At 47.1% G+C, this 72089-nt stretch overlaps 1 protein-coding gene across 1 annotated transcript; it reads right to left on the reverse strand.

Moving 5' to 3' along the window:
• Positions 1–17837: 17837 nt before the first annotated feature.
• LOC147697832 (uncharacterized) lies at positions 17838–40386 on the reverse strand. Its single transcript, XM_086936142.1, has 5 exons — positions 40200–40386; positions 31081–31160; positions 29566–29834; positions 26387–27855; positions 17838–17929 (listed from the first exon to the last, which is right to left on the reverse strand). Exons 1-5 carry the CDS (start codon positions 40384–40386, stop codon positions 17838–17840), a joined length of 2097 nt encoding a protein of 698 aa, XP_086792268.1.
• Positions 40387–72089: the final 31703 nt, after the last annotated feature.

The raw sequence follows: 72089 nt of genomic DNA on the forward strand, positions 1-72089 counted from the left end.
CGGGTGCCACACCTCGTGAAAGGAGGCTGTCGAGCCCATGAGTGTAGCTTGCATAAGCTCCCTGCCGATAAAGTACCATAACTTATGCAACCACCCCGTATGGGAGGGCCGAGTCTTGGAGCCCCAGAGAGATAAGATATGATGAACAGCTGTGCCTAGGGCTATCCCCATTTGTTTCCCCCGTACAGACTTCAGTGGAAAGGTGAGTGCGAAAGGTTATCCAAGAAGGGTGTAAGCAGGGAAGCGAGGAATCTCTGTCTCAAAGGAGGCGTCTCCATCTGTGAGAACTTCTTCCCAGAACCCCTGCACCTCCCTATACTCCCAAAGTAGGTGAGTCAAGGTACCTATTTCCCCACATCCCCTCCAACACTCAGAACTACAGTCCGGATTGATTTGATGTAGGCGAGCTGGTGTCAGATGCCAGTAAGTGGCTACCTTTACCGCCGCTTCCCTACTCGCCCACATTCGGTGCCGTGTGATGAGCCCTGTAGTAGATCTGGTGCCATTCCTTTAGCGAAAGGCTACGGCCTAGTTCTGCTTCCCAGCGGCGCTAACCCGCCGACTTCTGCTACAACGCCGGGGGGAGCAGCATAGGGTACAGTTCAGAGATAATTTTACGACAGGAGTCATTTCTCGAAGGTCCTAAGTTTACGTCTAACCCAGGGGGGCACATCGGGATGGAGCAGCCAATGGCGGAGCTGAAAATATTGAAATCGTTTGGGGTCTTTAATTTCATACCAATCAGGCAGATCCAAATAGGAAATAAAGCCCTGAAGATCAAATAGATGACCTGCCGATCTGCAGGGCGATACACACCACTGAGGGAAAGCTCGTGCATCAGCGCCAGGAGGAAAGTCGGGGTTGTCAAAAAGAGGAGTAAGAGGCGAGGGGACGGACGTGAGGTTTCTTTGCAAGGCGACCGAGTCCCACACCTTCAGCGCTGATCGGGTAATCGGAGATTTCTGCATATACGAGGGACGGTCGGTTGGTTTCAGGAAAGGAACCTTCCACAGGGGTAGGCGGGCCATAGCCCTATCCTGAAAGAGCCACAGTTTTTTGGATTCTGGTCTGCTCCATTCTACTAGGTAGCGGAGCTGGGCAGCTTTGTACTATGTCAAAAGATGAGGGATCCCGAGGTCACCCTCATCAGGGGGACGATAGGTCAATTCACGGCGAAGCCTCGGTCTTTCCTGCCCCATATAAAATGCTGGGTCTCAGACTGTAGCACCCGGATGTATCATAGAGGAAGTGTGGCTGGTATTGTTTGAAAAACATACAGTATCTTAGGCAAGATGGACATTTTTACCGCAGCCACCCTACCCTACAGCGACAGAGGGTACGTTCTCCAGCTCTGCAGAGCGGCGGTCACCTGAAGTGTAAGCTTAGTGTAGTTGCTGTTGAGCATGGAGCTAGTAGATGGGGTTAATGTGATCCCCAGGTAGGGGATTTCTCCCTGGATCCTCAATCCCGCATCTCCTGGAAAGCCTCCGGCGGGGCACCCTCATGGATCCCCAGGGGTAGGAGCATAGATTTCCCCATTTGACCTTAAGCCCCGATACCCTGCCAAATTCTTCAAGCTCTCCCAGAAAAGCAGGGACAGACCGCCTGGAAGAGGTGAGCGTCACCAAGATGTCATCAGCGTATAAGCTGACTTTGTGCTGTTCCCAGGTGCCAGATATTTAAGGGTGGTCTCTGAAGCACTGCGCTAGGGGTTCGACATACAACGCAAAGAGCAGGGGGAAAGGTGCCCCGCCGAATCTTGAAAGGTTTGGAGCACAACCTATTAACCCGGATTGTTGCCCTGGGTCTGTCGTAACAACTTGCCAAAACACCGGCCGGTTTGCAGCGAGCTTTAAACATCGTTGATCTCTTCTGTGGGGAACATGGCCTGGAAGTTAACGTGGGCAAGACTAAGCTGATGGCCTTCTCACCAAAACGTAGACCCCGGCCTAAAATACTTCTGAACAATTGTGAGCTAGAGGTTGTTACCGTATTTACCTACCTTGGGGTGCAGATAGCAAACAATCTAAAATGGTCCCAACACATAGAAAAGGCGGTCCTGAGGCATCAACAGATTTCGGGGGCACTTCGGGTGGAACACAAAAAGTCAAAATCAAAGCCTATAAAACCAGTCCTGGCAGTATATGATGCCAAGGCTATTGGGTCTGCCCTATACGGGGCTGAGCTGTGGGGCTTCGATAGGCTTCTCCCCTTGCAAATATCGGAGAATAGGTTCCTTAGGGGAATCACGGGTCTCCCCCAGAGTACACCACTAATCCCACTTGGTCTTGATTTAGGGAGAAGATCAGTTAGCGACCGAGCACGATTGCGCCCGATTCTCTATTGGAGACGCCTCTGGACTACCCCAGAGATACGGCACTATGCAGAGGGGTTCCTTGCCATAATGAAAGCTGACACCTTTCATAAAATAGTATGGTTAAAAAATCTTAGGACTGCTCTAGGTGACCTCGGCCTCTCCAATCTATGGGATAATCCATCTGGGGAACCCTTTCCAAGTACAAACATAATTAAAAGTTTATATTGGGATTGGATAGATGGCAGACTCTGGAGTAGAACGAGATCAGACACAATGGCGGGGCGCTACTTAGAAATCAAACTGTGTCCTATATTGGAACTATACTGGGACAGTATTACTAACCCAGGCGATAGGAAGCTTTTCTTCCAGTTAAGATCAGGTGCCCTCCCTCTGAGATCACTGACGGGTAGGTGGAGGAGGGCAACTACCTCGTGCTGCCCGGTTTGTGGTGCAACTGAGGAAAGTATAGGTCACTTTTTATTCTTGTGTAAAGCTTATGCCACCCCGAGAAGAGTTTGGCTAGCTCCCGTTTGTAGAAATCTAGGGACATCCAGGGGTGTTGAGGCACTACAAATTATTTGCACCACCACTGATATGCCTATTGTTCTAGGAACAGCAAAGTATTTGGGGTGGGCATGGTCCATTAGACGGAAGGCAATTTCTATTAATGTAATATAATTAGGGTATCAAGTGATTTCTGTGTAAATGTACACCAAAGATTTTTTATTGCTTATGCATGTATAAATGTTTTAAAAGTATGTATAAATAAGAATTTTTTTTAATGTGATGTATTTTAAATGTATGTTTGTGCTTTTATGAGTATATACCTCGAATAAAGCTTTGAATACCATACGTAACAACTCGCCACCCAAGCTCAGAAGCGCTCTCCCACACCGAAATGAGCCAATGTTTTATCCAGGAACCCCCAATCCACCTGATCGAATGCTTTCTCAGCATCAATCGAGAGCAATAGGGCGTCCAGGCCCCCATAATGGGCTTTATCAATGAGATGCAGGATTCTCTTGGTGTTATCGCTGCTTTGCCGGTTGGGAATAAAGCCCGACTGGTCAGGTTCAATTATACCTGGAAGGGGCGGGCCAAATCTAGCTGCTAAAACACCCGTGAATAATTTCAGATCGAGATTCAGGAGGGAGATCGGCCTATAAGCCACGCATTGGGTGGGATCCTTCCCGGGCTTAGGAAGAACAATGACGTCAGCTTCCAACATTTCTGCCGGAATCGACCCAGGCCCCTTAAAAGTATTGAACAGGCGCGTCAACACGGGCGCCAAGGTTTGGCAAAAGGTCTTATAAAAGCCCGCGGAGAACCTGTCCGGGCCCAGAGACTTCAACGGTTTGAGGCGCGCTATCGCGCTGATCACTTCCTCCACCCTAATGGGAGCGTCCAGCGCCGCAACCCCCGAGGCATTGTGTAGGAGAGTAGGGTCTGCTATCCTATGGTCACCCCAATTTTTGCTTTTTGCTTCACTGGTTTTCGACTTAATGTGGCTGTGGGCCTGCTAATCAGACCCACAGCCTGCTGTTCTCTCTCTAAATTCACAGACATGTACTATAGGTACATAACCAAATTGGTACTGTACACCTTGTCAGCCCCTATACAGTGCACTATAGGTGCCAAGGGCATAGGTGCATCCAAGGCCTACCAGGGGCTGCAGCATAGCTTTTGCCACCCCTGGCTGGTTCTTAAATTGACACAACTGGCTGATCACTCAGCTGGGGCAAGGTGGTGTACTCACCCCTTGCTTAGATATAGTATAACTATATCTAAACCTATGTCTAAAACCTGGTGCAGACCCCGCAATACTAAAAAATTATAGGCCGATCTCTCAGCTACCATTCCTCTCTAAAGTACTGGAGCAACATGTACTAAAATCTTTGTCCATGTACTTGGAGTCCCACTCCCTGCTTCACGAACGACAAGCAGGGTTCCGAGCACACCACAGCACCGAGTTGGTGATGCTCTCGGTGCTGGATGAATTGAGAGGCTTGGCTGACGGTAAAAAACCGAGCGCCCTGATTTTATTAGACCTTTCAGCGGCATTCGATACCGTCAGTCATGCGCTGCTACTGGAAAGGCTGATTGACTTTGGCATCAAAGGTCGGGCTTTCGAGTGGTTGCAGTCCTTTCTGTCAGGAAGGACACAAAGAATACAACTCGGAGAAGAAATCTCCGCAGTGGGTGAAATAGAATGTGGGGTACCTCAGGGCTCGGCCCTATCCCCACTGCTGTTTAACCTATATCTGCAGCCTCTGATTGCCTCCCTGGCGAGTATGGGCTGCACAATATATAACTACGCAGACGACACGCAGCTGCTGCTGAGTGTTGACAATACAAACACCGCCCAACTCCACACTCAGAATATCTTGAGACACACGGTCCAGTGGATGACAGGAAACCTCCTAAAAATCAACCCAGATAAGACTGAGGTCCTGGTTATTTCATCTACCACCTCACCATGGTGTGACCTCTACTGGCCCGCAGAGTTAGGTCCAGCCCCAAAACCCAGTTTGAACGTGAAGAGCCTGGGGATTAAATTGGATTGTGACCTCTCTATGGTCAGCCAAATCTCTTCAGTGGTGGGCAGCTGTACTAATATCATCCGACAGCTACGGAAATTAGTGCCTATCATTTCCCAATCTATGTTACGTTTCATCGTCACAGCTACTGTGATTTCACGCATAGATTATGGAAATGCCCTCTACCTTGGCATACCAAAAACCTTGATAAATAGGCTACAGGTGGTGATGAATGATGCCGCTCGTCTTATCTTCAGACAGCCAAGACACACCAAAGCATCCCCCCTGCTACAAAGCCTCCACTGGCTCCCTATTAAGGAGCGAGTGGAATTTAAAAATCTGTGCATCGCCCATAAAGCCATCTATGGCATGGCACCTGCTTACATCAAAGATCGCCTGGCAATGTATAGCCCAAAGAGAGCTCTTAGGTCCTCAGACTCTCAGCTATTAGTCTGCCCTCGGTACAAACTTGCCACCAAGGGCGGTAGAGCCTTTTCGGTGCTGGTTCCGCATTTATGGAACACACTACCTGAGTCACTACGAAAGGAAGGAAACCTCCTACGTTTCAGAAAGGGGCTGAAAACGCTGTTGTTCAGGAGAGCCCTGTGAGCCACGTAGGCTAGTGGATGCCCTCTGTACTGTCAAAGTTGTTGTTTACCATCGATTCCCGAGCGCTTAGAGGCCTGTAGGTGATTGAGCGCGCTACAAATCAAAAATAACAATTAACAATTAACAAGTCTGGACACATATAAACCTATAAGTCACTCCTATGGCAGGCCTTATCAATCCTTGAGGCAGAGTGCGTGGTTTTACGTGAGATGGTGCTCTAGCATGAGCTGAGCCTGTCTGCAGCTGTCGGGAAAAACTCCCTTAGCTGTTCCGGGATAATGCCATACCATATACTCCTTAGTGCATTATAATCCATCGCGGTTATGTGCTAACTTTGGTTTGGCTTTATCAAAACATGTCGTGTAAGGTGTCATACGATTTAGAATACTATACCCTCGACAGTCCTGTCGACGCGGATAGCATTCCACCCTTCGAGAGGGATAAGACATGTTACTTTACTAAAACGCGGTTATCCTAACCAAAGCCTCAGCATCACAAAATGGATCCCACCCATAGGAGGGACCTAACAGGAGATCCAGCCCACTAGATTAGTATAAGAGTGGGAGCAGTGCCAAAGCACTCAGATTATCCTGACTGAAACTTATGAAACAAAACTCTGGATCCTTCGACATCCTACTCGACGTAGAAGACTGAAGAATTTCCCTTGTGGTCAAGGAGTGACCACCCTGTGCAAACAGGCACCATCCAGCACCTCAACGTTTGCTTTGTTGCAGTTCCCGCCGGAACTCGAGTGACAGAGTTCGACAAGACCCAGCGTGCCTGCCTTCTAACAACCCGATCCACAGTACCTGCAGAGCTGAGACCCGTGGAGGCGACCTGAAGCGTGGGGCCCGCCATCTTGGAAAGACTACGAGACGCTGACCGTGCAGCCCACGAGTGACCCTCGAAGCTGTGCATTGGGGTTTGAGAAGCCCCAGCCCTGAGCCTCTCTTGCATCGAAGCTCACCCCTCTACACTCACCGAGTGCTGCGTGGGGCCCTTCTGCATCTTTTGGCTCAACGCGTTGGCCCGGTCACTTGCCCGTTGGCTTGTGGCCCCTGTGCTGACGAACCATGAAATCTAACTTGTGAGTCTGGAAGCTCCAGACTTGCCCTCGCTCCCCTGAAAAGGAGCACCCGCTCTGACCCTCCTGGTCCGAGTATTAAGCGATCTTTGAATCCTGCGTGGGTTGCGCTTGTCAAGGGTTGTTTGCTCCAATCCCAAAGGCGACACCGCCGACAGCGAGAACCTGCATGGGACAGCTCGTGATCCGCTCCTGGACGCCCTCGGTGCCCCAGAGTCCACGTGGCAGCGGAGACAAGCTTCCCGTCATCGACCTGATTGCGCCCGACATTGCCTGGTTCCTTCCTGGTTCCACCCTGGTCACTGCTGAGTGACCCAGACTCTGTCCCCGCTGCTTTCAGATCAACTTTATCTTCGATCCACCCTTGGATCACACCGGACACTTCTCTTCACGACGCCTGCAGCATCTTCATCTTCAGGCACCATCATCCTGTGTGACGAAACCTGACACTACTTCGCACCTGTGCACCCGCTTCCTGTGGGTGAGGTAACTCAGCAACGCTGGTGTTCCCACACTGGTACACACCTCTAGTGTATGTGTCTAAAGTTTCATCCTTCTAGGTTAAGCGGAAGTCTCCTTAAACAGTAACTTTATAACTTTTACGCACCATTGACTTTATATTGGTGCATGCTTGTGCTTTAAGCGCTGCACCCGAATCCCGCGGGCTTTTCCCGACTTCAGCATTGCTAGTCCCGACTGCTCCCAGTGATTCCCTAGGCCCTAGGCCTAACCACTTCTTCGATTGGTACTTCTTATACCACTTTTTTAATATATGGTTTGCGTGGCCCCTGGGCCGCATCCATAATTGTGCAACTTTTATATGTTTAACTGTGCTTTTATTTAAACGCTTGTGCCTCTGCACTCATAAAGAGTACAGAGGATTATTCAAGTAATAAATACATATATTGTTATAATATATAACTTGTGTGGTGTCCCTTCATTTGATATTACAGGATTGTGATTGGTAAAACAGCTTGCTTAACACGACCTCTTGAGTTAAGCCTTTAAGGCTGCTTAGTCCATGCTACCCTTAGGATAGCTTGTCTATAAGGTTGACCTACAACCATCACTATAAGGGATTGTTTGGACTGATACAAGATGCCCCCAGAATTGGAGACATCATATATCAGGCCAACTTCTCACACATTGAGAGCCGTAGTTGCGGCTCGGGCAAGATATTCCTCCCCTGTGCCGTCAACGGTGGGATCCCTGCTGTACAATGAGGTGTAGAATGCCCGAAAGGCTTCTGTAATCTGCTCGTCCCCTTCAACCCTAACCCCATCTGAGGTATGGACAGCCGCGACCCTGGTCCGCTCTGCTCACGCCCTAAGCTTGCTGGCAAGGAGCTTCCCCGTCCTGTCACCGCCTATATAATAGGAGTGCTTAAGCCGGAGGGCGGCATATTCCGCCCGGTCAAGATCCAAACTTGCCAACTGAGCTCTGGCTGCTTTGAGTTGTCGCCACATCCGCGGGGCCCCGGTCCTGCTATGAACCAGCTCAAGTTCCAGCACCTTGGCTGTCAGCTCCTCCCTCTTTTCCCTACGTGCACGGTTATCAGCTGCAGAGAGCGTGATAAGCTCACCTCTCACCACTGCCTTAAGGGCCCCCCATAGTGCCATCAATGAAGTGCCCTTGGTATCATTAGACTCTAAGCAATCTGTCAAACATTTCTGTACTTGCCGACATGCGTCCGGCCGCTGCAGCGGAGACTCTCGTAGATGCCACTTCCCTCTGCTTTGACTCGCCGAGCGCCAGTCAATAGTCAGCTGTATCGCGTCATGATCTGACAAGGCCGCGGGGATGATGTCGACTGACCTAACCGTTGCATTAAGTTCAGAAGACCCTATAAAGTGGTCAAGGCGGGCATAGGTATGATGGACATGGGAATAAAAGGAGTATTGCGTACTATGCGGATGTGCTACCCTCCAAACATCCACCAACCCTCTATCACAGAGCCAGTCGGCCCCCACCTTGGAAATAGCCCCGGTAGCCCCCTGCCTACGTCCTGATCTGTCCTTATCCCGGTCCATGACTATGTTAAGGTCCCCTCCCAATAGGACCCACCTGTCGTGATGACGGAGTGTATCCGAGATTGAATCGACAGGAAATGGCTCCTGTCCAGAGTTAGGGGCGAAGATGGAACCTATAACTACAGAGGTATCCCCAACCCAAAATCTGTACACCAAAAGCCTTCCTTTCACTTCTGCCACCTTATCTCAAACCTTCTCCTGAAAGTGTTGTGCCAGGAGAATGGCTACCCCACTCTCTTATCCGGCATCGAGGAGTAGAGCTGCTGGGGGAAGGCTCAGGACTTCATTCTATGCCAGTACTTGGGTAGTAAATGTGTCTCCTGCAATAGACAGATAGAGGTCCCGGAATTCTCTAGATAACTCAGGATCGCCCGCCTCTTAATTGTGTTGTTCAAACCCTTTACGTTAAGTGATAAAACAGTCATGAGAAAAGACTTGGGCCGGGCTCTGATGCACAGCGGCTCATTGGTAGGGAAAAAAGGTGCATGCTGCGCCCGTGTGGGCCTCTATGAGGCAGAAGTTCCATGGCACTCACTCTCCAACACCCACCTTCCCCCTGACTGCACACCGGTTCCACCCTTCTGACCACCCCACCCCCCCTCAACCCCATCCCATCCCAGCCCTCCCCTCCCCACCCTAACCCCAACAAGACAACCCCCACCCAACCCCAACAAGACAGCCCTCCACCTCCTCCCCCATCCCCCCTTCCTAACCCCAACAATGCTGCCCCAGCCCAACATGGTCCAGCACCGGATATCCACAGTTCCCAGCAGTTGGAATAAGGAAAAATTGAGGGTCTACGTGGAGTCTGAGCATCTCCGCTCCTACCCCCTGGCCAGCTTCACCGCCTCCAGGACCGCTTCCCTTTCCTGAGCCACCGCCGTCACGTCCGGCTTCATAGCTGATTTGGGAGAGCGCCTGCGTTACACTTTTTGCCAACCGTCCCTCGACGGTCGTGGCGTTGGAAGGGGAGAGGACTCGCGATTCCGTCTCTCGATGCCCAACAGGTCACAGGTTTCCTGAAGGGATCTCAACTGCTGTGCCGTTCCACTTAAAAATAATGCCGAAGGGGTGTCCCCACGAATACGGCACCCCTTTGTCCATTAGATAAGAGGTTACTTCCTTAAAGACTTTCCTCTTATTTAATGTTATGGAGGCAAGGTCTTGAGCAAAATACGCTCCTTTAGGACGAAGTCTTGCAGGAAAGCCAAAATATCTGGAGGGGGGGCCGGAGCCCGTCTACTCAGGCCCACCCGATGTGCCCTATCAATGCGTATCTCGAAGTCGGCAGCTTCTCCCAAAATGTCTCGGAAGAGGCCTTGTAGGCAGCCCACCATGTCGGACCCTTCTTCCCGAGATGGGACTCCTCTGACGTGAATGTTGTTGCGCCGTGACCTATTTTCTAGGTTCTCAGCGTGTGCTTGAAGGTCCAATTGTTGGTCCTTTAGGCGGAGGATTTCCTGTTGAAAGGCCTCGATGTCCTCAGAGTTGAAGTGTGCGCTCTCCTCGACAGCGACAACCTGCTTCCCCAGTCCATCAACACCCCTGCAAATTTCTCTTACTTCGCCCGCTACGTCTTCCTTTAGTGACCGGAAATCCTCCCGGAGAGAGTTGAACAGTGTCTCTAGGAACTCCCTCGTCACTGGGTTCTCCGTAGGCCCCGGAGCCTGTGGTGGATGGGCAGTCGGAGGAGACACCCCACCAGCATCCCCTGTAGAGGGCGATTTAATGAGCATGTCCTTGAGGGAGCGCTCCCCCTTCTTCCTCGTGGTAGCCATGACCCATCCTCGCCGCGGTGAGCAGATAGCGCGGAAGACCACGCTGTCGCAGGTCCCTCTCTGCAGGTTATCACTCTTGTGGTGCTGTGACTATAGTGCCGGACCCCTGTGCACGTGCTGGAGCACCGTTGACCCTTGCACCAGCCGCCGCCTTACTGTGGGCCCCTGGACACTGAAGCCAGCTCTACAGTCTGTGGGGAAGAATAGTCCAGTGTCGCGACAGAATGCTGCATTGGGGGCAAGGTGCCACCTCCGCGCCCACCGCACCGCCCCACCCTGGGAAACTCTGGCCTCCGGTCCTCTCAATACTCTGGAAGCAGCCGCCATAGACTCTCAGGGCCCCTCACTCCTGTGTTCGGGCAGCCCCTCGGGCTATAGTGTGCGGGCCAGTCGTCCCCTCCTGTGGGGAGTGCACTGCTCGTGTTGAGAAGCGGGGCTCATACCTTCACAGAGACCAAAGGACACCAGTGCAGCCAAGAGCCAAGGTCGCCGCCCCCGCCCGGCCCCGACAGGGGTCCCAGTCTCCGCTCTAGACCACTGCTCCTGATGGCCGGCTGCTCACAGGCCTCCCAGAGCCCCCGAACCTGCTGGATGTGCGGTAGGGTTGGGGTGCAGTACCGCCGGTGGCCCCCACTGTCCACTCCTTATTCCCAGATGTACTGATGCGCACTGTGTCCAGGCTCCACTGCTGGGCCCCTCCACTGGTCCTTGGGCCGCCTCCGTTCCACGGCCCACGGGCCCAGAAGCAGCAGTGTCAATTTGTGCACCAGCCCCAGCAGGGCTTCGCCTCCGCTCCAACCACCGGTGCTGCAGCCTGTTCACCGCTGCCCACGTCGCCTCAGCCAGCAATCTGCTCCCGGCCTCAGTCCCGGGGGTGTACAACAGGGCCCAGCCCCCACCCGCCTCCTAGGGGCACACCAGAGCCACCGGTCAGGTCCAAGCTGGAAGGCCCGGACGCCCGGACCTCGAGTTTCACGGCCCCCGCCTCAGGGCCCGTCACTGGCTGCCAGCTGCTCTCCTGGACTCCGACTCTCGCTCAGCACCTCTGCACGGCTCCCCAGGCCCCGCCGGGCCAGCCAGCGCCCAGTTGCGGCGACTCTCCAGCTGCAGGATCTCCCGTGGGTACCAGGCACATCTGCCCCAGCGTCGCCTCACACTGCCGCCATTACACTGCACTCCTAACGCTCCTGCACCCGGCTCCGATTCACTCAAAACCGGGGTGAAAATACGCTGAATCGGCCAAGAGGGGGAATTCAGAGAGGGGAGCCACGAGGAAGTGCAGCCTCCTAGCTCGCCATCTTGACCACGCCCCCCATAAATCTTTTAAGCACTACACAACATGAAAAGGTGGAGAGATCTGACTACCTGGGAACACAGATTGAAAGTTTATTGTCTTGGGGGCCCCAAATGGAGATAAGTAGATCCACATTATAAAATAGGGCAGGCACAATTTTAAAGTTTCAACATGCATCAATTGGTCAACCTGTGATCTTCACCCATAACGATTTATAAGGTCAAGGCTCAGAAACCAGCTCTTCACGGGGCTGAGATTTTGGGCTATGTAAATACATCAAGGCTGATGGTACTGGGAAATGTGTTTGCTTGATCTCTTCTTAATCTGCCTCAAGCCACTCCTTCGACACCATTGTTTTTTACTTAGGGCTACAAAGAATTGAACACTGGGCTGCTCTGAGACCACTTTTGTATTGGGTTCATGTATGGACTATGAACAAACTATCCTCCTGTAAAGCATGACTTTCCAAAATAGTGAAATATTGTATGTCTAATACTTTACTCTGTTACAGCAAACAAATGATGGACGGAATGCTAACAACGCAAACATTCTCCCCCAGTCAAAAGATCTGGGTTAAATCCATTGTCTTCTGCCCACTACGCCACCCCAGTTTCGACCCAGCCATATGCAAAATAGTCTTGACCCTGTGCCCCATGGGAACATTCCAAACCGAACTGGCAGGTTAGGTTCCCCCTGGACCGAAACAAGCATCCTTGGACCGGTTTCAGGGTATGTCATCCTTCTTCAGCCAGGCTAGCTTGAATCCTGTCAGTTAGCAAGGGACCCACGTCTGGGCATACCTATCCCACTGAGGGCGAAAAGTGTAACAGCAAACAAATGATGGACGGAATGCTGACAATGCAAACATTCTCCCCAGTCAAAAGATCTGGGTTAAATCCATTGTTCTTCTGCCCACTACGCCACCCTAGTTTTGACCCAGCCATAAGCAAATCAGTCTTGACCCTGTGCCCCATGGGAACAGTCCAGACCGAACTGTCTGGCCAGGTCCTCCCTGGACCGGGAACAAGCATCCTGGGACTGGTTTCAGGGTATGCCACCCTTCTTCAGACAAGCTAGCTTGAATCCAGTAGCACAATGAGCAAGGGACCCACGTCTGGGTATACCCATCCCACTGATGGCGAAAAGTGTTACAGCAAACAAATGATCAACGTAATGCTGACAATGCAAACATTCTCCCCCAGTCAAAAGATCTGGGTTAAATCCATCGTTTTTCTGTCCACTACGCTCTTGTCTGGACCCAGCCATATGCAAATCAGTCTTGACCCTGTGCCCCATGGGAACAGTCCACACCAAACTGCCAGGCCAGGTCCTCCCTGGATCGGAAACAAGCATCCTGGAACCAGTTTCGGGGTATGTCGCCCTTCTTCAGCCAGGCTAGCTTGAATCCAGTGGCACAATGAGCAAGGGACCCACGATTGGGCATACCCATCCCACTGAGGGCGAAAAGTGTTACAGAAAACGGAATGCTGACAATGCAAACATTCTCCCCCATTCAAAAGATCTGGGTTAAATCCATTCTTCTTCTGCCCACAACGCCACCCCAGTTCGGACCCAGCCATATGCAAATCAGTCTTGACCCTGTGTCCCATGGGAACAGTCCAGACTGAACTGCCTGGCCAGGTCCTACCTTGATCGGAATCAAGCATCTTGGGACTGGGTTCAGGGTATGTCACACTTCTTCAGCCAGGCTAGCTTGAATCCAGTGGCACAGTGAGCAAGGGACCCACTTCTGTGCATACCCATCCCACTGAGGGCGAAAAGTGTTACCGCAAACGTATGATGGACGGAATGCTGACAATGCAAAGATTCTCCCCCAGTCAAAAGATCCTGGTTGAATCCATCCTTCTTCTGCCCACGACACCACCCCAGTTTGGACCCAGCCATATGCAAATCAGTCTTGACCCTGTGCCTTATGGGAACAGTCCAGACCGAAATGATGGGGGCTGAAAGCCCGAAACCGATCCTAGGATGATTGTTTCCAGTCCAGGGAAGACCTGGCCTGGCAGTTCGGGCTGGACTGTTCCCATTGGGTGCAGAGTCAATACTGATTTGCATATGGCTGGGTCCAAATTGGAATGGTGAGCAAAAAAACTATGGATTTAGGCCCAGATCTCTGTACTGGGGTGAATGTATGACAGTGTTCTGCATTCTGTCCATCAATTGTTCTTTTTGCATTTGTCACCCCGAGTGGGGCGGGTATGCCCAGGCGTGGGCCCCTTGCTCTCCATGCCACTGGAGTCAAGCTATCCTGGCTGATGAGGGCTGAAAGCCCAAAACCGGTCCTAGGATGCTTGTTTCCAGTCCAGGGAGGACTGGGCCTTGCAGTTCGAGCTGGACTGTTTCCATGGGGTGCAGGGTCAAGACTGATTTGTATATGACTGAGTAAAAACTGGAATGGCGAGCAAAAAAACGATGGATTTAGGCCCGGATCTTTGTTCTGGGGTGAATGTAGGACTTGTTCTGCATTCTGTTCATCACTTGTTCTTTTTACATTTGTCACCCCGAGTGGAACGGGTATGCCCAGACATGGGTCCCGTGCTCTCCATGCCACTGGAGTCACGCTCTCCTGGCTGATGAGGGCTGAAAGCCCGAAACCGTTCCTAGTATGCTTGTTTCCAGTCCAGGGAGGACCTGGCCTGGCAGTTCGGGCTGGACTGTTCCCATTGGGTGCAGGGTCAAGACTGATTTGCATATGGCTGGGTCCAAACTGGAATGCCATAGTGAGCTAAAACAATGATAGATTTAGCCCCAGATCTCTGTACTGGGGTGAATGTATGACATTGTTCTGCATTCTGTCCATTAATTGTTCTTTTTGCATTAATACTTTACTCTGGCACAACCATGTAAAATCATGGTTAGTCATATTCGGATTAGGAAGTTGGTGGACAGATCTCTTATCTTTTAATGCTTTGGCCAAGGCTATTTTTAAAAAATTGTACTGGTTATATTTCATAGACTAGATGCATCGGAATACTGCAGAAGGGAGCCTGACTGCCAAGTATTTAGAACATAAATCCATCCTCATCTTCTTTAGAGATATTTGTAGATGAGATGTATCTGCCCATAGCAAAGGTGCTATTTAAGAGGTTTCTTTTGGTATGGCACTTTGCGTATTAAAGTGTTTAATTCAAGTTGGTCCACTTTACAATCCTCGAATCAGCATGGTCCACTATGTAACTGTTCTGTTATTGAGAACATGGGACATGTACTATTCTTCTGCTCAGCTTACTACATGGCTAGGAGGAATTGGTTCTGTTCTGTTTATCTTTTTTGGGTACACACCAATGTTTGTTAACAACGAGGATCTTACATTCTGATGCCTCTTGGTTAATTGTATTTGCACTAAGCGAATACTTAGCCTGTGTGTGGCTCATTGGGAGACGTTCAGGCTTGCCATTATAAAGCATGTATCATTTATTTTAAATGTGTTAATTGCAGTTGCAGAGTCTATCAAAAAATGTATTGTTTGTTTAATAATATTTATGAGCTTGAATATTTGAAAGTTGAGTGTATCCTACTAGTAATGTGTAGCTAATTGTACATATAATCTCAGCATTTAACTAATTTTATCTATTGTATGATTTATTTATAGTGTTTTTATCTCTCTCTCTCTCTCTCTTTCTCTCTCTCTCTCTCTCTCTCTCTATATATATATATATATATATATATATATATATATATATATATACACTGAAAAAAACCATAGGTTTTACACACGTTATAGTTAGGAAGAATCATTCACAAAACCTTTGAAATTCATTGAAAAAACCATAGGTTTTACACACGTTATAGTTAGGAAGTAGCATTTACAAAACCTTTGAAATTCATTGAAAAAACCATAGGTTTGACACATGTTATATTTAGCTGGACATTTCACTCATATAAAACCATTGAAATGTCCCAGTTATAGTTACTTCAGCTAACTATAACTTGCGCGCCCGCAATGCACTGCTGATGACGTCACATATTACATCACTCATGACATGGTCAGTGACATCACTCATGACATCACTGGTGACATCTCAAATGACATCACTGATGACATCACTGATGACATCACTGATGACATCATCCAGTGAATGGGTTAGTTCTGAAAATTAAATATGTTTTATATATGTATATCTGAAGGTTGTTGGAAAAAGAAATGAGTATATAAGTGTATAAATGGCTGCTTTTTTGGTGAAAAATAGATTGTATAACTGACTGATTAAGTGTATCTTAATGAATACATGAATTAGTGAGTAATGTTTAAATATATACATTTCTGTATCAGTCTCTCAGTTTCTGTGTAAGTGGCTGCATGTGCTGGTGAGTAGCTATATGAGTGATACATAATGTCTATATAGGTTATTGTGTGTTTGATTATTAGTAGGAGTGTCTGAGTGTCTAAGTGTCTATATGCTTCGTTGGGAGATCTTACGTAGTGCATAGATGCATGAATGAGTGACTTACTGTTTGAATGTGTTGTAGGCAGCATATGTGCTGGACTGTATGGGTGAATGAGTGTGTGTGGTGAGTAGGTATATAGGTTATTATTTGTTTTTTTTTCTGTATAAGTGTATATATGACTGTCTAAGTGAATGAATAACTGTTTTAATAGTGTATTTCTGAGTAAGTACATATGTTTTAAACTAGTACATATAAGTTATGTGTGAGTAACTCTATGGTTGAGTGTCGGTGTGTAACAGGATGATCCGGATGTATCAGTGTTTGAGAACATATGATGACTGAGTACATATATGAGTGACTGTATATGATATATGAGTGACTGTATATGTCTGTTGATGAATGAGTGGATGTGTGTATAGATCTTCAAATTACTAAATAGGTAAGTTCTAAGTGGCATTGGTATGGCTATTGTATTGAAAATGTTATTTTCTATTTTTGAGTGTGTGTAATAAAGTTTATATTAGGGTGAGTGAAGGTCTGCCACTCTTCCACAAGGATGATGTCATCAGTGATGTCATTTGAGATGTCATCAGTGATGTCATGACTCACGAGTGATGTCACTGACCATGTCATGAGTGATGTTATATGTGACGTCATCAGCAGTGCATTGCGGGCGCACGAGTTATAGTTAGCTGAAGTAACTATAACGGGGGAATTTCAATGGTTTTATATGAGTGAAATGTCCAGCTAACTATAACATGTGTCAAACCTATGTTTTTTTCAGTGAATTTCAAAGGTTTTGTAAATGCTACTTCCTAACTATAACGTGTGTAAAACCTATGGTTTTTCAATGAATTTAAAAGGTTTTGTGAATGATTCTTCCTAACTATAACGTGTGTAAAACCTATGGTTTTTTCAGTGAATTTCAAAGGTTTTTAAAATGCTAATTCGTAACTATAACATAGGTTAAACCTATGGTTTTTTCAGAGAATTTGCAATATTTTTTAAATGCTACTTCCTAACTATAACATGTGTAAAACCTATGTTTTTTTCAGTGAATTTCAAAGGTTTTTTAAAGGCTAATTCCTAACTATATTGTGGCTGCAACCTATGGTTTTTTCAATGAATTTCAACAAATGTTTTCAACACAAAAAAAAGTTTTTTTGACTGGCGGAGTTGTTTAGGGACTCCCTGAAAAGCTCTAGGGGGTCAGGGAGTGTCTACCTTGCCTCCTTTTTACTTTTTGAAACATTTTAAACCGGAGTGCGCGACCGGGTGCGAGCACCCCGCTATATTTTTTTTTTTAAAAATTGGGTTTTTCGGCCCATCGAGATTCTTCTTAGACCCCCTGAGAAGCTGTAGTAGGTCAGGGAGTGTCTACCTTGCCTCCTTTTTTACGTTTTGAAACTTTTATGTAAATAGAGCAGAACGCCATTTTAAACTGCCGTGCGCGACCGGGTGCGCGCACCCCGCTATATTTTTTAAAAGAAAAAGGGTTCTATGGTTTATCGAGATTGTTCTTGGATCCCTGAGAAGGTCTAGGGGATCAGGGAGTGTGTACCTTGCCTCCTTTTCACGTTTTGAAACTTGTATGTTAATTAGAGCGATACGCCATTTTAAAACGGCGTACGTGACCGGGTAAACCCACCGCGTAGACGTCCTGGTGCGCGCACGTCAAGTCATGTGACTCGAAAACAACACTTTTTATTGGTTCATAGTAGTTTCTGTTCTGGAATTTTCAACAACCCCACCTACTTCCCTCACTATCTTTTTTACTCTCACGGGGAAGAACCCTTTACATCTTTCCGGAGAATTTTGTGAAATGGCTGCTGCACAGAATTCATCTTCTGAATCTGAGGAAAATTATCGGCTGCCTCAAACAAAAAGGAAGGAATCTTTCATCTGGAAATGTTTTACTTATCCTGAGGAACTAAAAAAAGTGAATGCCCCTAAAGTCACTTGCACATTATGTAACACTCTTCTTTCGAAAGGAAACCCTTCAAAAAAGTATTCCTTTTCGATACATACAATGATGAGGCATGTCAGACAAGTGCACCCTGTGCAATTTTCACAGGCATCTACAAGAGCTCTGGCAACACAACTACCACCAGCTGTGGCCAGCGCATCATCTGGAGGACGACCTGCATCTCCATCCACTGCAGAGTTGGACTTAAGACCATTCTTGTCAAGAGTGCATATGAAATGCAACTTGTGTTCACAAATTATTGTGTACGGGGAGCAGAGCCTCACTCTGATTGAGAAAAGAATTAATGAACATCAATGTTCCCAGAGAAGATACATTTTTTCAAAGTTTCGATTTATTTTGTTCCTGTTGAACAGTTTTGCAGTTGAAGATTTCGGTGCCTGTTGGAAAAATCAAAAACAATATAAAACTTTTCAATAAATAAATAAATAAATAAAACAACAAAAGAAAAAAAAAAGTTATTTTCAGAACTAACTAATTTTTCCAAAAAGAGCTCTATTAACAAGCTGAAGTATCGCCGCTTTCTCAGCACAATTAGCCGAGAAAGCGGCGATACTTGGGGCATATTATCAAGGAGAGGCGATATGTTATTGTCGCTTTTATCGGCAGGACACTGAAAATTATGCGCTGATAATGGCCTTCATAATATGTTCTATGAATTCCAATCAAAGCCTATGTTAGATGTGTTCACATCTAACATTAGCTTCGATTGGAATTCATAGAGCATATTATCAAGGCCAGTATCGCCGCTATATCGGCAGTTTCCTGCCGATAAAAGCGGCTATAATGTATTGCCTGTCCTTGATAATATGCCCCACAGCGCCTTATTACAAAGGGCATTACAACGCCTGCCATAAGACCACTTTGCATGTCTGCCACACAGATCGTTAATGACATGCAAAGTGGGCGTACGTCCAACCACATGCAAAATGTGGTTGGAGGTGAAAACACCCTATCACCAACACAGGCGTTGAGAGAAAAAGAGCTGGGATAAACTTGTTTATCGTAGGTCTTCCAACGCCTGCTCTGATCAAGCATTAGGCATTGTTAACATGGGGGTGTGGATCACAAAACTGAATCCACCCCCCCTTATTAACAAGGCACACATTAGCGCGTGAAAGCAACGCTTGTTTTCGCGCGCTAATGTTAACTACCGCCGGCTATCACAGGATTTACTATCGCCTATGTGTTCGCATTGATAATAACGCGCTAACACGGCGAAAAAATCCGGCGATAGCCGGCGATAGTCAAATGTGCGATGTGCGTTCTTTAACACACATCTTGCTAATATGCCCCTGTGTCATCTTTCATATCAATGAATGGTAGTGTTTAAATGAGTAAATGAAATTAATGACAAAAAATATAGTAAGGGACCGACGAAATGAGTGAGGTAAAAGAAGTGTAGTGACTGAAGAAAGTGAAGTAAAAGAGTGACTAAAACAAGGGGGCTAATGTACGTTACATGGCGCATCTCTGCAAATCATCAAGGATGCACCAAGTAACCTACGACAAGAAAACCCACCCGTGCGCCACCATTGATGTATCACATTTACAATGTGGCACACCATGGGGAAAAACAGAACACATGCGTGAAGCATCTGTGCCGTAAAGGTGTTGCATTGTTGGGGTTGCATCGCATGAACAATGTAGCTCCAGCAATGCTCCTAGCGGGCCCATTCAACTAATGCTGCTTCAAGCCTTACGCCTGCTTCAAGCACTTGCAGGGTTTTCACATAGCATTGGCCTAAAAGTTATTGAATAAAATCTTATAGATTTTACTCACCCACTTTTAGCAGACGGTCCTGCGCAGGAACGTCCCCCCCTGCACCAGAACGCCTCTTTAAGGCACAGGTCTTTACAACGTGACACATCTCACAGATATATCACGTTGTATATAGTCCACACCATGGTGCATCTTTTGCACTGCTGCTGCATCACAAAAGTGACGCAATAGCGGCGCAAAAGAGACATAAAGGACTGGTAAATGTGCCCCAAGATGTCTAAAGATAGGGTAGTGAATTAAGGGAAATTAAGAATTATGAGAAAAGCAGTATGGAAAAGAAAGTAAAAGTGAAGGAGTCACAAAAGGGGACTGAGGATGCACATATGGAAGAAGACTAAGGTAGAAAGAGAGATATATAGAGTAGGGTTAGGGGAGTGAAAGTAAAACACATAGAAAGATGTTGAAGAAAGGGGATTTGAGGATGATAAAAAGGAGGTAAGTGAAAGTGAAAAGTGGGAAATAAGTTATTTAAAAATTTATTAAAGGAATGAAGGGACTTAGGAAAGCGTAGAGAGGGAATACAACAGAGACACAGATTTATATTACCCAACACATCTTTGAAAAATAGCATAGATGCGCCAGGAAAAACGTGACATACAAGTTAATCTTTGCACCAGTCATGATGGACCGCATTTCCAAATCGGTTTTATCATGTCGGAGGAATAAACAGATGCGTATCAGATCTAGGGCTGAAAGTTGACACAGTGTTTAAATTGTGTTCCATGCAAGACGCAACTCCAGCACTTTTCAAACTTGTTCTATCTGTAACGTGATACATCAACCTTTACAGTTACGTCAATAGCTCCAATGTTTTGACACATCAGCGTTGGTGAAGTGACTCAGTAAAATGTTGTAGATTTCATAGAATCACTTTTTAAGGGGGTTCTTGTGATAGAACAGCCAGTCCTGCGTGGAAATGCTCACATGAAACATGACACTGGTTTCACCAGGACAGAAAAAGAAGTAACACAGTGATGGAAAAGTATTTTTATTTGTCATACTTACCTAAGAAATAGTAACAAAGTATAGTAAACTTGTTTAAAAAACATAGTATCTGTGGAAGAAAAGTAAAAATAGGGTTTTAATCTATATTTCATAAAGCAAAACAAAGTAGGAGTTCATGAAACAGAAAGTGAAAGAAAAGGAAGAGTGAGGGAGAGAGAGACTGAGACAGAATGTGTAGTATATAAATCAATGACTAAGATAATTAAGTGAAAGAGATAATGGCACTGAAGGAATGACTGTGTAAAGGAAAGTATAGTGAGGGAGAAAAGGAGAGTATGATGAATGATAGTAGATGAAAGAAACAGTCTCTAAAACAAACAGACTAAGGGTACGGGAATGTGTTAAGGAGATAGATAAAATAAGGGAAGAACACTAAGAGAAACAGAATGAAAAAGGGTGAGTAACAGAAGATGAACGGGGCAGAAACAGGGAAGGACTGTAAGGGAAAGATAAACAGAAATAAAGTAGGGTAGGGGGACTGAAGTATAGATTTAAGTATGGGAAATGAGGATAAGTGATGGAAGCAGAGTAAGGGAACAAGTATTAAGGTACGGTAAGAGAAGGGAATTAAGATTGAGGAAACAGAGGTGATAGAGGGTCAATAGAGGTGAGGCACCATGAAACAACGGGAGTAACAAACTGAAGAGATAGACGGAGTGAAGGAAATAGTAACAGAAAAGATATCAGGGAAGCAGGAAAGAAAAGTAAACAACCAAATGTGGATGAGTTAAAGGGAGTCAGCGTGAGAGAACGGCACTGACAAAGGAAGGGGATAAAAGGAGTAAGGATAAGAGAGAGGGAGAGAGGGAACTATAGGGAGAAATAGAAATAAGAAACTAATGAAAACGTTTTTTTTATTAGTGGTACTTACCTTATAAATGTAATATCTGTGGAAGACAATAAACAAATCTGTTATAATAAATATTTCTAAATCCAATCTAACAAAATAACTTGTACAACATATTACATGGTTTATTTTTGCTGTCCTCAGAATATACTGATTTTCACTATAAGCAGTGATTTCAATACTACTCATCATATGACAGTGGGCAAAAAAAACCACAATCAAAATGATTGTGTTTAAAAAACCCATAGAACATCTATATACATAATGTAATTACTTGAAAAAAACATGTCTTAAATGTTTTTCTCTAATTCGCAATTTCTTGAGTAAGGACACTACATCTTCAACAGTTACAAACTAATAAAACAATACCACTTACTTTTAAATACCTCTCAATAAACTTTCCTGCAATAAAACGATATCTGGGGAGAGACGTTTCAAGTATTGCAAAACTATCCCCCGCTTTATCCTATCACCCAGACCATTGACATTCCAGCTCAGCACCCTCAGCCCCCTACCCCCATCCTAGAAATGAGAACAGTGCCCCCCCACGAAGAAACAGACACAAAAGACAAGATATGCAGCAAAGCGTAGCCTCGAAATAAACAAAGAAACAAAGACCCCCCCACCACCCCGAGAGGAATCCCCAGAACACACCCCCCACCCTGCACCCCTGCGTTAGACCAAAAAGCCACCCCAACTTGCAGTGTGCCTGTCGCCCCATTAAACTAACCTACAAAAAGAGAGAAAAACCCCTAGAGGAGGAAGAGTCCCGATTCCTCCCACCCCCGGGTGATCACCAATATATGTACATAAGAATCATCAAACCACTGCTATAAGTCCATAGAGCTGGCCCGCCGGTAGGGGCTTACTCCTCCTGTTCCTCCAGGCCACCTTCAGCGCCCCTCGATTGTTCCGGGCGGTTCCGATGTGCCGGCAGAGTGTCGAGCCAGTCACTGACAATGTCAGGGCGGTCAAAGAAGAGCGCACGTTCCTCATATTCAATCCTCAATCGGGCCGGGAAAAGCATAGCATACTTCAGTCCCATGTCTCTAAGTCGCCGTTTCACCCCCGTGAAGCCCATGCGTTGTTTTTGCACCGCCTGTGTAAAATCCGGATAAAAACTGATTGATGCGTTTTCAAATTTTGTGGAACATTGGTGCGTGATGCTTGAAGAATAGCGTCTCTGTCCCGAAAATTAAAAACCCTGGCTATGATAGGCCTCGGGCGGCACCCAGTTTAGGCTTCCCGCCGGGAACTCTGTGGGCACGCTCCACCGTGAAAAAGTTACTGAGGCCCTAGGGTGTTAAGTGATTCAACATGAGGTCCTCCACCAGGAGGTCTGTGGATAATTCCGTGGAATTCTCCGGAACACCAATGATGCGGACGTTGTTGCGCCTGGCCCGGCTCTCGAAATCATCCATCCGATGGGCAAACAAGTCATTAGATATTCGGAGATTACGAACTTCGGTCTGAAGATCCGAGACATCAGTAGTGAGACTTGCAGTCTTGATGTCCAGGGACTTGACCCGCTCATTGGTCTTCGCGAGATCCGTCCTGATGAGGTTGACATCGATCGCCACCGTGTCTATCTTAGAAGCCAGTGTCTCGTACTGCTGGCCTATAGAGGTCTTCACACTTGCAATGGCGCCCATTACGTCCCTCAATGTCAATTCTTCCGTCGCAGGAGAGCCATCTCCAGTCTCGTCCAAAACTTTACCCACACCATCAGGGGATCCTTTCGGGTGGGTGAAGCGATCCATAGTATTGGATTGGGTGATACCCCCTCGGTACGTGCCTTGGTGGCCCGCTTCTCGCTCTCCGTCTTGCCCGTCATTTTGAGCGGCGAGCCCTGACGGGTCTTTTTGGACCTGGTTAAAATGGCTCTCCGCAAAGCTGACTTGTAGAGTCCGGGGACGAAGGCGAAGGATAAGCTTAGAGCTGGCAGCAAGACACAGGCCAGCAGTGTCAACAGGCAGCAAGTCGCAGTAGGCAATGACCAAAAACGAAACCGAAAGTACCACAGGGGCAGTGGCCGAGTCTCAATGGCCGTTGTTGTTCAATTGCCACCTGGGTACCTCAGGGACTCAAGTCTGTGGATAGTCGTCGATTTAGGCCGCGAAGTTTCGAAGTGTAGTAAGTTCAGTTCCCGGCGGCCAAATCGATTTTTGAAAAGAGATATCGTGTCAGCAGGGCATCAGCTAGTAGAACCCGTCGTCTAAATCAGGATACATGGCAGGATAGATGCGGGAGGCGGAAAGGGTCTCGGGAGCCTTGTGCTCACGCGTCCATCTTGGATGCGCGCGAAGCTCCTCCTCAACGACTGAATTGTTGAACTTCCTCAATTCCATCAAATTTGATTCTTAAAAATTCAATCTCATCTCTATTTGGGTAATTCACAAAACCAACAACATTACCCATTGCTCCATTCACCAAACCTCTTTCCACATGTAAATTTCTTTGTAAAATAATCCGACAATTTAAACATACATACAGATTATTTTCTAAGCCAGCAGTTTTAGATATAGATTTCTGTAGAGAATCCAATTTTAACTTCAACCTTTCTGACAAAATAATAGTACTTCCTTCATGCTCTATTCTATCTTTAGCTTCCAGTTTCTTAATTTGTTGATTTTCTAACTTCAACATTTTTTCATTGAACACCGAACATTCTTGTAGAGTTGGCATCAAGCATATAACTGACTTATCTTCTGCCTCTTTAGTATATATTTTCTCAGCCACATTATCTTCATTGGAAAACAAATTGGAAAGTAATCGTGTTTGTAAAGTTTCTTTCGCATCTTCACTTAGTTTTCCAATTCTTATATCTTGAAGAATATTTCCATATTTAGTATCCTTTGCCTGTCGCATATTTTGAATGAGTTCAGTATATTTGAAATGTGACCATATATTAACATTTCCAATACTGCCCAGGCACTTTCTGGTGTTTTCATGTGTAACAGTTTCAAATACAGGTTGTCCTTTTACAGGAGTTAGCTGCAGTAGATCTCCAAAAACTATGACATGTTTGCCTCCAAATAACACATCATACTCTGTTTTAAGAATCTGTTGCATTCTTAAATGCACAAAGGCAAGCATTAAATTTGATACCATGCTTACCTCATCAATAATGAGAAGTTTCATTTTTTTAAGGACTCTAGAAACTTCACAACAAGCTTCTCCAGATAGCTTGTGATATTGCAATTTATTTTCATGTTCAACTGGCAGCATCAATAAACGATGTAAAGTAATACCTTTAATATTATGTGCTGCCAATCCAGTTGGAGCAGTAACAACACAAGAGAGTGATGACTGAGCTCTTTGCTGTAGATATGTGGTAATTCCTTTAATTAGAAAACTTTTACCAGTTCCAGCTTCTCCACTTACATATAGTCGTACAGGTTCAAATGACATACATGAGCATTTTTTTTCTCATGACGAAAACCATGCTCAATCTGCTCTGTCACTTCATCATATATCTGTTTTTGCTCAAGATTAAGTTGCTTTTCCAATTCTTCTAAGTTTATTACATCCTCTTGAGCTTGCTCCATTGCTCTTTCCACCTCATCCATGGCATTGGCTGCTTCATTTTGGATAATTGGTTGTCCCAGTGGATCTTGACTCAACGAAGCAGAACTTTGACTATCTTGAGAACTGTCTCTAGCAATCTCCGCTGCAATTGTTGCTTCTTGCTCTATTTCGTCATTTAACATTTGGAGATAATTACTAAAAACAGGACATTCTATACTATTTTTAGATGCGTTGAATGAATCTTCATAACTATCAAACTCACCAAGTAGTTCCTCTTCTGTACGCCATAGTTTAAAGAGTTGCAAAAGAGCTAAATAGTAAAATTCTCTTTTGTCAGGAGTTTCGCAACTCAGTTTTCGGTGATTAATCAAGTGTCCTTTTCTTTGTTTCACCAGACATCCTTCATGTCCAATCACAGCATATACACCTTTATCGATATTCTCTGTAATATTCCTTTTAAAAGTGTAGTTTTTGAGTATTTCATACAGACAAATATTTTCAAGCAGATTACTTCTATTTGGATAGTATGTATCCAACATGTTTGTCTTCAGAATGTCTGTACTGTTTGGTTCTTTCTCTGCTAAATATTAAATTTTTTGAACAGGTTTCAAAACTCGGTTTCGTGTTCCTGCAAGACCTAAACTCACCCACAGGATAGTTCTAGATTTCGCATAAAGACTTGCTGATGATAATTGATCACAACATTCATATGCTCCAATTTCTCGATGAGATAACATCTTCAAACTGTACGTATACAATTTCTTACTTAGGCTCTTTTGATGAGAAATGTCTTCCCACATATCCTTTAGTTCCGTCTTTTCAGATTTGGTGATGTAAGACGTTACATATTGAGCCACAGCAATAGAGTTGTCTGCAACATATTGAATATCCATGTTAGCATTCCACATGGACAAAATGACTGGGTTATAGTCATTTATGTATTTGGACTCTTCACCTCTTCTTAAATTGTAGGTATTTTTGGGTGATCTTCTTGTGATATTATGTCGCAAAGATGACATAAAATTGTTGACTCTTCCTTTTGAAAGTACCAGTCGTGGAAATCCAAAACGACATTTGGTGTAGAATTTATCCTTTGATTTGAATTTTCGCCAACAATATTTTCCACAACGATGGCTTTGAAATCGTAACACTTTTCCTCTTAAGTCCTTATCAGTTGTACTTTTAGGAATCTCACATGTTGCATATTCTTCAACGAAAGACAGTACAGTGTCATCTGAGTCTGTTCCAAATTTGGGAGCATCCTTGATCCATAATAGCATATGAATATAAGGAGCACCTCTCGCTTGATACTCTTTTCTCCAAAAGAAATCCAGAACTTCGCCAAGAGGAGGATTTTTCTTGTTTGTAATAAAAGACATCATAGCTTCAAATCTATGATTAAAATATCTGCAAACATTAACCGGATCCAAAGAACCCAGTTCTCCAGGTGACTTGTACTCTATATTTTCTATATCTGCATTCACCTCCCGAAGAAATTCAAGTAAATCTTCCCAAGCATACTCAGCACAGCTTAGAGTTAAAAACCATGTACGTGCTCCTAAGTTTCTTAGCATGCATTTCAAATCTCCATGACGACGGTACCAATACTCATTAGTACCACGCTGACATGCCATTAAATTAATTAGGTGAGAATCCAAAACAGTGTCTTTCTGTTGCACTTTATCCATAAATTCCTTTGCTGAAACATTTTGCAGATGCACTCCACTATTTAAGATATGGTTTACTGCATAAGAAAGTCCAGATAAGTCACTCTCAAATAGAAGATGAAACAAATATGGAATACATTGTCGAAATCTCGGATCTTCTGCATATAATCTTGTTGTCCGGTATTCAGATACAGGAATCTGCATAGGTCGGTCATCATATCGTGCACCTTGACCTGTTGGAAATAACTGTGGAAAACAACGAGCTTCCAAGCTTTCTTCCCATACACTAATAGGACTTCCTTTTGCTTTTTTCATCTGAAATAATTCAATAGCATTCCCCATTGCTTCTTTGGAATGCAGTGGATGAACACTGTAATGTTCATAAATTTCTTCACTTCTGGACAGATCCACTTTTTCAATTTGTCCAATAGACAAATCATTATCCTCTTCTTCACTTACTTCCTCTTCTTCTACGTATACATTTTTATAGTATTTATTGTTTTTGGCTAAATACAACGTTGCCTTTTTGACTTTTCTAACATCCACTAAATCTTGCCAGATTTTCTTACTCTTTGTAGGTACACCATTAACTAGAATAACTAGAGGTTCCTCTTCTACATTTTCAACACCAATTGTCTCAATATTTTTCTTTAAATCAAGTGGCAAATATACAACTCTACCCTTTAATCCTCTTTGTAAATCTAAAGGATTTAATTTCCCAGTCTTAGGCTCCATATGAACAATAGCCTGAAAAGGATGTACACATTGAATCAGAATAGTCTCATAGGTATTTAAATCCTTCAGTTCAGATGGAATATTTATCAACTCAAGATTATTATGTACAGCTCTAGCAGGCATTCTATTTTCAGTTAATTTATTATAACAATATTTACAAATACGTTGATCAAAACCCAAATCAAAACCGTTTTCTACCAACAAATAAGTCGCAAAATCTTTCCACTGACTATTATTTTCCTCTTCACTTTTTAAATATAAATCAACTAACCTAGTTTGATTTTTGTAATGAGTGCGTCGACAACCCACACAAGGAAAATTTGGTTTTTCACCTGCAATGACCTTAAACTTTGTTATTTCCTGTTCAAAATGTTCAGTATTAAAATTTCCGACATTTTCTGCCACATTTCCTTCTATAACTGTATCAGTTTCTGCATTATTTAACTGTTTAAGTGCTGGACTTTTTGCATATTACAACTTTCTCACTAATTTCCTCATTTTGGTATGATGCACTGTTAAGATCCTGAAGTGATGAAAAACACTCTGGCATATTTTTTTAGAAAGACAAGCCAGAGAATGCCCTTGAAGACCTGTTTTTTCTCTCACTCTGCAACGGTCTAATTCTTGCAACATTACAATCTTTTTTTTTAGACTTTCCTTATTATACTTACATAAGAAATTGCGAAAGAACTCAATTGAATCCTGTCGTACACTGCAAATACTACTACAATTCCAACTGTACACAGGAACGTTAGGACGTCCCTCTAAAACTTCATCAGCTATCACCTCTTCTGCATTTCTAAGCACAATTTTCTCTTTTTCAATAGGACAACCATCCTTCACCTCATATGCTCGACCACTGGTGTCAACTGCATGCAACAATTCGTTACTTTGAAAGTAACTCTCTTCATTAAAAAATGGCTCAGAACTTGAAGTATGCATCCATCTTCCAGAATTTTTTTTACAAAAATTACTTCTATTTATGTGTCTTTTCCATTTACTCTTAGCTTTTAAAACTTTGATCGCCTTATTCAGTGTATTTATTCTATTAATTACTAAAATAAATAACTTCTTTTTTGTCTCAAACGCGCGTTCAACAACATCCTCAATATATACTTTTTTTCTTATAAAGAGCTGATTTCCTTTTAGAAATGTTTTCCTTTTTTAATAAATTCGAAACTACTCTATTATAAAACATGCGCTTCCTGATTTCCGCAAACTGATTAGTTCGTCTTTTACTGTACACATTTTCCTCACCGCAGAGTTGAGAAACATTCTTCTTTTTTCTCTGATTTCTCCTTGTAGATACTGACAACTGTTTTTCCTTTTCAACATTATCCCCAAAAAATTTCCTTTGATACAACTTTTTAATGAAATCCTTGCTTGTCTTACCAGGAGCACTCTTGTTTTTATCCGTCCTTTGTTGATTACGTAATTCTCCTAATTCTTTTCTCTTCGAATGGTATGTCCTTTTATAGTGCTTTCTTTTTTCATTTTTGGTCGGCATATTGATTTTTGTTTGTGATCAAAATGACAATCTGTTAAGAAAAAAGAAAAACATGTTATAGACCTCTACTAACATATAACATAGAAATTATAACCACTGGTTTACTTTATAAGTAAAATAAAGACAAAGCAACAGTCTCTGAACAGAGTAGGAAATAATGTAGTGAATGTTGTTTCTAACTTTATGACAGTCCATAGCTGTGTCAACATTATAGACGTATTTTCTGATAATAATTTCTCAGGCTTAAGAACAGTACACTGATTTTCAGGCGCTGTAGGGGATCATAGTGCAATTAATATTTATGACTATAATCTCTAACACACTTCATCAAAACATTTATTCTCATTTTCATTAAGCAGTTCAACGATGAATTCTACAAAAAGACTGACTCGAAAAATGTTTTTTTATAAAAAATAAATTTATTCATTTAAACATTCATATTCTAATAACATTTGTAACATAATTTCATCAGATACTTCATCTCCTTCATAATCAAAATTCTCATCTTCGAAATTCTCTTCTTCCCCTTCCAAATCTTCCACTATTTCTAAATAAGCACTGTCCAAAGTCTGATCCATAAAATCCTCATTTCCACTTTCAGTATCCTCTTTAAAAACTCCATCAATTAGTTCCTCTATTAAATGATTTGCAATTTCAAAATACAAATCAACGCTCTCTGGATGGTTTTCCATTTTAGGAAATAGATTTTCTTGCTGGTCCTTCCAAAAAAATATTAAGACTAAATTATATCTTTTTAATGAATAGATAACTAAAAAGTACCTTTACTAATTTTTTAAGTACATACATTATCATACCTTGAAACACATTAACTGCATAGATTAAGGTACCACCTTCCTCTTCTTTGAAAACAGACTCACACTGTGATCCTAGACATTAACACTATCCCTTATAATTTATTTAAATATTTACTGCAGTGAAAAGAGATCTCACTGCAAGATTTGTTTATAGGTTTTCTGGACTGTAGAACTGTTGAAAGACTTTATAATTTATTTCTAGGGATCGATTTTCTGAGTTTACCACTATAAACTGCTATTCAAACTGTATACAGTCTGAAGGTGGGACTCACAATGTACATATGAAAATTCACTAAACAGATTACTACTTGCCACAGAGACAGTTGCTTTTGCCTTTCAACAGCACACTCAACATCTGAATTCCACAGCATGTACAAAATTTCATGCTAAGCATGAGCAACCATATCATAATAGACCTCTGCAAATGCATATAAAAGGGTGCAGACAGATGGTACAGCCACATATATGCAGAGATGATGCCCAACACACCAACAGCCATATCATAATACACCTCTGCAAATACAGAAGAACGAGTGCAGACAGATGGTACAGCATGAGTTAGAGAGATAATGCAGACTTAGCAAGAATTAATGCACGCAGACAGTAAACTGTTACAGTCAGAGGATAGATGAAGCAGAACTGCAAAGAAAAGAACACATGGACCAGGCCCATAAAAAGATAGTGCCAACAGACAGTAAAATAACCTAAACCTTCGTTCTGCTTATAAAGATTTATTGGTTGTCCCACCTTTTAAGAAAAAGCGTCTTGGCGGCTGCTGTTTTGACCATCTGGCAGCCACTTTTTGGAACTCGCTACCGCTTTCTTTAAAAATGAGTCCAGATCTCCTCACTTTCAGACACTCTTTAAAAACGTGGATTTTTAATCAGGCTCACTGTTGAGATTTAAAATTGTTATGTTTGCTGAGTTTTGCAATACTGTTTTGTTCTCTGCGATAGCGCCTTTAAGCCTTCGGGCGTACGAGCGCTTAAGAAATACATTTTAACATAACATAACATGTAGTGCAAGCAGATACAGACATGGTACAAATAGAAGATAAAATGCTACAACAGAAGAGAAATAGTGCAAACATTCAGAAAAATTTTGCTTATTATTTTAATCTGCACAAAAATAAATTCCCTTTACAAATTACCAACTCACCTTTATAAATGGTTTTGAACGTTGAAAACTCTATTGAGTACACTGCAGATTCTTGCTTTTCAGCAGCAAACCCTATAAAAAAACAAAAACACTCAAATTTTATAACCATATTACACACATATTTATTACACAACATACAGCCTTTGTGGCAAATAACAAGCCTAACAGATATATTCCCTAAGATTCTCTATTAGTAGATATCCTACAACCTAACTAAGTTCAAGAAATGATTTTTAAACACATCAAATAACCACATTTTTCACCCAGATTTATTTAAAATCAAGCTTTATTTACAGTGTTATCTTCCACACATTTCCAGGATGCTACATGCAATCTTTATGATATGTACTGCTAGAGAATCGTACGTAGCATATCTGTTAGGCATCTTACTTGCTAAAAGAAATCACCATGGATCACCAAGATCACACTGTGAGTTAAGCTTCTTTTTAAATGATTTTGGGTGAATAATTTACTTACTAGATTTATATTTAGATTCTGCTAATTATAGTGATTTGTTTTCTTTCCAACATTTTGACAATCACTACTTGCACAAAACTAATGACAGAGGTGGAGGGAACGGGAGAGCATGACGGCTGCAGGGGCTGCGAGCTTACCGCTCTGATACCAGTGTATTAGGACAAGGATTTCACTTTTTAAAAACCGATTTTAACATTGCCAGGAATTTTGCTTGAACGCCTTTTAAAATTGTATTTCTGGGGGCTTTTCATCTAGTATTAAGAGGGAAATTAATTCGAGGCACTCTGACACACTCTAAACGCTCTCTCTCCTTGCCACCACCGACCTAGACGACCGCAGGCGTCGGCCGGCGGTGGGCGACATCTTGGGAGTAGCGGGGTCAGCGCTCTAGTCGCGCCGGACTCCCGCCCTCCCGGGATACTTAAAGAAAGCATTTTGGAGGCCGCACTGCCTTAGAAGCTCTCCCCGTGACGGCTGCAGGGGCTGCGAGCTTACCGCTCTGATACCAGTGTATTAGGACAAGGATTTCACTTTAAAAAAAACTATTTTAACATTGCCAGGAATTTTGCTTGAACGCCTTTTAAAATTGTATTTCTGGGGGCTTTTCATCTAGTATTAAGAGGGAAATTAATTCGAGGCACTCTGACACACTCTACACGCTCTCTCTCTTTGCCACCACCGACCTAGACGACCGCAGGCGTCGGCCGGCGGTGGGCGACATCTTGGGAGTAGGGGGTCAGCGCTCTAGTCGCGCCGGACTCCCGCCCTCCCGGGATACTTAAAGAAAGCATTTTGGAGGCCGCACTGCCTTAGAAGCTCTCCCCGTGACGGCTGCAGGGGCTGCGAGCTTACCGCTCTGATACCAGTGTATTAGGACAAGGATTTCACTTTTTAAAAACCGATTTTAACATTGCCAGGAATTTTGCTTGAACGCCTTTTAAAATTGTATTTCTGGGGGCTTTTCATCTAGTATTAAGAGGGAAATTAATTCGAGGCACTCTGACACACTCTAAACGCTCTCTCTCCTTGCCACCACCGACCTAGACGACCGCAGGCGTCGGCCGGCGGTGGGCGACATCTTGGGAGTAGCGGGGTCAGCGCTCTAGTCGCGCCGGACTCCCGCCCTCCCGGGATACTTAAAGAAAGCATTTTGGAGGCCGCACTGCCTTAGAAGCTCTCCCCGTGACGGCTGCAGGGGCTGCGAGCTTACCGCTCTGATACCAGTGTATTAGGACAAGGATTTCACTTTAAAAAAAAACAATTTTAACATTGCCAGGAATTTTGCTTGAACGCCTTTTAAAATTGTATTTCTGGGGGCTTTTCATCTAGTATTAAGAGGGAAATTAATTCGAGGCACTCTGACACACTCTACACGCTCTCTCTCTTTGCCACCACCGACCTAGACGACCGCAGGCGTCGGCCGGCGGTGGGCGACATCTTGGGAGTAGGGGGTCAGCGCTCTAGTCGCGCCGGACTCCTGCCCTCCCGGGATACTTAAAGAAAGCATTTTGGAGGCCGCACTGCCTTAGAAGCTCTCCCCGTGACGGCTGCAGGGGCTGCGAGCTTACCGCTCTGATACCAGTGTATTAGGACAAGGATTTCACTTTTTAAAAACCGATTTTAACATTGCCAGGAATTTTGCTTGAACGCCTTTTAAAATTGTATTTCTGGGGGCTTTTCATCTAGTATTAAGAGGGAAATTAATTCGAGGCACTCTGACACACTCTACACGCTCTCTCTCCTTGCCACCACCGACCTAGACGACCGCAGGCGTCGGCCGGCGGTGGGCGACATCTTGGGAGTAGCGGGGTCAGCGCTCTAGTCGCGCCGGACTCCCACCCTCCTCACACCATATAATGTGTGTTATGGCCAGACGGCGCAGCGGGCTGGCGCAGCGGGCACGCCGGGCGCGCGCCAAAGCCGCGCCAAAGCCAAGTCCGTCTGCGCCCGTCCGAGCCTGGACCGAGCCCAGGGCCACCCCCCCCTGCATCTCTTGCTTCATCAGGGTTGGTTTATTCCTCCAATGATCTACATTCTCTAAACAACACCTTATATGAAGCACATGACCCACTGGTGTGCATATACGCAGATCCTATCGGAGGTCCATTTATTTGCACCTTGTGCAACAACACCACTCAGGACGCACCGACACCTCCTAAACCAATACAGGCAGCACTTGTGAACGCGCGTTCACTTCCATGCCACAAAATCGACATATTAGAACTGCTCAATAGTCATGCCATCGACCTCCTGTTTCTGACCGAAACCTGGGGAGACGAAGCATCAGGTCCAGATTTTAAAGCTGCCATGCCAGAAGACTACTGCGTTTACAGGCAGGATCGCAAGACAACAAGAAAAGGTGGTGGTATCGCCATAATATATCGCAACACTCTGCGAGTAAAAGCTCTCGACCTTAAACATGCGACTTGTGAGGCCCTTGCCTTCACTGTTTTACTCACTACCAATCAATCATTTACGGGTACACTTCTATACCGACCCCCTGGTTCTCGCAACGTATTTTTCTCCCAACTCCATCAACTGAGTGAACTAGCCGCTGAACACAAACACTTCACTATATTAGGTGATTTTAACTTTCATTTAGAATCCCAGACGGATAAAGATACGGTCCAGCTTATCACGGACCTATCTGCGGTAGAACTCGAACAACTGATAACGGCTCCTACACATGAGGCAGGACACACGCTTGACGGTATCTTTACCAACAACCCTCATATTACCGTCAACAAAATACTACCCCTTACATGGTCTGACCATTCTGCTATTTTATTTGACATCAAAATCAAATCAAACATAGGTAAAAATACTTCACACAACTCCTATCTAACCACCAGAGATTGGCGAAACATAGATCACAATCATCTAGATCAGATTCTCACTGACGCTTTTGTGGATACTGATGGGGAAATGGATCCAAACATTGCGGCTACCACATACACTTCTATCCTGGAAAGGACGTTTCAAACGCTAGCCCCCTCTAGAACTTCCAAACGCAACAGGAAAACTCCATCGGCCCCATGGTTCACAGAACAACTCAGGCTACAGCGTCAATATTGCCGCAACTTAGAACGTCATTGGCGCAAACACTACAATCCTTCAGACAAAACAACATATAAAGCTGCACTCCTGGACTACAAGCAGAAAGTAGCCATGGGAAAAAATATCTATTACACCACCCAAATAGACCAGGCGAAATGCAGCATGAAAAAACTGTTTGAAGTAGTGAACCACCTTGCAGAACCAGCAAATCCTCCCACCGAAACATCACAAATTCTATGCAATACACTAGCTGATTATTTCTCAGATAAGGTCACATCTATATTTAAGGACTTTACCCCCAACTCCAACAATATGTCATTCACGAACACACAATCAAAACTGAACTCAGCTACTTTCACGGAATTCACTCAGGTACATTTGCACCGTATTCACAAACTTATTTCGTCAATCAAATCAGGCTCCCCTCTGGACCCTTGTCACCCCTCTATACTTCACACCATTCCAGATACCATTACCTTACCACTGACACACATCTGCAACATTATGTTTTCATCCGGTACATATCCCAACATCTGGAAAAACACCATAATCAAACCGCTCCTAAAAAAACCATCGCTTGATCCATCTGAGTCTTCCAGCTACCGTCCTATTGCATCATTGCCATTTCCAGCTAAGATCTTTGCATCTGTCATGAATGAACAACTATCTGACTATATTCAAGCTAATGACCTATTAGACGACACCCAGTTCGGTTTCCGACAAGGTCATGGGACAGAAACGGCTCTGATCAAGGCCGCTGATGAAATAAGAACCACAATGGACAACGATGGACAGGCTGTCTTGATTCTGCTGGATTTATCGGCGGCTTTCGACACGGTCGATCACTCTACTCTGATCGGCCGTGTCGAGGCCATCGGTATCAAACACAAGGCCAGGGATCTTATAGCATCTTTCCTGGCCGACCGCAAACAGGCAGTCAAGCTGGGCCCATTTACCTCCCCGACATTCGCCCTTCCTTGCGGTGTCCCACAGGGCTCCTCGCTGAGTCCGACCCTTTTCAACATTTACGTGTCTGACTTAGCGAGGGTAATAAAAGCTTATAATATCAATTTGACCACTTATGCTGATGATACCCAGCTGGTATTATCTATTCACAAAAACGGTTCCACCATAGCGGCCAACTTCAAAGACGGCATGCGGGCCATCAGCAGCTGGATGGCCTCCAACTGTCTTAAATTGAATTCTTCTAAGACCGAAGTAATGCTGTTCGGTAAGGTCCAGCCTGCCTGGTCTCCCTTATGGTGGCCGGAGGAAATGGGCACTCCACCTGAACCGGTCAGCAAAGTGAGAAACTTGGGAGTTATATTCGATGACAAACTCCATTTCTATCACCACGTGAACTCTGTAGTTTCATCGTCATTCAACATCTTGCGAAAAATTAAGAAGCTTTTGCCATACCTTCCCACCACCACTGGCAAAACTCTTATTTCAACTCTGGTGTTTTCACGTACTGATTATTGCAACACCCTTTTCCTCAATGCACAAGAAAAAGTTATTTCCAAATTGCAAATGATTCAGAACGCCTCGGCCAGAGTTCTACTTGGCATTCCAAAATTTACCTCTGTCTCAAGACAACTGGCTCAACTGCACTGGCTCCCGGTTAGGAGCCGTACTAAGTTTAAGTCCTTATGTATTGTGTACAAGGCAATAAACAACATGGGACCCAAATTTCTTAGAAATTCCCTTAAGCCTCTACCAACCCCCAGAACGCTTCGTTCCAACACCGCTCATCTGATTCAAATTCCCAGAACAAGGAAAGTCAATTGGGGAGACAGACGTTTTAGCATTGCAGCAGCAAGATTATGGAACTCTCTTCCTCTCAACATAAAATCTAGCCCCACATTGCTTATCTTCAGAAAGCAACTTAAGACATGGTTATTTTCTCAATGAACTAATTAGCATCTTCAGACATAGAACTCTGCATCTGTTCTCTAAGATACTGGTAATAGATCTAGCATATAGCGCCGAGACACCCACGGGTAATTGCTGCGCTTTAAAAATCACATAAATAAATAAATAAATGAATAAATAGAAGGACACACAGGGCAGGAGGGAGAGGGAGCGCAGGAGAGAGAGAGAGAGAGAGGGCAGGAGGGAGAGGAAGATGCAGAGAGAGAGCAGCAGTGAAAGACACAGATGGAGAGGGAGAAAAAGGACACGAGGCAGAGAGAGGTCAGGAGAGAGAGGGAAGGCACAAAGAAGAGAGAGATGAAGATGGAAAGTGAGTCAGAGAGTAGGAGGAATAGAGATGGCAGGAAGGAGACAAACGGCTGGAGGCAGAGGGAGAGAGAGGGCAGCAGAGAAACAGGACTGGAGGGAGAGAGAGGGCAGGAGGGACGCAGAGATGGAGAAGCAGAGCAGGAGGGAGAGAGAGATGGAGAGAAAGAGGGAGGGTAGAAGGGAGATAGAGATAGAGCAGCATGGAGACAGTGCAGGAGAAAGACTGAGAGCAGGAGGCAGAGAGAGATGCAAAGGGAATGCAGGAAGGAGAGAGAGATGACAAGGGAGAGGGAGGGCAAGAGGGTGAGACAGGCCAGAAAGGAGAGGAAGGACAGAAGGGAGAAAAAGAGCAGAAAAAAGGACAACAGGGAGAGGGAGAGCAGTTGGAACAGGAAGAGCAGGACAAAGAGGGAGGGAGAGCGAGAGCAGGATAGAGAGAGAGTGCATGAGGGAGAGGAAGGGTAGAAAGCAGAGGGTAGGCAAGATGGAGAGGAACTGCACAATAGACAGAGATACAGAGGGCAAGCCGGAGAGAGAGAGATATATAAAGCGAGGGCAGGACAAAGAGAGAGATGAACGGGGAGGGAAGGAGGAACACAGATGTATGTATGCTGAGTTTAGTAGCTCAGTGTATGAAGGCATCTGCTGCAGGGACCTGTGTATAACCTCATGGTCACAACTCTTTGTTTCGCTTTAGCCCCGCCCCTTTCCTCTCTGACCCCTCACCCACCAGTGCGGCCCTCGGCCACAAACCACACTGTAAATGTTGCCCCCATATCATTGCATCTAAATATAATACAACAAGTAACATCATACCTACAGCAAGTGAGGACTATTGGCTATGACAATGATTGATAGCTGCACAAGTTAAATAAACAGAAATTTTGGCCTGTCGATAATCTTCAGAAAACTTCCACTTACAGTCCAGGTGATGCCATAAAATATTGCTGTACCTGACTTTTAGAAAAAGAAGGGAAATCCACACAGAAAATGACTCTCTTTAGGTTTAAAGTATTTTTATTGCAGTATCAAAAAGTTAAACACAGCACCAAACAGGTCAACAAATGCAGGAGTCTCAACGAGAATAGAGCAATCAATATGGTACGGAAGTGCGACCTGTGGATACGGTGAGAAAAGGTCAACGTTATTCCAGGTTGTATGACAGGCGCACCATCGAATGCGACATGACCAGAACTCAACTCCCCTCACCCAACTCCCCCTCTCCCCCCCATTCCTGTCCCCACCCTCCACCCCCCGTACTGTGCTAAAAGTGCCCTGCATCGCTAAAGCAGAAGAGTGCTCAGGCCCCCAACATTTCCGCGGTCAGTAGCAGATCAAGTGGACGGGGTCGTCGGGGACGTCAGACGTAGCAGTCTGAGGTACCGGGGACAGGTGATCTCTCTGAATTCAGACTGCAACAAGGTATGAAAGGGGAGCCACAACTCCTCAAATGTGTCTACCTCCCCTGCCGCCACCAGAGACATCTTCTCCATCCCCAAGACATGCCACAACCTGTGTAACCAGCCAACCGTAGTGGGAAGTGTAGTGGTGCGCCAATCGTTAAGTATATTCTGGACCGCCGAGCCCAATGCTATTGCTATTTGTCTACCCTTTTTGGATTTCAATGGGTACATCAGGTCGTTGGGCAGACCCAGCAGAACATAAGCGGGGAATCGGGGAAGCTCAATCTCAAAACACCGGTCCACCTCACCCAGCACCTCCTCCCAATAGGGACCCAGTAAGGGGCACTCCCATAGTACATGTGTGAGTGTCCCGACTTGTCCACATTCTCTCCAACAGGTCTGGGGGATATTACGATTCATTTCGTGTAACCGGGCGGGGGTGTAATACCAGTAAGTGGAAAGTTTCGTGAACGTTTCGGTGAGCCCTGTGTGGTAAGCGGAGTGTCATGCTCGGTATGAAATGCGTTCCCAGTCAGTGTGTCCTAGCTGTCTACCAAGTTCCCGTTCCCAGCGTTCACGACCAGGATTATAGATGTGGGTCGGGGGGGGGGGTTGCAGAAGCTTATACAGGTCCGAGATGAGCTTGACATCCGATGTGCGCGTCACCAACCAGTGTTCGTATGGTGTGAGAGTCCGATCGGCCGAGTCTTGCACCTGCGGTTGAAGCGCCCAGTGACGCACCTGCATGTACCGCAAGCGTTCTGTCTCAGGTAAAGCATACTCCCGCCGAAGGTCCTGAAAGGGAGTGGCCCCATCCGGGCCATACATGTGGAACAGTGCAGAGCAACGAGCCGTGCGCCAGCGCGCAAACGCACCAGGCTCCACACCGGGGCCAAAGTCCGGATTGTCTACTATCGGGGTGAACGGCGACGGGAAGGTAGTAAGCTCGTGTTTGCTGCTCACCGCATCCCATACCTGCAGTGGGACCCTCGTGACATAGGAAGCGTATAGGTTGGGTGGGCGGTGGGGCCTACGCAAGAATGGTATCTCCTGCAACGGACGGCCCGCTACTGCCTGGTCCTGGAACAACCAGGGTTTGTCGGACTCCCACCTACTCCACTCCACCAGATGATGGAGCTGCGCTGCCTGAAAGTATTTGGTCAGGTCCGGTATGCCCAGGCCACCGGATTCAGGCGCCAGTGTGGAGAGAGCCCTCTTAAGTCTGGGTTTGCGGCCCTGCCAAACAAAGCGAGCGATATCCGCCTGGATCTGACGGATCCAACCCTTAGGGGGTTGAAGTGGGAGGGCTCGGAAGAAATATAAGACTTGCGGGAGGAGGGTCATTTTCACCGCTGCTATACTGCCAAGCAGTGACAGCATCCCCTTGTCCCAACGGGCGAGTTCGTCCTTGACTTTCCTGCCCATTGCCGTGTAGTTGGCCGATACCATGGCAGGGAGGGAGGGTGCCAGGAGGATGCCCAGGTAAGGCACCAGGTCCTTAGACCAGCTCAGGGGATAAAGCCCCTGCAGGGCCGATTTCGTCGAGGGGGACAGGGATGTGTCAAGGGCCGCCGATTTCTCCAGGTTCATCTTGAAACCTGCCACCCTGGCGAAGCTGTCCAATTCAGCTATGCACGCGGGAAGGGAACGACCTGGGTCGTCCAGCGTCAGGATGACATCATCCGCGTAGAGACTGAGGACATGCACGAAGCCCCCGTCCGAATGCCCGTCACTGCCAGATTGGTACGAACCCGTTGGGCGAAAGACTCCATATAAAGGGCGAACAGAAGCGGTGACAGCGGGCACCCTTGCCGGGTACCCCGCTCTATCACGAAGGTACCAGAACTGCAGCCGTTCACTCGTACCACAGCGGAAGGGGATCTGTAGCAATTGAATATTAAAGTGCGAAACTTCTCCCCCACGCCTATCTTACACAGCACTTTTTCGAGGTACGGCCAGTGCACCCGGTCGAATGCCTTCTCCGCGTCGATGGAAAGTAGCATACGTTCACCAGGAACTCTGGAGGCCTTCTCCAACAAGTGGACCACCCGTTTGGTGTGGTCCACAGTCTGCCGGCCAGGAATGAATCCCGCCTGGTCCGGGTCGATAAGCCCCGGCATGTGGAGTGCCAACCGTGCCGCGAGGATCCCCGTATCAAGCTTGAGGTCCGTGTTCAGATCGGCCTATAGGATCCACATTCAGCTCGGTTCTTGCCGGGCTTGGGGATCACCGATATCGTCGCCAGGAGCAAGTCCCGGGGGATGGCCCCAGGCCCCGCGAACGAATTAAAGAGGCACGTCAGAATCGGCGTCAGCTCCTGGCAGAACGTCCTGTAAAAGAGGGGGGTGTAGCCATCAGGACCCGGGGCCTTCCCCAGTTTGAGGCAGGAAATCGCTGAGATCACCTCCTCTGGTCTGATGTCCCGTTCCAAGTACTGAGCCTGTTCCGGGGTAAGGGAGGGGAGAGTGACTGTGTCTAAATAGTCATCCTCCTCCTGCACCAAGGGGGCCTGCCCCTCGTAGAGGTCCGTGTAGAACCGGCGGAACCCTTCCACAATTTGGTCATCCTCCGTTACCGTCCCCCCGCCAGGGACAGACAGTTCCTTCACCCGGTGTCTCTGGTGCTGCACGCGAAGTTTGTTCGCAAGAAGGCGACCGCATCTGTCCCCCCCTGTATAGTACTTGTGCTTTAGGCGTAACGCCGCATATTCCGCTCTGTCCATATCCAGCGCGGACAGGAGTTTCCTGGCGGCCTTGAGTTGATGCCAAACCCTGGGTGCCCCCGTCCTTTGGTGTACCTGTTCTAGTTCCCTCACCTTACCCGTGAGCTCCTCCCGCTTCGCACGGCGTTCCCTATTCTCCGCTGCAGAGACCGCAATGAACTCGCCCCGGAGTACCGCCTTCAGAGCTGCCCATTGCGTCGCCCGGGTGGTGTCCCCATTATCGTTGTTACGTTGGAATTCAGTCAGGGAGTCACGTATGCGTGTGACCACTGAGTGTCTGTGGAGCAGGGTGTCCCTAAGGCGCCAAACCCCTCTAGAGGGGGAGACGGGGGGCAAGCGAAAAACGCCCTCCACCGGCGCATGGTCCGACAGGGAAAGCACCCCTATCTCGGAGGACAAGGCTAACTCGCAGACCGGGCCCGACACCAGCAGGTGATCCAGTCTCGCATAGGACCTTGATGACAGATGCTCATTTTATTGCACACACGCTGTTGCTGGCGCTGCTGCTGGCGCTTCGCTTCGCTTCGCTTTTAATTCTCCTGATTTTGTGACTTTGTTTTAACTTTACTTTGCTGCACTTCTTCCCTGTTTTTAGCAGGGTCTTGGCCCCCTTCCTCATTTCGCATATAATTGGCTCCCTCACCGCCGTTTTGGCGGGCCTGGATCCCGGGGGTGGTTCACTGTGGGCGCCATTTTGGGTAGGGCTGTGAATGTAGCTTCGGGCGCCATCTTGGAGCGTCCTCGCGCTCGCGCTAGGATTGGCGAGCCTACTTAAGGCGGACTCAGTTTCGAGGCGGCCTTGACAGATGCTCATTTTATTGCACACACGCTGTTGCTGGCGCTGCTGCTGGCGCTTCGCTTCGCTTTTAATTCTCCTGATTTTGTGACTTTGTTTTAACTTTACTTTGCTGCACTTCTTCTCTGTTTTTAGCAGGGTCTTGGCCCCCTTCCTCATTCCGCATATAATTGGCTCCCTCACCGCCGTTTTGGCGGGCCTGGATCCCGGGGGTGGTTCACTGTGGGCGCCATTTTGGGTAGGGCTGTGAATGTAGCTTCGGGCGCCATCTTGGAGCGTCCTCGCGCTCGCGCTAGGATTGGCGAGCCTACTTAAGGCGGACTCAGTTTCGAGGCGGCCTTGACAGATGCTCATTTTATTGCACACACGCTGTTGCTGGCGCTGCTGCTGGCGCTTCGCTTTTAATTCTCCTGATTTTGTGACTTTGTTTTAACTTTACTTTGCTGCACTTCTTCCCTGTTTTTAGCAGGGTCTTGGCCCCCTTCCTCATTCCGCATATAATTGGCTCCCTCACCGCCGTTTTGGCGGGCCTGGATCCCTTGGGTGGTTCACTGTGGGCGCCATTTTGGGTAGGGCTGTGAATGTAGCTTCGGGCGCCATCTTGGAGCGTCCTCGCGCTCGCGCTAGGATTGGCGAGCCTACTTAAGGCGGACTCAGTTTTGAGGCGACCTTGACAGATGCTCATTTTATTGCACACACGCTGTTGCTGGCGCTGCTGCTGGCGCTTCGCTTTTAATTCTCCTGATTTTGTGACTTTGTGACTTTGTTTTAACTTTACTTTGCTGCACTTCTTCCCTGTTTTTAGCAGGGTCTTGGCCCCCTTCCTCATTCCGCATATAATTGGCTCCCTCACCGCCGTTTTGGCGGGCCTGGATCCCGGGGGTGGTTCACTGTGGGCGCCATTTTGGGTAGGGCTGTGAATGTAGCTTCGGGCGCCATCTTGGAGCGTCCTCGCGCTCGCGCTAGGATTGGCGAGCCTACTTAAAGCTCCCCTTTCCCGCGCAGCGGGACGCGCAGGTGAGGACGCAGTCGCTTAGCCGGAGTCGTGCCAGAGTCCTGCCCGTCTGCGCTCGTCCGCGTCGAGGCAGCGCGAGGCGGGGCAGGCTCTGTTTTTCATCGCAGTGTTGCTTCGCCGTTCCTGGCAGGTATGTTGTCCTACACACGGTCAGAGCTGCTGGCCATAGGGCAAATGTCCAAGGGATGTGTTTGTAAGCCTGTGGACCCATTAGCTGGTCCTTATAGCTGTGCCTGGAAAGGCTGGTCACTTAAGAGCCCTACTAAAATCCGTTCCTTGGAAGATGCTACTCCTGTCACACGAAAGTGTGTTGCATCTCGAGATCTTCGTATTTGGTGCCTAAACGTTAGATCACTGGTAAAGCACCACCTGTCCATCTATGATTTGATAGAGAAAGAGGATCCCGATGTCTTTCTAATGACAGAAACCTGGCTTCAGGATTCTGATACTGCCATATTGAATCTTGCATTCCCTCAGAACTATACCGTCTTCACTTCCAATAGAACCACACGAGGTGGTGGTATTGCTATGGCAGTCAAATCCTGCTTTCCGGCTGAATGGAAACTGTCGGGACTACCTGCATGCGAAAGTGCTATCTTTAAAGTCGCTTTTTCCCATCAATTCACTTTCAGTGGTATGCTCATCTACCGTCCTCCCGGCAATGATTCTGTCTTCAGGTCCGCACTGGCCGATATGGTCAGTCCTATAGCGCTCGGTTGTGCCAATTTCAACATCATGGGGGACCTCAATATCCATTTCGATAATGGGTCATCCACAACCGTGAGCACTCTGCTGGCGGATCTTGAAGCTCTTCAACTCACCCAGCTAGTCACCCTTCCAACCCACTCAGGGGGCCATATTCTGGACCCCTTCTTTTCCACACTTGACGGGGTGAGGTTGTCAGATCCGAGGATGATGGGGTGGACTGATCATCTGCTGGTAGAAGCCTTTTGTCCGGTCCACGATAAGCCTTTTATATCTGTAGACAGGCCTATTCTAAAAAGGCTTTGGCACAAGCTTAGGCTTGAAGAGTTCTACAGTATACTGGAACAGAAACCTCTGAGCACTTTTATCAATGTGGAACAAGGCTACCAACAGTTCTGCGCCTGGATCACCGATGCTCTGGATTCTGTTATACCTCTGCGCTGGTCGAAAGGCCGGACAAAAACACCCAGTCCTTGGTATAATGAGTCTCTCGCAGAACTGAAAAAATCCTGCCGAAAAACAGAGAGGGAATGGAGAAGATCCTATGACCCTGCTCTGAAAACTACCTCAGAGGTGATTTGCACAGACTCCCACTGTGATAAACTGGCCTCCTTTTTTGTGGAGAAAGTGAAAAAAATCTACCAAGGTTTTGACACACTCCACCAGAATCGTGAGGTTATTGTCCCTGATACGATGGGATATGAGACCCTGGCTATGTTACCTGAACTGACTATTGAGACCTTTGACAGGCTCAGCCTCAGGGTCAAGTCAGGTTCTCCCTCGGACCCATTAAAGCCAGCCTTTATCAACACACTTTCCCCGCTGTGCCGTGACCCCATATTGAATCTTATCAATATGTCATTGTCCAACGGAACGGTACCCACGGCATGGAAACAGGCAGTGGTCACTCCTATACTAAAAAAAGCCAACTCTGACCCCCGGTTGCCAGAAAATTATCGACCCATATCCCTGTTGCCTTGGATTGCTAAAGTGACAGAAGCCCATGTCAACTCTGTTCTGTCTGAGCATCTGGCTCGCAACCAGATATTGGATCCCAGTCAGAACGGCTTCCGGTCGGGACACAGTACCGAGACGGCATTACTCTACATCACGGAACATCTTCGCCAGGTACTGGACTCAGGTCGTACTGCAGCGCTTTTACTATTAGATTTCAGCGCTGCCTTCGATACTGTGTCCCACCATATACTGATCCAACGCTTACAGGAGGCGGGAGTGACTGATATCGCTCTCCAGTGGTTTCGGTCCTTTCTTTCGGATCGTTCCTTTAAAGTGGCTATACCACCTGGCCAATCCGCCACCTATCCCCTGGAGCTGGGGGTACCACAGGGATCCTCGTTGAGCCCTACAATGTTCAACCTCTATGTGAAACCGTTGGCTGGTGTCGTCAAACAGTGGGGTCTTACGATGGCCTCATATGCGGACGACACACAGCTAGCGGTGACACTTAGTGGAGACCCTGAGGTGGAGGCCCCCAGATTCCGAGCGGGTCTTGTGGCAGTAGCAAGCTGGCTTCGCACCAACTGCCTTCAGTTGAATGCCACCAAAACGGAGGTGTTGGTACTAGGGAAGCACGCTGAGCTATGGGGTAACCAATGGTGGCCATCAGAGTTGGGTGTCACTCCCATTCCAGCTTCTGGAGTGAGAAATTTAGGCATTTGGTTGGACTCCGCGCTCACCTTCAGGGACCACACCAAGAAGGTGGCTGCCACGTGCTATGGCATTCTGCGGGGAACAAGGCCGGTTTTAAAGTATTTTGATCCCCCTACCAGACAGCTTGTGGTCCAGGCCTCAATACTATCTCGGCTGGACTACGGCAGCTCGCTGATGCTAGGGGTGAATCAAGCGGAGGCCTCTAGGCTCCAAAGGGTACAAAACGCCGCGGCACGGGCCATTGTGGGCCTTCCCAGACATTGCTCAGTGTCTGGAACCATCACGGCCTTACATTGGCTCCCGGTCAGACAGCGAATCAAGTTTAAAGCGCTGTGCCTGGCCTTTAAAATTTTGAAATTTTCTTCGCCGCCGGCACTTGCCAACCTACTCACGCCCTATACTCCTACAAGATCCATGAGATCGGAGGGGCTTCACCTGGCTGCTTGTCCACGCTTTAAACTGAGCAGAATGGGTGGCCGCTCCTTTAGGGTGCTTGCGGCAGGTTTATGGAATTCGCTCCCGGTACACATCCGAGCTCTTGAAGACTTGCTCGCCTTCAGGCAGGCGATTAAAACTTTCCTGTTTCCCGTGTCTGGTTAATTTCCCTTTCTTTTTTGTGTGTTATGTTATAGTGTCTGTCAAAGCGCCAGGACGCCCCTTTGCTGGGGCAGCTGTGCGCTATAAAAATATAAATAACATAACATAACATAACATAACCTATGGGCATGGGAAAAATAGGAGTACGTCCTAGACGTAGGGTGGAGCCGCCGCCACAGATCGTGTAGATCAAGGTCTTCCATACGGGACCTAAGCGCCTGAGAAAATTCGCCCGCCTGTGAGCGTCTCTGAGCCGATCTATCCAAGGGTGCATTGAAAACCATATTCAAGTCTCCCCCCAGGACAATATGCCTATCAGGGGTAGTCGTCACTTCCTCTAGGGCCTGAAGCAGAAATCGTTCTTGTCGGTCGTTGGGGCTGTAAATCGTGCCTATAGTGAACGCCAGGCCACCCAATCTAACCCTGTATGCTAAGAGCCTCCCCTTCTGTTCAGCCACTTTGTGCAGGAACTCCCCCTTGAATCTCCCAGAGACGAGGATGGCAACCCCTGCTGTTTTAGACGTGTCAGAAGAGAAGAGCTGTGTGGGGAACTTCGGCGTGCGCATCCTATGGCAATCTTTGGCCAAGAGGTGTGTTTCCTGTAAGAGACAGATGTCTGCCTGGGCATTATCTAGAAGGGACAGCACTGCCCTGCGCTTGACCGGGTTATTCAGCCCTTTCACATTTAAGGTCAAAATCTTGAGGGCCATCAGGGAGATGTACACAGGGCAAGCAAAGCCAGTTTAGACAGACAGTGCAGGGAAGGCCCCGCAATCAGCGATACAGATGTGTAGTACTTAATGAAATCAAGCAATACTATAGCACAGTACGGTCCCCCAGTCCCCCCCCCCAACCCGCTCTAGTAGCAGCCCCCCCCGAACTCAGAACTCCCCCCCCTGTCCCATCCCCCAACACCCGGGACCCCGCCCCTCGGCCCACAACTCCCTCATCCCCCCCCCCAACAAACCAGGTCTCACGAACTGCAAACAGTCCCTCAATGTGTCCAAGGAGTCCACCAGCCGGTGGTCCCCCAACCCTCCCTCTACTCTCCCCCCTCCTCTGCCTCCCGTCCCTACATTCAACTCCATTGTCCCAGTCCGGTCCCTAGTGGACAAGGCCGTGGAAAGTTTGTAAAGTGGACGTCCAGCCACTACCCACTCCCCCCGCCCCCTCCCGTCCCCGGAACCCTCGCACCTGCGTTGATGATGAGGCTATGTCGATCTCCCCCCGGAGTCTGATTAGGCCGTCAAGGCTACTTCCGTGGCCGCCGTCTCTCTAGACACCTCTTGGAGCGCACTGTCCAACTCCGCTCTGATCGTAGGCGAGTCGGGTCGCAAGGGCCGGGCCGAAGAACGCCGTCTCCGGACCGACTGCCAGCCGTCTCTGTTGGGCCGCCGGCGGTCAGGCGTGGGAGTCTCTCCTTCAGTGGCCGTAAGGCCTAGCACCTCGCAGACATCCTGCAGGGACCGCAGTTGGTGTAACCTCCCATTCCATCGGAAAATAAGTCTGAAGGGGTGGCCCCAGGAGTACTGCGTGTCATGCTCTCGCAGGAAGTCCGTGGCAAGCTTGAATGATTTGCGCCTCTGCAGGGTGATGGTGGATAGGTCCTGAAAAAGGGCCACCTGTTGTCCACGGAACGATAGGGGCTGCTTCCTGCGGGCTTCTCTAAGGATCCGTTCCTTCAGGGGGAAATCCGGGAGGAAGGCCAGGATGTCCGGCGGAGGCGCTGAGGCTCTTCGGGGGGGGCCCACTCTATGCGCCCTGTCAATCCTCATCGGGAAGTCTCCGGGTTCCCCCAGTATATCTCGGAAGAGGGCCAGCAGATAGGCGGTCACGTCCTCTCCCTCCTCTTTAGATGGAACGCCTCGGACGCGGATGTTGTTGCGCCTGGACCTGTTTTCGAGGTCCTCATTATGTGTCTGGAGGTCGATGTGCTGCTCTGTGAGCCGCAGGACCTCCTGTTGTAGGTGGGCAATCTCCTCATCTCTGGAGTGGCCGGCCTCCTCCACCGAGGCCACCCTTTCTCCCAACGAGTCGACCTCCCTGCGCACTTCGCGGACCTCTCCAGCCACCTCCTGCTTCAACGCCTGGAAGTCCTCCCTGAGGGTGCCAAACAACGACTCCAAAAAGGACCTGGTCCCCGGGGGCTCCCCGCCCTCCGCACCCCGCGAGCTCGATGGGGGACCGTTGCTTGTCTGGCCTCTGTCCTGGCGAGGGGTCCCACGGCCCAACATCTCTGTAAGGGTGCGCTCCCCCTTCTTACCCCCTCTGGATCCCGACATCTCGTGGCCCCTAGGCGTGCAGTAGCTCCAATGGCTCCACCCGTGGTCCGAGCGGTTGGGCCGAGCGCGATCCTAGTGCTCCGGGCGTGCCTCACCAGTGCTGCCTCCACGCCCAAATCCGTCTGCCAGACGACCGGACAGGGCCAGGGGAGGGCGGCGTGCTGCAGGACCCGTGGGGGCAGGCGGCTCCCGCGTGGGTCGCACCAGCGGCCGGAGAAACCCCCGGCGAGCGGATATCCGCTCCGGGTCCGCCTCCAAGGCGTTCCACCTCCACTTTCGCCCACACAGGTATGCGATCAAAGGCAAGGAGAAGCAGACTGGAAAGAGATCAACTCTGCCTGGAGTAGAACTAAAGCAGGTGCAACCTTTGCCACTTTTCTCAAATGCAAGTTTTTAGTGCCCCGCTCTCCTTTTCTCTTTACGTTTGGTGATGAGTTCAGCCAGAGAAAATGTCAGGGCCGCACCCACACGGCCCGCGTTGCCCAGGGCCACACACACGCCCGGCCCCAACCCGGCGCCGCCGCACCAGGAGTCCGAGTCTCAGGGCCGGACCGGGCTCCGTGTGCGGGCAGCCAGCCACCCCCACAGGGCCGGCGATCGTGGTAGAGCAGGGCTAAAAGCAGTCTCACACCCCCGGAGGCCCCCGGTGCAGCACTCGGTCCGGGTCTGGCCTCGCTTTTCCTGGGAGGGGGCGGGTCCGGGGGATCGGGTAGCGCCTGTGGCCTAATCGGCCCTCGGATCCCCGGGCTGTCGTAGGCTTCCCTCGTCGGCTCCTCCCCTCACTGGTCCCGCCAGATTGCCAGGCCTACCTGCCCGCTCGGCCAACCACTGCTCCAGCAACGCAGAGAGAGCAAGTCCGGGTGCCTCCCAAGGTCGCTCGCCGCTGCGGCGTCTCCGCGTCAGGGTGTCCCCGGCAGACACAGGGTGGCGGATCCCGGGCCTCCGGCCGCACTCCGGGGCCCCGTCTCCTCGATGGATCCGATCGGCGTCCAGCGAGGGCTGCCAGCCCAGGGACCGCTCTGGTGTGCACAGCGGGGCTTCAGGCAGCGGCGGTCTCCCTCCACGCTCGATCCGGGGGAGATCAGCGGCACGGAAACGGTGCAGGGCCTCAGGGACGTCGGAGCTCGCAGAGAGTGCGTCCTCCTAGCCCGCCATCTTGGCCACGCCCCCCAAATGACTCTCTTTAAAGGACTTCCCTTCCCTTACTACGCTCACCTAGCATGACCTCATGCCGTCACTTCTCCACTAGTCACAACTAAGCAGTGTCAGCAGCATCAGCAGTGCACATAATCTACCTGCAGTTTGTGAACGTGTCTGTATCGGGCTCTGTTTTATGCCCTGGCATTTTTTCTCGAACTACAGAAAAACAGGCTGTCACTGCAGTCCGGCAAAAAAACAGTCTGCCTATCCCAGGGCTCAAAACAGAGCCCGATAGAGACCCATTTCGAACCTGCCTTAAAAAAATTGCCAGTGCTCAGACCCGAAGAGACCCGGCCAACGTAAAGCCCTGAAACTATGTTAATGTCTCCTCTCTCTTTGCACCCTTAAATTTGACTGACAAACAACGTTTGCTTTCCATGAGACACACTTCTTTTTCGATGTTCCACATTCAACGCCTAGAGACTTTGCCCTTTTTAGTAGCAGAAGCCACAGCTGCAACGTGGCTAATCCACGGATTAATTACTCTACCTTTCGCGCTTTTTCAGTTTTTAAATTCCATAAATTATTTTGACATGAGCAGATACGAGCGGCTCAGTACCTCCTACTTGCATGAACCCAAGTTGCTCCCTTTCACTTATAAATGCCTTAGAGACGGCAAAGAATTATATCTGAATAGATATGAGTGTACAGAAACACGGGATCACTCGTTGATGTGTAGGCACTTCCAATTGCAAGAGTCATATAACCAGAACCGCTGTAATGTAGCATGTGTTTTCATAGGTACACCGGTGCCTGCTATAATGCCGACTTTTACCTTATTGGTCAACGGGGGTTATTTATTTTCAAACAATGAGAATTGCTATGAGTTATTAAACGACACAGCTTACGATGTAATAGTCACTCAGCATATGCTTTCCTGTAAGAATGTACTTTATCCACCCCCGCATGGGAACCTTGATGTTTCCATCTGGCCGCGAATTCCGTCCTTGAATTCAAAGTTCAATCACATGAGACGAACAAGAGCCTTATTGTCACAAAAACAAGTTACCCTAACATCTGCTCGCAAACATATCTCCTTCACTTAGCTAACACTCGCAGAGAAGTGCATGCCTTATTAAATAGTGACCTTCCTTTACAATTTGCTGACTCACATAATCTTTAACGCATCCTCCACTTCAGGGCTGGCTCTTTTTTTTTTATAAGTAGTGAGCAATGGTTTAGTGACTTCTTTGCCGAAAATATTTGGAATCATTCCTGCTATCCTTCACTCCATTTTCTCCAGTCTATTTTGTGGACTTCCTGTTCTGCTAGCACTGGCTGCTGGTTTTTTGTTCCTATTTTGTTTATTGCAAAATGGATGTCCGTCCTGTCTTCGCAAACGAGCTGGAGCACTTAGGACTGTTCGCCACAGGATGCTTGAGTACTATGGGATCCTGCCACTCGTGACTTTGAGTGCATCATATGGATTATCATTTCGATTTTCCTATTTCACCTGTGTGCAGCCTGTATTTCATTGCCTGAGCTGTGATTTCATGTGGGCCCTGGACTTATGTCTCTGCAACTTGGTATCTCCTAAAGTGAATTACAATCATCTCATGAATCCTTTAATTGATCATGAATTGCTTTGTTCTGACGGAGGGATTATGGCCTTTGCAGCGATACATGAAGTTCTGGGTCGTTGAAATATATTCGCAGCGGCGCAAGATTTCTTGGCACACAGCTACATTGAAAACCCACTGAGTTGTCCTCTGATGGTACTAGAGGCTCCGGTAATTGAAGAGCATGTATGATCTTTTCCTCTATTGAATTGGATGGCCGAGTTATTTTCGGATGATAACAGTGACTTCCTTTTAGAAGCGGTTGCTGCTTATTTCGCCTACTCAGTTTTAGGCTGACTCTTATGGAAGCCATTGACGTCATAATTTTTTTTTCTCTCACTATTTTTCTGACCTTTTAAGGATTTTTTTTATATAAACAGACCTATTGGCTTTACTAACAGTGGACATTACAATTTCGTGCTGGTGAGATTTTAGTTTTTTATGTGGACAAATTTTTTTTTCCTCACCTACTCGATTTCGAACTAAGCATTTTATTGAACTCTGATTTCAACAATTGAGTCGCTTATCTTATCTTATCTTATCTGATACGTGCTCGGAGCAAGGCAGGGTAATATATGGATAAATGTGCCCTGATTACTGTGTTAAGTTAGCATGAGCTTTTTATGAGTTTAAACACCATTTTTCCTTTCTGCTGCTTTTTTGCGCATGATTCAGAAAAGGGGGTGGTGATGAACAGAGTGTCTGAATTAAGCAGACCACTCTTACCCAGTCCATAGATCAGGGCTTGATCCATCACCGTTTTTTAGCTCACTGCACCATCCCAGCTCAGAACTTGGCTATATGCAAATTAGTCTGACCCTGGCCCAGTGCATCATGGGAACAGGGCAGACCAAACTACCAAGCCAAGGCGGTGGCATGACACACATCTGCTGCTTTACTTTTCTGCCTACTAAAATGTTTTCGGTTCATACGAGAATAATATGTTGTTACACTGATATCAGCCTGGCTTGCCGAGCTGTATCTGTACAGCGAGTACTGAAACCTTCAAAGATATCTCAATACAGTAGTTGTTATGAGCTCTGATCTTCGAATGTCCCTACAGATAACATACATGCAGCTGCAGCCAAGTTCTCGCTTTTGGCGCGTTTTATATTTCCTTGCACAAGAGCATAACACAAACTTGATGGTGCTTCGCATGCAGAGAGCTGGTTGCTAATGAAGTGATCTCTAACCACTAGGATTTTGAGTTATGGTCGCTCTACTTAAACTCAAAAGAGACCTTCTTAGATATAATGTAATATACTTGCTCGGGAGGGTGTGAAATAAGTTTTGTTAAACCCTATTCATTTTGCATCATACTATGCTTGCACCGTTTGTGTTCTATGGACTAGTAACTATGCCGATTACTTTGTTTCTTATAATATGTTTACTTGTATTAGGTAAGATACTGCGCTTGAAAGCACTGCATTAGTGAATAAACATTTCAAATATGCACGTTCCCTCTTTTAATCCATATTCTGGACTGAAATTATTGTATACTGAAAGAGTATTCATGTGTTCCACTTAACCTCAGGTGTACTAAGTTCATGTTGTGGTTTGTCGACCTGGGGTACTCATAGTACAACTCGCGGGCCGGTGACGGGCCCGGCAAGCCTTTCTTGGCGGCCCGCGGACCTTGCAGACAATCGTACCTCTGCTAAAAAAATAATTTATTAGTGTTACCAAACACCGCCGCAGCTGCGCTTCACTCAGACTAATAATCACTGCTCCCCCGGCCCCCACAGAGCAGAGGCTTTGTCGTATTTCACTTCTTACCGCCCTTGCATCTCCACTCTGACAATCACTTCTCCCCCGGCCACCACAGAACAGAGTGGAGATGCAGAGGCACTAAGAAGTGAAGTACGACAAACCCTCTGCTCTGTGGAGCCGAGCGAGCGGTAATTGTGAAAGTGGAGATTCACTGGCGCTTCAACAAAGCATCACAATTATATAAATGGTCTTTTAAACACCTGCCAAGTACTTTGATGCCACTAATTGTGTGTACCCGCAGAGCAAACTGTCTCATCCCGGACTGAAGGCAGACAGAGACACACACAGTGAGATAACAGAGGGGGACGGAGACGGAAGGCAGGAGGGAGATAGAGATGGAGACAGACGGCAGGAGGGAGAGAGATCTATGTATGCTCGGTCTGGTACCTCAATGTATGAAGACATCTACTACACGGACCTGTGTACAACCTCATGGTCACAAGTTTTCATTTTACTTTACTCGGCACCCTCCCCCTCTCACCCCACCCCCACCAGTGCAGCCCTCGGCCACAAAGCACACTGTAAATGTAGCCTCCAAGAGAAGTTTATGAGTACCCTAAGCATTGGCAGTTTATAATTACCAATAAGTCACTGATTGCTAGTCTGGTGGAGGCTTTTTGGGTACTAAGGTGAGTTTTGGGACATCGTAATTCACTGAGGTTCCATGCCTCTATGCACAGTTCTGTCTAAGCACAGAATCCCTGCGACAGTCTGTTACACCTCTTACTTGCCAAAATAAATTACCATGTATCTTTTGACAACGACGAGGCCTAAGAAACATGCTGCCTAAGATTCTCAAGCAGTGCATACCATCTAGCCTAACTAACTTCAACAAATGATTTTTTAACACAACACATAAGCAAATTATTCACCCAGATTCATTTAAAATCAAACTTCACTCACAGTTTCATCTAACACACATGACCAGGATGTTAAATGGAATCTACCATGTCTCTCTCTATCTACACTATATGTGTCTCTACTCATACCATCTCACTACCTTTACTAGCAAAAAATACTCCATAGATATGTATGCAAAAAAAAACATTCCTTTCTCATTTCAACAGCACACCCTGCATCTTTTCGCAAGTAAGAGACCTAACAGACATGCTGCCTAACATTCTGTACTAGTACATTTCACGAAGACTAACTAATTTCAAAAAATGACTTTTTAACACATCAACTGACATAATCCAGATTCATTTAAAAATAAACTTAATTCACAATGTAATCTTAGACACATGACGACGATATCACATGTTCTACCATTTCTCTCTCCTCCTGCACTATCTGTGTCTCTGCTAATACCATTTCTCGATCTCTAAACCAACTTTACAGATTACAGAAAAACGCTTCCAAATCACTCAAATAATTACTGTCTGTTTTAAACACATTTTATATACCATTTATTCAGTATACCAAAAATAGTTGCAAAACTATAATTTACAGTTGAAAGAAAGAAACTGAAGAAGGAGAATAAGGAAAATGAACTGACAGCAGGCGCGCAACCCCCATTGAATTCACAGGGTTTCAGCCCCCCCCGTCGGGTGTGACAGCCCAAGATAAGATAGATCCCGGGTACACACAGAGCCGCACCCGAACGTTTCACATGTCTTTAAAGAACCATTTGAATGTTAATTAGGCCTTGCAGTTTTTTCACCCCTTCTAAGAGTCCCCGCAGCTTCACTCTGCCTACTGATTAAACGTTCAGGCCCCCCTAACAAAATTTTTTGTTAGCCCCCCCGAAATTTCGCTCCAGTTCCGCCTCTGACTGACAGTGAATAAAAAGAACTAACAGTGAGGGATTACATAAGAAGATGAGTGAAGAGCACTGAGCATAATGAAACTTATTAAGAGAAATTTAACAGTAGTAACTGTGAACAAATAATGTATATAAAGAGTGAGGAAACGAAAAGGAAGAGTAGTAGAAAAAATAGAAAACAATGCCAAAGTCAAAAATGAGGTCAGTCAGAGACTGTGAGGGAGATAAACAATTATAGTGACTAAAGCATAATTTACGGTGTATCACAATGAAAAAGAATTAGAGACTCACCTTTACCAATGCTTTATTAGATGTAGAACAGTGACAGTCACAAAACAGATATTCGTTTGGAGGAACTCTGAATAATGCTTCTATCACTGCAACCAAAGATTAATGGCACACATTTCCTCTCAATACAGACTCATATATGTCTGTACCACCAATCATATTTGTTCCCGCACAAATTAAAAATCAAATTAACATTTCAGTTGGTTGTCCCTTTCAATATTTTCAAAGTCACATAAAGGTCACCCTTCACCCTCTGCCTTCTCTGGCTGTTACCATGGTAACACCTCATTCTGCACCTGGCTGAAGGCACAGGTCAAAAGTTCATATCTCAATGTTCCAAATCAAACCAACAAGGCTGATTTCCCTCCAAACACACCTGCTTATCCACTGCTTTGTTAGATTTCATTATTTTTTCACAACCAATAGCATTTTTCGTTTTAAAAAAACATTAACATGCAACCTAGTCTTCAATCTTGAGTTATAAGAATCAACCAATCATTTCTAGTTTTTCAAGTACACCAAACCTCATCCACTTTTTTATCCAAACTCTCAGCTTCTAACTGCCATTCCACTTCCAGAACCCATCAGAGTACTACTGCATCTGCCTTGAAAATGAACGTTTGGCTTTTAGGACACAGCTATATTCACTGGAGTGAAAAATATGCAGCAAACAGACGAATTTCCAACCTTGATTTACCAAATGTGGACATTACGTGGATTGGCCAGAGAGGATTGAGATGTCACCAATTGATACCATTGGTGAAAACTTTTATGCATCTCCCAGAACCTGACCTTATAATTGTGCACTGTGGTGGAAATGACCTAGGCAGGTCTGGAAATGCTTCTAAAGGACACCTTTCGGCAATTGATGACATGTTTTCCTCGAACTGCCTTTGTGTATTCCAATATATGCCAAAGACAGAAATGGAATTGGTCCAATCAACATTGTCCACAGATTGAGAAAGCAAGGAAACATGTAAATAAATCTGTGTCTGCTTTCCTCAGAGACTATAGCATGGGTTCTATATACCACAACAACGTGCGTTACAACATGCAAGGCATCTATAGGAGAGATGGTGTTCATTTCACGGATGAGGGGAATAGAATCTTCCTCTGTAACATGAGACTCTGCATCGGTACTTACTTATAAGTACAAAAAATACCCAATTAACACTTTTTAGAGCCACCTTACATCTAAACACTCAAACTTGTAATTTAACTCCATCTTTTTTTATTAAAGTTACTTTTAGACTTTTGGGGTCCTTAATGAACCCCCTGAGAAAACCTACGAGGTCAAGGAGTCTCCACCCTGCTCCCTTTCCATGCTCTCCACTATAGTTTTTCACACTCTTGTAAATAGCAGTGCGCGACCGGGTGCGCGCACCCCGCAACTTTTTTGCAAAAAAAAAAGTTTCTTTTTCGCTTTGAGGGTCCTTACTGCACCCCCTGAGAAAACCTACGAGGCCAGACAGTCTCTACCTTGTCCCCTTTCCATGTTCTACCCCTTTGTTCTGTACAATATATTCACTCGCACTAACAAAATGGCGGTCAACACTTCCTGATTTCCTCCGAATCGAATGTTGACAGACGTCAAACAGCAAATCAGAATTCCGCTCGCACACAGCCGCACTAGTGCGCGCACCCGTGCGCGCTTATAGATATATAATTGATTTCAACTTTAATTTTCTCAGCAACTACTGAATGGATTTACACCATTCAAAGAAAAGCGTAATCTGCGAGCCGGACTCTACCTTTTTACCAAATTTCTTATAAATCCATTCAGCCGTTCGAGCTGTAGCCGTGTCTAAACGTCCTATGGAAAATAAGATGGGGAAAACACGTTTTGGGATCCCCCTTTTATCTCAGCCCCCACTTGACGAATCCCCCCAAAACTTTTAGGGAAGGAGCGCAGCGGACCGAGCCATCTTCTTTGAGAAATTCGCAAAGATTCATCCAAATTGAATGTTGCGGATTTCCTATGCAAACTAGGTCCTAACAATAACTACCTACTGGCGACCGCCAGTAGGTAATATATATATATATATATATATATATATATATATATATACATATATATATATATATATATATGTATATGATACAAGCACCTCCTCTCGCAGAAAGAAGCAGAAGCCACTATGGGGGTGAGAAGACAGCAACATTTAATGCAGATACAAGGCGAATGCATTTCGGCCGGTTTGGCCTTCGTCAGCGCCTGCGGTTTAATAAAAAGGAAGTCCCAACGTTCTGCAGGTAAAATGCACCACACCGCACTCTGATAGGTGCATTATAACAGCTCCGCCCCTCAGCAATGATAATGGATTCTGGGAGTTGTAGGAATCAGTCACCTACAGCAGGTGAGCGATCACATGATTGGGGAGGTGTGTCCTGGAAGTTACAGGAGGACTGCAGAACTATTTAAAGCAGAGGCGCTGTACCGTTTCCAGAGTAGCAGTGGCGTCTGAGGAAGGCTACGATGCCGAAATATATTATGCCTGTACTGCTGTCCAATTAAAGGCTTTTCCTGGAACCCTGTGTGGCCCCTTCCTTCTTTCCACTGGAGGCTGTTTTGGATATTTTCGCGTCAGCCAGAGACGCGTTAAGGGGCCTCGCTCTGTGAAGTCGGCTGGCGGCATCACTGGCGTTCTGCTCTGCAGCTTGTGTTTTGCCCGAGGTATCGGATTGCTCCAGCCCGCACCCCCTTAGTGCCGGTCCAGCAAGGGACGCTGCCACTTGGCAGCTCGTGACTTCACGAGGCGCGCTGATTTACTTAGATCAGCCCATGACCAGGCGGACTCGCTCTTCGGAGGTTAGAGCGCATGCAGGGACCCAGGGGGGCCTGAGGACTTTCATTACTTTTGGATTCAGCGCACCTGGCTCTGCAGCACACCATTTCCACACGGAGTTTTCACCAGAAGTTACCCCCACGCACCACCGGCCCAGGGATAATGGATTCTGGGAGTTGTAGGAATCAGTCACCTACAGCAGGTGAGCGATCACATGATTGGGGAGGTGTGTCCTGGAAGTTACAGGAGGACTGCAGAACTATTTAAAGCAGAGGTGCTGTACCGTTTCCAGAGTAGCAGTGGCGTCTGAGGAAGGCTACGATGCCGAAATATATTATGCCTGTACTGCTGTCCAATTAAAGGCTTTTCCTGGAACCCTGTGTGGCCCCTTCCTTCTTTCCACTGGAGGCTGTTTTGGATATTTTCGCGTCAGCCAGAGACGCGTTACTGGGCCTCGCTCTGTGAAGTCGGCTGGCGGCATCACTGGCATTCTGCTCTGCAGCTTGTGTTTTGCCCGAGGTATCGGATTGCTCCAGCCCGCACCCCCTTAGTGCCGGTCCAGCAAGGGACACTGCCACTTGGCAGCTCGTGACTTCACGAGGCGCGCTGATTTACTTAGATCAGCCCATGACCAGGCGGACTCGCTCTTCGGAGGTTAGAGCGCATGCAGGGACCCAGGGGGGCCTGAGGACTTTCATTACTTTTGGATTCAGCGCACCTGGCTCTGCAGCACACCATTTCCACACAGAGTTTTCACCAGAAGTTACCCCCACGCACCACCGGCCCAGGGATAATGGATTCTGGGAGTTGTAGGAATCAGTCACCTACAGCAGGTGAGCAATCACATGATTGGGGAGGTGCGTCCTGGAAGTTACAGGAGGACTGCAGAACTATTTAAAGCAGAGGCGCTGTACCGTTTCCAGAGTAGCAGTGGCGTCTGAGGAAGGCTACGATGCCGAAATATATTATGCCTGTACTGCTGTCCAATTAAAGGCTTTTCCTGGAACCCTGTGTGGCCCCTTCCTTCTTTCCACTGGAGGCTGTTATATGTTTTTGAGTGGTTTGGTCTGCAAAATAAACTCGATTGATTGAACTGTTCTGGGAGTTCCGTTGGGGCTGCTCCCAATGGAATAAATGAGAAACAACTGCTGTGACCACTTAAAGTTGCACCAAGGATACTACTTGGCATTTCATTTACCGATTTTGAAATAGGCACAGTGTGATGGGCAAGTTGCTCTTCAAACCTTTGAGTCAACAACCCCTTCAATTCTTGAACAATTAATGTCAATAAAAGCCAATACACAAGAGATGTCATTTTCCTTACATTAGCTGTACCAACAAGAACTGTTCCAGTGCATATGCCCTTCTCCTTTAAAACCTGGTGCCAAGCTGAAGGCAAAGAAACAACACAATTAACACACCTACATTCTTCCAGGTGCTCCAAAAGCAAAATAAAACAGATATTATGGAGACAACATGAACATGATCCCATCAGCAATTGTAAAGAAATTAACTAAGTTCAAATCATGTTTTCAGTGTAAAAGGGAAAATAAATATTTTTATTTTTCTGAATAAAATTATGAAGAGTGTACCAAAGGACAGTTGTACTGCTTGTTTCTTATAATTTTATTTTTATTTTGCATACAGACATATTAGTAACAAACAAAACGCCTTGCTTTTAATCTATCAATGTGCATACGATTATATGTATTGTCATTTTATGGAATATTTTACACCACGTTTTATGTGATATTTTATTCCATATTTGTATTCATTATTTCATGTAGGGTTTTACTAGCTTCTACATACGTTTTGTGTGTTTTTATTATATTAGTGATGTCTTTTAAACACAACTATCTTGATTAACAATCCAAGGATGTGCTGAACACTGTGACAGTCCCTCGTTAAGCTTCATCTATTTTTAACATATGCTTACCCACAGTAAGAAAGTGTGAAGTTTTAGACAAGTGTAGAAGTGTTAGTATCATATCTGCCTCCTATCTAGGCTGACATCATTTCATCTTTTTTGTTATGGCTGCTTCCATGTTAATATGGACGCGTACAGTGAAGGCCAAATATCTACATTTGAATCGGGATGGAGCATTTATCTTCATACTTATTTTGTCTTCTGCACTTTAGTGTCACCAAATTTATAAACATGAGATAAAATCAGCCTTTTGATACTATAAAACTCAGGTATCTGACCATTAATTGGAGAGGCTTTGCCATGGAAATATCAGATTAGATGTCACGCCGGTTTGCTGCATCAAACCAGCCCCTGTCAGGGGTTGCTCCTGTGCTCCCAGAGTGGTGCAAGGAAGTGGCATTCAGCTTAGCACTGCTTATCATACCCAGACAAGTGCTGAGGTAAACAATAGATATTTATCAAAAAGGAGAGAGAAGAAGGATAGAGCTAGGTTCAACCTCCTGAACTTTAAAGTACAACACAAAAATCCATATATGATGGATCGTGGGAAACAAGCCAGGGAGAAATTTTAGGTTTTCCCAAATTTTGGGTTCGCCTTATCAGAAAAAAAAATATTTTCTTGAGACCCCTCACTCACCCAAGGTTGCCCCTAGGTGACATGCTTCATCATTGGGGCCATCCCAAGCATCTACTGCTTGGGGCGTGCTGCGACTTGCAAAGGATACATAGGAGCACTGGTTTTGTGAAACTATATGTGGTGCAGTGTATGGTGGAGTGGTGATTAGTGCTAATTAAAAATACCTAGCTAGTAAGCTACATTTTTATTCCTGCTCCAAGTTGGTATAGTAAAAAGGGGTAGATAAAGTAAATATAACTGTTATGTGGTCATAGCCCCTAATATCCTTCCCCATGGCCCACACTACCGCGAGCATCTCCTTCTCTATTACGCAAAATATTTGTTCCGTGGCAGATAGGGACCTGGATGCAAAGCTGAGGGTCTCCATTGTTCCGTCTTTCCTTTCCTGTATGAGGAATGCTCCCAGCCACTTTTCGCTGGTGTCCGTCGTCAATACTCACCGCCCTTGGGGGTCATATTCCTGCAGGGGTATAGCTTGGCTGATGTCATTTTTCAGGGTGTCAAATTCTTTTTGTGTCTCCTCCGTCCATGTGAACACTGTTTTGTTCCTAATGAGTTCCCTCGGGTGGTGCATCTTGGTGGCGAAGGGCTGTACAAATTTGCTGTAGTATTCAGCCATCCCTAGGAAGGATCTCACCTCCTGTTTGCTGGTTGGTGCCGGGCCGTCACAAATTGCCTTCACATTGGCCCGTTTGGGCGTGATGCCGTGTTCTCTGATCTCGTGCCCCAAGTATGTGACCAAAGTCATTCCGAATCGGCACTTGTCCCATTCCGCTGTTAGGGCAATGCTCTCCAGGACTCGAAGCACCATGTCCAGGTTCCTATCATGATCCTTTAGATCTTTTCCCATTACCAGTATATTGTCCTGGAAGTACTGTACACCTTCGATGTCTTTAAATAATCGGTGCATCAGTTTCTCAAATACAGCCGCCGCTGATGCAAGACCAAAGGGCATGCTGCGGAATTGGTAACATCCAAAGGGTGTTATAAATGATGTGAGTTTCCGGCTTGCTGGGTGCAGGGCTATCTGATGATAGGCAGAAGTGAGGTCAATAATGGAGAACCACTTTATCCCTTTTGTCTTGGCCAACATCTCTTCGATGCGTGGTAGTGGGAATTTTTCCACGATTATGCATTTATTCAATTCTTGAAGGTTTACACAGAGACGGACTTTGCCATTTGGTTTCATTGCCACCACCAGGGGCACCAGCCACTCTGAGCAATTTATTGGCTCGATGATTCCATTCTCCTCCAGCCTGAGTAGTTCCTGCTGTACCGCTTCTCTTACGGCTATGGGCATGTTCTTTACTTTGTGGGATATTGGCGTGGAGTTCTCCTTGAGGTCTATCCGATGTGTAAATTTTTCCAATTTGCCGACCTTCCCACCGAATACCTTAGGAAATTCGCTCTTAATCTTCTCAAAGTCCGGCCAGTGCTCTGGGTCTTTCATTAGCACTTGTGTGTCTCCTCCGGGATCCAACTGTATTCCTAGGTCACCTTGATCCATCCACCCTAGGACCGACGGCCCTTTCTCTGCCATGTACAATTTGCCCTCCGCACTCCGCCCTTTAATCTCAAAAGTTAGGACTCTGTAACTGACCATCGGAATAGGTTCACCTGTGTACGTAACTGACCTTATATCTGGTGGTTCTAGTCGTGGGCCCAGACTGGGTCTGAAATTCTCATTCCACACTGTCCTTTGGACGATGGTATACGGGGATCCCGAGTCCACTACAATTTTAATCTTCACTCCTCCAATCACCATGTCAAACTGTGGTTTATGGGAGCGCCTGCAGTCAATGCCCAGTACCTGACCTTCTACGCACAGCACATTGTCTTCATTGTCCTGTTCTTCTTCTTCTTCCGGCTGATCCTGCGCTACGTACTTCACCGTGGATCTTCTCATCTTGCGGCGGCATACCTTTTCATAGTGACCCACTATGCCACAGAACATGCATTTCGCCCTGAATGCCGGACATCGTTTGTCATGGGCCGCACCGGTAGCACGTGGACGTGCCTTCTTTGTTCTGCTTCCTTTGCTGTATGGGTTTCCCCGTCCACCTGTTTGGTCCTTTGCCTTCTGCCGTCATGACTTTGCTCCTTCCGAGTGGTTCTGCATCATCTATTTTGTTCACCATGGGCCCCAGGGCAGGTTCTCTCTTTGCTGCGTCAGCACACCGCTTTGACAGTTCTGCCTTTTTTACCATGGCGATTACCTCCTTAAGCGTGGCGTCTCTATTCACCCACAATTTGTCTTGTACTGTCTTGTTGGTGGTGTGCATGACTATTTGGTCCTTTATGAATTCATCGTGCAAGACGCCAAACTTACAGGTCATCGCCAGCTTCCTCAACACGACCTCGTAGTAGTCTATCGATTCGCCGGCTTCTTGTTTCCTCTGCTGGAAATTGTATTGGTCAATCGAAGTGCACACTGCTGCTCGATAGTGGTTGTTCAGGTCTTCTATTGCATGTCTAATACGTCGTCATCTGCATTTGGCCTGGGTGTGGGCACAAGATTCTGAAATACCCTAATCCCTTCCGGGCCTAGGTTGTGCAGGAGTATCCTCCACTTCCTATTGCTGGGGAAGGCTTCTCCATTCTCGTCCTCCAGAGCTTCTATGTAGTTCATGAAGTAGTCTCTCCAGTCCTCCCACTTCATTAGAGTCTCTCCTGGCTTGGGTAAGAACGGGACCGGCGTTGTGAGTGAAGACGCCTGCGCACTCATTTTGGCGCGTCTTTCAGGTTCCACCCCTGGACCTTTTGGGCTGCCCGGTGTGCTTGCACCCTCACCGTGCACTTGGTTTAGTTGGGGCCCCTCTGTGCCCCCTTCTCCTTTCCTTGCTGACTCCGCCAGGGCCTCTGAGGGGTGCAGGTACTTCCTGTATTAACCACCACTCGGTGTACTTCCTCAGCCTTTGTTCACCTGCCTTCTGTGTTTACTGTGGGGTAAGTTTGTTACTGCCCACTCTAGTTGCCTTGTGCCACTGTATCTGGTACATTAATGTGTCCTTATGCTGCCCCCCCCCCTTTGGCCTCGTGCCTCTGCCACGCTCTCCTGCTGTATTTTCACGTTTGGTACCTTCCTGCTCCTCCTGTTGCTCCTCGTGGTGGCCCCTGGTCTGTGTATGGGCCTCTCCTTCCTTGTGTTGGGTCTGGTTTTTTTTGTCTTTATTCGTTTTTTCTTTCTTTATTGGGCATCCCGCCCTCGTCGCCACTGTGAAGTCTGTGTTTCACCCTATGTTTATGTTTATGTTTTTGGGATTTATAAAGCGCATGACCACCCTTGGGCATCTCAGTGCTACCAGATAAGGAGAAAGGCCGCCAACACTTAATCCAGCAGGAAAAGCCAGGTCTTGAGCCTTTTTTTTTAAAGGAGAGTTCATTTTCAATGAGACGTATCTCTGGGTCTAAACTGTTCCAAAGCCTTGGAACCAGATGGGCAAAGGATCTTCCCCCCCATCTGGCCTTTCTAGATGGAACTGTTTTCATCAAAAATTTTGAGCTACATCTGAGGTGCCGATCCGGTAAGTAATGCATATTTAATTGTTGGATAAGCACGGACCTCTCCCCTGCATGGCCCTATGGGCAATACTCAGCGACTTGAATTTAATTCTAGCCTGTATCGGAAGCCAGTGTAATTTGGGTAGTCCTGCCCTGGCTGATTGACGTCTTGGAATGCTCAGCAGCATTCGAGCTGCGCATTCTGGACCACATGCAGTCGCCTTACAACAAATTTGGGTGATCCCAGAAAGAGGGAATTCCCATTGTGCAGTCCCGATGTAACTAGCGCCTGGACTATGGTTCTTCTTGCTCCCTCTGGGAGCAAGGACATAATTTTCCTGATCATACGCATGATTCCGTAGCAGGTCCCGGCCAGTTTATTGGCCTGGGTCTCCATTGTTAGGTTCTGGTCCAGCCATATGCCTAGATCTTTAATGGAGCCTTGTGGGGAGGGTGAAGGACCCCAGCTTGATGGCCAGGGTATTTCCAATTTTGGATTAGCTTTATTTCCCAGAATCATTAGTTCCGTTTTATCTCCGTTTAACTTGAGCTTACAATCTGCCATCCAAGATCCAATTTTTTTGAGACATGGGACAAGTTGGTGGTGATCCGAGTTAAGTGAATCCGAGCTTGCAAACACCAGTTGCGTGTCATTGGCATATGACACGATGGAGATACTGAATTCCTGTATTAACTGAGCCAATGGCCTGAGGTATACGTTAAATAACGTCGGGCTCAGGGAAGAGCCCTGTGGTACTCCCCACGGGGATTCCAGGGGGTCACACTGGAAACCTGCCTCCACATATTGGAAATGCCTATTGCTCAGGAATGATGAGACCCATTTCTTTGCCATTCCTACTATTCCCACCGCTTCCAGCCTCTGAATCAGCACTGTGTGGTCTACCGCATCAAAAGCGGCACAGTGCCGAATCAGTGCTATGTTTGGGCCTGAACCCCATCTGGGACTGGTGGATGACATTGTTGTTTTCCAGAAATGATGAGATTGCGGTGTTAACCTGCCTTTCTGCAATTTTTCCCACTATCGGTAATAGTGATATTGGTCGATAATTGGATAGGTCAGCAGGGTCCAAATCTGTTTTTTTCAACGAAGGCTTCACTGATGCATATTTCCAATCTCTTGGAACAACACCTTTTTCAAGGGAGAGGTTTATCACATTGCATAGTTGGATAAGCATTGAGCTTCCTCCTTGTGCGAGAATATGCGGGGGCTGGGTCCCTTGGTGAGCCTGATTTAATTTCTTGGAGTAGACCAGAAATTAGATCTGTATTGACCGGTGGAATGGCACTGAGAACAGGGTGGGTCATTGGCTCTGAGTCCCTTTGTTCACATTGTGAATTTATTTGGTTCATTCCTCCTGATGCTGGCATTAAATTGGGGAGTAGGGAGTTGTAAATATTTTCTACTTTATTTTTAAAGAAGATAGCCAGTTCATCATATCTTTCCTTAGAATATTGTGGGCTGACAACTCCCTCTTTTACCGTTGTCAGTCCCTTCACAATATTAAAAAGTTCCTTAGAGGAATTAGAGGCCTTGGTAAGTTTTTTCTTCGAAAAAAGCCGCATATATTGCAGTATAATACTGCAATATATGGTAGACTCTCAAGCACAAGAACAAACGTTACATAGGCAATGGTGGCACTTGTGCAAGTATCTAAAGCAACCAAAATGTGAGAGGTAGCAAACAGTGTGTTACTAGAGAAAAGTGGCGTGTGCATGTTACAAAAGAGTACCAAACACAGGTACAAGGATAATACGGCAATAAATGGCAAACACTCCAACCACAAGAACACACTGGGAAGGCACTTCCATAGTCATGGGGAATAGAATTTTCAATAATGGGAGGTCTTTCTTCAGATAATAGAGAGGGCGTGAAATAAATTTGGAGGTGTCTTTGGAGGAGGAGAACTTTGAGGTCCGTTTTGAAGGCCAGGGAAGAGGTGGTGGTCCGGAGCTGAGGCAGAAGTGAGTTCCAGATTCTCACTGCGTTGCCTGAAAAGGATTGGGCCATCGATCTTTCCTTCTTGAAAGTAGGAGGTTCAAGCAGTAAATTTTACGCATTACGAGATGGTCTAGAGCCTCCAGAGAGTTTCAGTTTATTCGCCAGGTAGCGAGGAGAGGAGGAGTGCAAGGCTTTGTAGGTGATACAGGCAGTCTTGTAGATAGCTCTAGCCTCGATTGGAAGCCAGCGGAGGGAGGATAACATCGGTGTGATGTGGTGGCTTCTTTTGGCCCCATAAATTAAACAAGCTGCTGAATGGAGATCAGATTTAAGGGGGGACAGGTGGTATTTGGGGAGGCCAGTAAGAAGAGAATTGCAGTAGTCCAGTCTGGAGAGGACCAGCGATTGCACCAGGTTTTTAAGGTCTTGATCCGGGAAAAAACGATGAATTCCCCAAAGAAGGCGCATTTGGTATCGAGCAGACTTTGCAAAGGAATTGATGTGGGAGATTAGATTGAGTTTTTTGTCGAGTATGACCAAGGGATTTTGCGCTGTCGACAATGATGGGTTTATAGTTAAGTAGATTCATCTGATCCATCCATGATTGAACCGGGGGAGGAGAAAGTGAGGAGGAGAGGAGGAGGAATTCAGTTTTGAGGGATTCACAATCAGTTGATGAGTTGACATCCAGTTTTGGTGCAGCTTTGGTCTCCAAGTTCCCGCACTTGGAGACCAAAGCTGCACCAGGCTTGACCACGGGCTAAACACGGCCCAAATACCGACATTAAGTAATTCGCTGTGAACCCTACATTCAACTATTTTTGCTGACGGCAACCGGAAAACCACTGGTGCCGTGATCGTTTTTAACAAAAACCACCCGATAAGGACCGGGTTGGAATTATCACCGGTCACCCGATAACGCGCCTCGATCATTAAGATCAGCCCTGAAGAGTCACAGCCACATGCTGTGATGAAACACGTGTAGGCTAGAGTGACAGGTACAGTGATTCCCTAAAGGTGAACACTGTTGACTAATAAAACTTTTGAAAATTTACGTTTGGTCTGATCTATCCCGTATGTATGAATACTTGAAGATAAAAATATCATTTGGATACGCATAGTGTGCTCTGGATCCCTGCCCATAGATCCTTGAGGAACACCTTGACCTACCGCCAAAGGAGATGAAAGACTGTTCGCTATTTTGATCATTTGGGATCTATCAGAGAGGAAGGAAGCAAACCATTTAAGCACAGTGCCCTCCATGCCCATTCTCTGTTGCAGGGTGTTGAGGAGAGTGTTATGATTGACACTGTCAAAGGCTGCAGAAAGGTCAAGGAGAATCAGAAGACAGGACCCCCACCCAAATCGAGTATCCTCAGCGCGTCATCATCCACTTGCAGTAGGGCTGTTTCAGTGCTGCAGTTTTGGATGAAGCCGGACTGACAATTGACATAGGTACAGTCACCCTGCACTCATAGACCAATTACTCAGCCATCTCTGACAGATCACTAAGCCAGCATTCCCCCATCCACATCACTCACCCTGGACACACACAGGCACACTGCTCAACCTGCACTCACACAGACATGGCTCACCCTGGACTCACACAGGCTCAATATCCCTTTTCTTCTTTGTCTTTTATTCTTTTATTTTATTACTACACCAATTATTCTTTATCGTTCTCCAATTATTCGCTCTTGATATGTTTATTACATACTCATTCCTGAATACTTTTATTGAACAAATACGTTCCTCTTTCAAGTAACTTCTCCTAACGGAAGTTTAGATCAAAATATATTTCCATGGTATAACATTTTGAAAAACGTTTTTAAAATTATAGATGTACTTAATCTTTCTGACTCAAAAATCAAAAACACATTTGACTCAGTTTTGTTATTTCACACCAAAACAGTAACAACGGCAGACAGTGTCTATCGTTTCCTCACATGCTGACTGTAGGAAATGGGACCCCCGGCCGGCCAGGGCTTGCGCCACAGCCAGTCAGAGACCGCCACTCCTATGTAAAGTCGACCCCTGCTCGCCCTCTAGGTAACGCGGCGCGGGCAGTCAGGCCTATCTCGGAGGACATGTGTGAAGCATTTGTGCACGCACCCACCAACAGCAACATCCCAGGCCTCCCACAAAAGGAACTCCACGCAAAGTATATATGAAAATAGTCTTTGTATTAAGCAGGACACATAGGAACACACATTGTACGAGGTGCCAGGGGCACGGGCAGGGGTTACAGGGAAGAAGGTACAGAGCAGGGCCAAGGGACCACTGCCAGGAAGGTGCACATGATGGAGTTGGCATTTAGAACATATAACAACTGGGAGCTTCCTCGGACTAGGGCTAGAACACATAATCACCAGGAGCTTAGCATTAGAATACGTCACGCCCCGGGGTCTCATAGGACTAGCAATAGAACTCACTCTAACCAGCATAGACATACATGAGGCAAGGTACATAACACAACAGAGGCCCCCATCAGCAGGGCCACACATAAGGATTCTCAGCATCCCATTGATAATAGTCCGTAGCGCCCCCTAGGCCAGATGGCCTTCCTGGGGCGAGGGCGCCTTAGAGTCTCGATGTCCAGGGTGGGCTGCAAGGGGCCCGGGGCAAACCTAAACGTGGCAGCGGCCCACGAAGTGCTGGGCCGCTGAGGGACTTGGACATAGCCCTGCAGGCTCGGGGGGACAGGGGGGCAATGGTCGAGCCTCTTGCAGGCTCGGCAGGGTCAGGGATACGTGGTGGGGCCTCTCGGGGCCCAGGCAGGGTCAAGGACACGTGGTGGGGCCTCTCGGGGCCCAGGCAGGGTTAGGGACACGTGGTGGAGCCTCCTCGGGGCTCGGGGAATCTCTGGGCGGAGCCTCGCGGGCTCGGAGGGCCAGAACTGTAGAGGGAGCCTCTCGGGGCTCAGGGGGGCAAGGTATGGCCAGGCGGGGTCCCCCTCGGGGGACCCGGCATTACTGGAGGGCCCGCGGGCCTCTAAACACATGACTGCACACGTGGGAGGGGAGGGGCGGCCACCGGCAATGTGGCCCGATGCCCCGCCTCCCCTCCTGCATCACTCACCGGTCGGCGAGCGCGCCGGTCTCTCTCGCTCTCCAGGGCGCCCTCTCGCTCCTGGGGGGCCCCGGGGGGGAAGCGGCAGTCGTCTTGGGGGACGCAGGGGCGCGGAGTAGGCTCCCGCCGCCCCCTGCATGCTCGTCTTGGTGTGTGCAGCTCCCCGGGCCGCCGGCCAATCAGAGCGCGGCCCGGGGACGTCATCGGGCCAGCCGCCAATCAGAGCGCGACCCGGGGGCGGGCTTCACGCGGGGTCCCGGGCTGCGGCGGTGAACACAGGGGAAATTGACGAGGGCCCGGCTCCCTCGGTAAGGCAGCCAGGAAGGAAACAAAGCGAGGTAGGCACTCGCTGGGCGTCCGGCACCTCCGTGGAGCAGGGCAAATGCCGGGTGGCACCGGCTCGATGAATCCAGCGCTCCCAAGCGCTAGAGGATAGATACAGCGCTCCCAGCGCTATAGGGGGAAAATAGAGCGCTCCCAGAGCGGTAGAGGGTGAAGGGAAGCAGCAAAGTCGAGCAAAGAGTCCAGGACTCAGGGGGAGCACAGCAGCTCCTAGCAAGGAAGGGCCATCAGGAGTCCAGGAGCTGGGCAGGGCCCAGGGAGGCAAGCCCACCCTGAGCCCAAACAGCAGCACGCCCCTGGCAGGGTTCCAGTCAGGACACGCAGGAAGAAGAAGAGAGAGAGAAGAGGGCCCACCCTCCTTTTATACAGGAGCTTCCTTTGTCTCCAAAAGGGGCAGGCAGGGAGAGAACCAGCCAGAACTGGTTATAAGGAATTTCAGGTTACTGGCCAGGCCAGGGACACTGGACGCACCCCAGGGGGGTGGAGCCACCCTGGTGGGGGAAGGCCCGGCTGGCTTCAGCCAATCAGGCGCCAGCACACCTACTGCACACACACACCAAGGTCTAGAAGTGGCACTTCCCTTCTAGTCACACACATGCCGCATACATCATCTTGTAGCATTCAACCTCACGAGCGCACACATACCAAACACGACCCGGCACGCCCCACGCATCAGGAACTACCAGAGCCACATACATTCCCCATGCATTCCTATGGGAGGCAGGTCTCTCTCACCACACACACACTCAGAAGGGGAATCACCATTCCCCGGACACATATAATAAGCACAAAACTTCAGGGGTGGACCTGCCAGACGGGCCAAGTCCAACACTGACTTTGGAAGGCCTAATCCCAGCTTCTCCGGGTGACTAAAATTGTGTGATTTTTGGCACATAATTGAAGCTCTTTATACCTTAACTTGTCTTCTAGTAGCCAGTGCAGGTGCGTCATTGTCCTTGCTTGCATTAGGGCCCTTGGCAACCTTTGCTTCGGCACTGGCCAGTGTTAATACTGCAGCCACACTGGTATTAGACCGATTAATCATTGTACTTGACCCTGGTTACATTACGGGGCACCCACGAGGCCTCGCCCACGCTTTGCTCTCGTTCTTTTTTTGGGCCTCTGAGGGGATATTATTAGAAAGCATTAGGGCAGGCAGACGTCTGCTCTCCTCATGGCTTCTCTAAAGCAGGATTCTTTGCTTCAAAAATTAAACGCCCGTCCGTCTGTAAACCCAGCCTCAATGTAATCGGGATTAACTCGTCAACACCGGCATTTGGACAGAGTTCATAAAGCGCCGTACACTTTCAGCCCAACAGGAAATCGCCGGAAGAGCAAAGACCAACTGAGCTGCCTGCTAACCGCCGCTTTTTAAGTGTCCAAAAAACGGCCTCTCTCTGTACTGTGCACATACCATTTCCACCACCTTCAAACATACCGATATTCTGTTATAGGGGTACAAATACCGCACTGCAAAAACATTTAACGTGCGCGCTCAATACGATATAAAAAGTGAAGGTAATGGAAAACAGCAGGAAGTATATATTGGCTGTTAAGTACTTGGGGCTGGGGGAATGCTGATCACCTCCTGCATGGCTTTGAGTCCAACCTGCAAATTAGGAGGCTGAGTTTCATTTGAGTTATAACACTTCTATTTTTGTAGTGTGTCTTGTATGTCCGAAGTTATTATATACAAAACATTTGCACTGACTGATAAATAAATAGGCCGTCAGCATGGCTTACAACATACCTTTGCAGTGTACTCGTGTCATTTGAAAACCAGTGTCGCCCAAGATCTCGGTACATGACTCTAATAAAAATGTGCTACTCAAGTTTGATCAATTATTTGAATCAGTATTTACCTGCAAATAAACAGTTTATCTTTCCTATTCTATCCAATATTAATCTCTATTTTCTTTGCGGCGGATGCAGCAGAAAAAGTTGTGTGCTTTCACTGACATAATCTGCTCATGTCCAGTTGCAGCTCGCGGGGGTGGGGGGGTTTGGGGGTGTTGCGGCTCACGGGGGGTGTCACGGCGGGGTCAAGGGAAGACAGGGAATTAAATATAACACTGAAAACATACCTGACCGCCGGTCCGCGCCGCCTCTGCTCCCCTTGGCGCCTTCACAACGGCAGGGGAGTGGACTGGCAGCACCTCTCTGCCAATCCTGGCGCTGGATTGGCTTAGGGCACGGCTACTCTTCGCCCGCCGCACGCCCATTAGGAGACCGAGGGGCTCCTAATGGGCATGCGCAAACCAGTTCAAACACAAGTGCGCATGACTGGGCACGGGCTAAAAATTCGCCCTCTGTGTTCACTCATGCGCACTTGTGTGTTGTGCTGCTGCCTGCCCCTGGTGACGGTCTGACAATAATGCCAGTCAACATGACGCCAGACTGCCCACCTCCTTCAGCCTCTGAAGGGGGTGGGCGGTCCGACGTCATGCTGACTGACATGATTGTCAGTTCTTCCTTGACGTCTTTGAACTTAAGTAAACTGAGTCAGTTCACTTAAGTTCAGAAACGCCGAGGGAGCTGCGGGCGGGGGGCTACGCCCCCACACCCCAATGGACGCACCGCGCCTGGATGCAGTACTTCTAGCAGCCAGAAAAGCAAGCCCCCTGAGTGTGGAACATAAACAGATAATGATATTCCCTGACTATGCACGAGCGGTGCAGCAACAAAGGTCATCATTTTTGGAAGTAAAACATTGATTGCAGGCAAAAAATATACAATACTCCCTGCTCTTCCCAGCCCGCCTCAAGGTTCTCTATAATGGCTCTGCTATCTTTTTTACAAACACCGAAGAAGCGCACGAATTGGCGGATCACAACTGCATGCAGCAATCCAGAACTGAGACCGCACGAGGCTCAACTTTCAAAACGCCACACACCAGGAGACGCAACCCGTAACAGCAACATGGAGGGGCGAATAAAGTGGACCCAAGTCTCTCCAGACCTAGAACAAATCATGAAGTAATGACGGGAGGTACTACAAGCGGGGATTGTCCTACAGACCTCCCCCCCTACAGAGGACATAGATCGACCCCCACAAATCTTCTCGTCGGAGGGAGAGGACAAAAGCGACGGAACACTATCTAGAGTGGACTCAATTACGCCTCCCCTGGTCACGCCTCAGACAGCTGATGCCATGCTGGATGGACAACTGAACACCCTCTCGTCATGAGATGATTCCACGGAGAACGCAGTAAGGACTTGCAACACCTAGGCTCAC

The sequence above is a fragment of the Lissotriton vulgaris genome, chromosome 8 (assembly GCF_964263255.1).
Source record: "Lissotriton vulgaris chromosome 8, aLisVul1.2, whole genome shotgun sequence".
NCBI classification, from domain to species: domain Eukaryota; kingdom Metazoa; phylum Chordata; class Amphibia; order Caudata; family Salamandridae; genus Lissotriton; species Lissotriton vulgaris.

Bases quoted from the DNA above. Each gene is read 5' to 3' on its own strand.
- LOC147697832 (XM_086936142.1), bottom strand. From the start codon at position 40,386: ATGCCGGGGCTTATCGACCCGGACCAGGCGGGATTCATTCCTGGCCGG. The intron at 29,835-31,080 runs GTAATTTGTAAA...TTTTTTTGGAAG, and splicing joins CCATTTATAAAGGTGAGTTG to GACCAGCAAGAAAATCTATT. The intron at 17,930-26,386 runs GTACAACTGATA...TGTTTGAGGCAG, and splicing joins AACATGTGAGATTCCTAAAA to CCGATAATTTTCCTCAGATT.